Consider the following 72,089-nt stretch of genomic DNA (forward strand, 5'->3'; position numbering starts at 1 on the left):
GGCCTGCCTCGTGGAGCTGAGCTCAGGCTGAGCCGATGCTCCCTGTCAGCTCTCTCTCTTACTACTCCACTTCACTCCACCGCTACTTAAGATGGCTCCCACCTTTTATCTACTTCTCTCTGTCTGAGCTCAGGTGACCTTCACCCAATGAGCTCCTTCCTATGCTCCAGAAACCGTCCCCTTCTGCTCCCACATCACTGGGTTCTCTCCCCCCTCCCCACTCCAGCCAGGGACATGGTCAGTTGTGCCTGCAATAAAATGGGAGCACCGTCGAGCTGTCCCCCGGAAATGGGGAGTGTGCATGTGTGCATGCAGCTAACTGAGCCCTGGTCCAAACTCCATCCTTACCTGGGAGTGGAATATCACACCTCTGGTTGAGGTACAATACCCCTGTAGCAACCGAACCCTCGGGGCGCTACATTTCCAACACTAATCCTTAATGCAGGGTTTTTAAAGGACCTGTGGCAAGAGCAACTGAAAAACCCGGGTTGGAGGGAGAAGGCCGCCCCACTGCCTTCCTGTAGCCTCCTCCAAGAAATGAAGACCCTGCCGTGTTTTACTTAATCTGCCTTAGCCAGATAGCCTGACCAGGTCATTGCTCATGTTCATTCCTGCATTGCAGCCGCAGCTGTGTCTGTGACTGCAATGCACTCCAACGGGTTTAATACACATTCTGGGGGAGATATAATGTCCCTCGTATACGATCCCAGTCACTGCCTCACATATCTGTTCAAACCTGTTGTGTTGAACATTTGTCACCATACACGGTGCCCAGGACAGGGCATCCACATTTGCCTGTGACTTCCCAGCGCGATGTTCTACAGAGAAACTGAAATTTTGCAGTGACAGACACCACCTGGTGACTCGTGCATTCCTCTCCTTCGCGTTCCTCATCCAAACCAAGGGTGAGTGGCCAGTCACCAAGCGGAACTGATGCTCGAGCAAATAATAACGTAGTGATTCCAATGCCCACTTAATAGCCAAACACTCCTTCTCCACCACGCTATAGTTTTTCTCTGCGGGGTTAAGCTTTCTACTCAAGTAGGTGCCCGGGTGCTCTTCACCATTCACTTTTTGTGACAATACCGCCCCTAGGCCTACCTCCGAGGCATCTGTCTGTACAATTAAGGTTTCCTTGAAGTTGGGGCTGATGAGGACCGGCTGTCCACACAGGGCCAGTTTCATGGACTGAAACGCTTCTTCTGCCTGAGGGTCCCACCAAACCATTACCAATCTTTTCCCTTTCAACAGATCGGTCAGGGCCGCCGTTCTCCCAGCAAAATTAGGTATAAACCGGCGGTAATACCCAAGGATGCCAAGGAACGCCCTCATCTGTTTTGTACTTGACGGTTTACACTCCCTGACAGAAGTTATGTCGCTAATCCATGTTATGTAAATAAAACATTATAACCTGATGTTAAATTTATCCATTGGTTTTATAAATTACTCTTTTGAAAGCTGAAACCCTCCCAAATTTGGTTTCAGTTAAGAAAATAAATTGGCATCAATGCTGAAATATTGGTCATTTAATGAACACAGAATGGTCAGATTTTGGCAAGACAAAAGTTTTGTCGCCTGGGCATATAATGCACCCAATCCTAGTTTACATCCTCACCAGTGCTCAGTAAATGATTGGTTAATTAGTGGGTGTGTATAAAAAGAAACCCAGCACCCCAGACCCTCACTTGAACTGCAACTTGATCTCTGACAACGTGCCAAAAATCCACCCTGCGACCAAAGCCTTGATTATCAAGAGGCTAAAGGCCATATCCATTGCAGAGGTGGCTGGCATCTTTAATGTGTCTCAGCGTCAAGTACAAAGAATTAAAAAAAAGATTTGAAGAGACTGGAGATGTGTTTGACAAGCCCAGGTCCGGCAGACCACGCAAGACAACTGCTCAGGAGGAACGTTTGTTGGTTAGAAAATCCAAAGCAAGCCCCTCTTCCACTGCAGCAGAGCTCCAACAGGCCTGGTCACCTCAAGTCCCTGTGTCAACTAGAACAGTTTGTAGGATTCTGTCTCGAAATGGCCTCCATGGTCGAATCAGTGCCCAGAAGCCAGCACTAAACAAAAGGCAAATAAAAAACTGTGTGGTATTTGCAAAGTCCCACAGCCTGCTAAACAGATGGACGCTGAAAAAGTGGCAGAAGGTGGATTTCTCTGATGAATCTTCAGTATAATTACACCACAGCCGCCGCAAATACTGCAGGAGACCTACTGGAGCCCATATGGATCCAAAATACACCCAGAAAAGAGTTAAATTTGGTGGTGGAAAGATCATGGTCTGGGGCTACATTCAGTATGGGTTGTGCAAAACATTTGCAAGGTGGAAGGCAATATCAATAGCCTAAAATATCAAGAAGTATTAGCTACCTCTTACATTCCAAATCATAAAAAAGGTCAAATTCTGCAGCAAGATGATGCTCCATCTCATACATCCATCTCTACAACGAAGTTCCTCCAGGCAACAAAGATCAAGGTACTCAAGGACTGGCCAGCCCAGTCACCAGACATGAACATCATTGAGCATGTTTGGGGTAGGATGAAAGAGGAAGCTTGGAAGACAAAACCAAAGAATCTAGATGAACTCTGGGAGGCATGTAACACTGCATTATTTGCTATTCCTGATGACTTCATTAATAAATTGTATGAATCATTGTTGAACCGCATGGATGCAGTCCTTCAAGCTCATGGAAGTGACAAAAAATATTAAATATGACTCTAATAGCACCACAACTTCATTCACCAATGTTATGCAACTAATAGCACCACAACTTCATTCACCAATGTTATGCAACATATATTTGTATTTTAAGATAATTAATTGTTTGAATATCACATTACTTTCTGTGGGCGACAAAAATTTTGTCTTGCCATAATATGACCATTCTGTGTTCATTAAATGATCAATATTTCAGCATTGATACCAATTTATTTTCTTAACCGAAACCAAATTTGGGAGGGTTTCAGCTTTCAAAAGAGTAATTTATAAAACCAATGGATGAATTTAACATCAGGTTATAAGCTTTTATTTACATAACATGGATAAGCGACATAACTTCTGTCAGAGAGTGTAGGCCAGTTTTTAATGGCCTCAACTTTATTGATTTGGGGCTTGATAACTCCTCGGCCAATCACATACCCCAAATATCGGGCCTCCTCTAGCCCTATTGCACATTTTTTGGGATTTGCCTTTAACCCCGTGGCTCTGAGAGAATCCAGCACCGCTTGTACCTGGGATAGGTGCGTATGCCAGTCTGTGCTAAAGATGATGATATCATCTAGATACGTGGACGCGTACTCCTAATGGGGCTTGAGCACTATATCCATCAGCCTCTGAAATGTAGCCGGGGCCCCATGTAACCCAAAAGGTAAGACCACATAGTGATACAGACCCTCCGGAGTTATGAAGGTGGTCTTTTCCTTCACCGATTTCGTGAGAGGTACCTGCCAGTAACCCTTGGTGAGATCGAGCGTGGTAAAGTACTGGGCCTGCCCCAGTCTCTCAATCAGCTTATCCACCCTGGGCATTGGATAAAGGTCCAACTTCAACACTTCATTTAATTTCCGGAAATCGTTACAGAAGCGTAACGATCCGTCTGGTTTCGGGATCAGTACGATGGGGCTAGCCCTCTCACTCCGTGATTCCTCGATGACGCCTAACTGGAGCATTTGTTTTACCTCAGTCGTGATGGCTTGCCTCCGGGCTTCGGGTAACCGGTACGGTCTCATTCGTGACCTTAACCCAGGTTCGGTGACAATGTCATGTTGGAGAACTGTAGTCCTACCCGGTAACTCTGAGAACACGTCGGTATTCTGCTGCACCAGCGAGCGAGCCTCCCATTGCTGCTGTTTAGTGAGAGCATCACTTATCCTCACCTCTTCCCTGGACGCATCCCTGGCTGAAGATACAGAACTCTCTGGCGACATGCCCAGAGTGACGTCTGTAACTAAACACTCTCGATCTTTCCAAGGTTTTAGCAGGTTTACATGATAAAGCTGCTCAGATTTCCTCCCTCCGGGCTGATACACCTTGTAATTTACCTCCCCCACCTTTTCTAGAACTTCTTATGGCCCTTGCTACTTGGCCATGAGCTTACTCTCGGCTGAGGGTATCAGTACTAACACCCGATCGCCCTTGTTAAAAGACTCGACCGTGGCTCTTTTATCATATGTGCGCCTCTGTGTTGCCTGGGCATCTAATAGATGTTCTTTCACGATGGGCATGACCGCCGCAATCCAGTCCTGCATACTAGCGATGTGTTCAATTATACTCCTATGTGGAGTCGGCTCTTGTTCCCACGTCTCTTTGGCTACGTCCAACAGACCCCTAGGGTGTCTGCCGAACAATAACTCAAAGGGAGAGAACCCTGTGGAATCCTGGGGTACCTCACGGACGGCAAACATCAAATAGTGTAGCAACATGTCCCAATCCCTTCCGTCCTTAGAAACCACCTTTTTTAACATGGACTTGAGGGTCTTATTAAACCATTCTACTAGCCCGTCGGTTTGAGGGTGGTACACCGAGGTGCGCAATTGTTTTATTTTTAGCAGTTTGCACAGTTCCCTCGTCACCTTGGACATAAAAGGGGTCCCTTGATCTATCAGGATCTCCTTAGGTAGCCCAAGGCAACAAAACATGGCAAACAGCTCCCGGGCAATCAGTTTCGCCAAGGTGTGGCGTAGCGGTATAGCCTCCGGGTACCGGGTGGCATAGTCGACGACCACAAGTATATGTTGGTGGCCACGAGCGGATTTTACAATGGGCCCTACCAAATCCATTGCAATCCATTCAAAAGGTACCTCTATCACTGGCAGAGGTACCAATGGGCTTCGGAAACTTGCGGTGGGTGTGGTCAGCTGATATTCGGGACAAGATTCGCAATACTTTTGGACTTCCACGTAAATCCCAGGCCAAAACAACTGCTTTTTTAACCCCTAAGTGTCCACTCAGCAGGTGTATATGTGCCATCTCCAAAACCGCCCGACGGTACTACTGAGGTACCACTAACTGTTCCACGAACTCATCCCTGATTTTGTCTACCCTATAGAAATTTTCAAAACAGTCCTACATAGTCACTGTAGAAGGTACATACCTTATGGGAATAAAAGGGCGAGGAATAGGAGGAAGCCAATGTGGCTAAATAAGGAAGTCAAGAGGGCAATGAAAAACAAAAAAAAGGGCTTTCGGTAAACTTAAACAAGAAGGCAGCGAGGAAGCGCTAATATCTTATAGGGAAAAAAACAAAATCTGTAAGATACAAATAAGAATAGCAAAAGAGGAGACAGAGAGACTAATTGCCAAGGAAAGTAAAACGAATCCCAAACTGTTCTTTAACTATATAAACAGTAAAAGGATTAAAACTGATGGCGTTGGCCCATTGAAAAATAACCTGGGTAAAATCATAGAGGGCGATGAGGGTAAAGCAAACCTACTCAATAGCTTCTTCTCCACTGTTTTCACAAAAGAAAACAATTTATCGGAGGAAATGCAGAGTGATAAAGTAAACCCTCCGCTAAATATCACCCACCTAACCCAGGAGGAAGTTCAGAAATGCCTAAATAATATCAAAATAGACAAGTCACCAGGCCCAGATGACATACACCCCCGGGTACTAAAAGAATTAAGTAATGTGATAGACAGGCCACTGTATCTTATATTCAAGCACTCTTTATGGACAGGGACTGTCCCACTAGACTGGCGCCAAGCAAATGTGGTACCAATATTCAAAAAGGGGTCTAAAAGTGACCCTGGGAACTATAGACCAGTAAGCTTAACGTCTGTTGTGGGTAAATTGTTTGAAGGATTTCTTAGAGATGCTATTGTAGAATATCTTAATGATAATAACTGTCTAACTCCATATCAACATGGATTCATGAGGGATCGCTCCTGCCAAACAAACCTGATCGCCTTCTACGAGGAGGTGAGCTCACAGCTGGACCGGGGAGAGTCAGTGGATGTTGTATACCTTGACTTCTCCAAAGCGTTTGATACTGTGCCACACAAAAGGTTGGTATATAAAATGAGAATGCTTGGTCTGGGGGATAATGTGTGCAAGTGGGTAAATAGCTGGCTGAGTGATAGAAAGCAGAGGGTGGTTATCAATGGAGTAAGCTCAGGGTGTGTCAGGGTTACTAGCGGGGTGCCTCAAGGGTCTGTCTTGGGCCCTATATTATTTAATATATTTATTAATGATCTAGTGGAAGGGTTGCATAGTAAAATAGCAATATTTGCAGATGATACTAAACTTTGTAAAGTAGTTAATACAGATGAGGATAGGGCACAGCTACAGGAGGATTTAGATAAATTGGGGAGTTGGGCCAAAAAATGGCAAATGGGGTTCAATGCTGATAAATGTAAGGTCATGGACATGGGAAAGAAAAACAGCAGTCACCCATACATATTAAATGGGAAACCGTTGGGGAAATCTGACATGAAGAAGGACCTGGGCGTCTTGGTTAATAGCAAATAAAATTGGAGTGGCCAGTGTCAGGCAGCAGCTGCGAAGGCAAATAGAGTCATGGCATGCATCAGAAGAGGAATAGGGGCATATGATGAGAACATTGTTCTTCCTCTGTATAAAGCGCTGGTAAGGCCGCACTTAGAATATTGTGCACAGTTCTGGGCTCCGGTGCTCAGGAAAGACATATTGGAGCTAGAGAGGGTGCAAAGGAGGGCGACTAAGGTAATAAAGGGAATGGAGGGACTAGAATACCCAGAGAGGTTGTCAAAATTAGGCCTATTTACATTGGAAAAGAGAAGGCTTAGGGGAGACCTCATAAACATGTATAAATACATCAGGGGGCAGTACAGAGATCTCTCCCATGACCTGTTTATACCAAGGATGGTGACAAAGACGAGGGGGTACACTATGCGTCTGGAGGAAAGGAGGTTCCTGCACCAGCATAGAAGGGGATTCTTTACAGTCAGAGCCGTGAGACTCTGGAACTCTCTGGGAGAGGAAGTGGTGATGTCCAACTCACTTAATGAGTTCAAGAGAGGCCTGGATGCCTTTCTTGAGAACAATAAAATTACATCTTATGCTTAGTTAATTAATCCAGGGATTTAATCTGACTGCCAGATTGAAGTCGGGAAGTGAATTTTTCCTCAATGATGTAAATTGGCCTATACCGCATGGTATAGGAATAGCGGAATAGCTGCAGTGCACAAGAAATAGGCTGAACTGGATGGACGCTTGTCTTTTTTCGGCCTTATAAACTATGTAACTATGTAACTCACCGTTGACCACTATGCATGGAAACACAGTATCTGCACCGGGCTGTTGAGCTATGCTATTTACCTCTAACACCCTTTCCTGCGCCCGAGTCAGGGTGGGATCCTGTAGCTGAGCTGTCCCAAACGTACACCGGGACACTTCCAGCTCGGGGATCGATGGGTTCTCCTCGACCTCTCCTGCCAGCACCTCTAGGGGAAACCTATCGGGGTCACACTCTGTCCCTAGGTTGGACTCCCCTATGGCAGGGACCCCTTACTCGGGTTCTTCGGGTACAGCGCCTGTAATAAATTTTACTGGGGGAGAGTCGATTTTGTTTTTCCACGGAGTCCAGAACAGGGGCAAGTCTCTTCTCAACACAGTCCCACAGGGAGGAGTTTTTAGCACCCCCACAACATGTTTCATGTCGCCGCGGTTGGGTACTCTCGGAGGTCCCCATGGATACACACAACCCCAACTGACGTCTTCTGCCACCAGGGACCCATGTACCAAAGTCACTAGGCTCCCCGAGTCTAGGAGGGCCTCAGTGGGGTACCCATGAACCTGTACCTGGCACAGCTGGGGTTCACTGTCCGGGGGGTCGGCACTCGCAGTGCAGACGGTCTGGGCGTACATTGAGACCTGGCAGTTATACCCGCAGTCCATGGGCTCCATAGTCAGGGGGCAGTTAGCAACCACATGTCCCGGCCCCTGACACCGCTAACACCTAACGGTGGAGGTACTATTAGTTCTTATGACCATTTGGGAGGGAACCGGTCTCCTGCCACTCTCACTCTGGGGTACCCCTTCAGCACGGGTACGGTGCTGACTGTCCTCAGCAGAGGGACGCGACCCCTTTCCCAGATCCTGGGTTGACAGGGTCTGGCGTGACAGTCGCGAGGGGGCAGAGTCCCGTATAAAGTCCTGAGTGACCACGTACCGCTCGATCAGGCTGACCACCTGGTCGAGGGTGCTAGGGTCCCCTTGCCCCACCCAATGTTGGCAGAGTCCTCACCAGCCGGTCGACCACCACCCTCTCCACCATCTGGGCTGGAGTCAAAGTCTCAGGCTGGAGCCACCTCTTTACCAGCTGCAGAAGGTCATAAGCGTAAGACCAGGCAGATCGGGTCTCCACAAAGGCCCATGAAATTACGCACTGAGCCCTCATGTATGTATTGACCCCAGTCGGGCAAGGATGTCACCTTTGAGCCTCTGGTAGTCCTGGGCGTCCTCCCGACTGAGGTCGAAGTAGACTTTCTGGGTATCGCCGACCAAAAACTGAGCCACCACTTCCGCCCACTGTGCTGTGCGTTCATAGATTGTCAGGAAGGCTTCCACATCGTCCTCCAGTCCCATCTTCCTCAATGCTGAGCAAACCTTGTCCCGGGCCTCTCGACGTTCCGGGGCTGGTGCCATCGGCGTCTCTTGCAGAGCTGTGAGCTGCTGCACGATCAGCTCATTGGTGTGCTGCTGCTGCTTGAACTGCTCCTGCTGCTGCCGCTGTATGAGGACCAATTGACTTAACAGCTCCTCCATTTTGTTCACGGGGTTGGGCTGAAAGGTAGCAGGCTGGATTGTGGTCATGCAGCTCCCTGTGGGGTATGCCTAAGTCATAATGCCCACATTCTCCACCAAGCTGTAAGGCAGCGGTGTTCACATCGTGCAGTAACTGAGGCAGTGACCCAAGCAAGTCCAACATAAGTAGCTTTTATTAAGCACACACAGGTAAAATATAAAGTCCTCTGGCTCGCAGCCGGGTTAACACAAGTCCAATAACAACGGTTGCCAGGGGCAACGGCCGCGCCGGGCCGCTCAGAGCCTGACGGGTGCAGAGCCTTCCCAGGCATGGGTTCAGCTACTCACAGGCCCGCCGAGCTTCCCTGCTGTGCTCCTAGCAGGTCCCACACTGAACAACACTAATCCTTAATGCAGGGTTTTTAAAGGACCTGTGCAAGAGCCACTGGAAAACCCGGGTTGGAGGGAGGAGGCTGCCCCACTGCCTTCCTGTAGCCTCCTCCAAGAAATGAAGACCCTGCTGGGTTTTACTTAATCTGCCTTAGCCAGATAGCCTGACCCGGTCAATGCTCACCTTCATTCCTGCATTGCAGCCGCTGCTGTGTCTGTGACTGCAATGCACTCCAATGGGTTTAATAGGTCTCTGTACTCATTCTGGGGGATATATAACGTCCCTCGTATACGATCACAGTCACTGCCTCACACTGGGCAGTTAATTTACAGGGCTATAGTCTGTTCAGAAATGACCGTACAAACAAGCGAGAGGGGTGTGTGTGTTTATGACGCGCCCCCTGGGCCAGTGTTGTTTGGGGGATACCCGGAGCCGGATCAGATGGGGGTTGTAGTCTCCGAGTAGCGGTGACCCGGTCCGTGCCCAGGGTGTCAAGCTCAGTGTGTGGCAGTCCTACAGATGTTGCTGGATGTTCTTTAGTGTCGACTACGCCACCCGTTGATTTGCGGTCAATACGGCCGCCGCTGCAGCAGGGTCCGCTGAGGCTGGTGGTGTGTGTGCAGCTTCTGGTAGTATAACCCCCAACGGGAGGGGTATAGCCTCAGGGGGTCAGTTGTAGAGGGTGGTGGTTGTGGTGGTGCAGTGAGGATGGTAAAAAGACTCAGAGTCGGGCTGTGCAGTTCAGGGTTTTTACTTACTGCTGTTGTGCTGGTCACTCCGGCCTTGAGTGACCGCCCGAGCCGTGCTGCGTCCACCAGGTCCTGGACTCGGCCAACCCCCAGGTAATTCTGGAGCGTGATCCTGAGCTCCCTCTCTGACGTTCCTTTTCTCTGGCCTTCCCCACCAGGGATCCACTTATGTCCGGCTCCCTCGGGCCTCTTGTTGGTAAAACCCTTGTCTCTGGGTTCCCTGACCCTATACTTGGTGTGCCTTCGCAGTGGATTTAGTGGGGGGTCGTGGCAGATCCTGCCCACAACCTCCGGTCTCTGGCTGAGGATTAGTGCCCTCCACCAGCTTGGGATCCGGTACCCTTGTGCCAACCCTTCACCCTTCTGGTTGTATTTGGGCTCTTGGGGTTCCCTCTTCTTCCCCTCTGGGTCCTTCTCTTCTCCTCTCTCTCTTCTTTCAGGACTGCTTGACCCTCTACAAAGGACTGACTGGTAACTGTCTGCCTGTCTGACCCTGATCTAAGATGGTTCCCACCTTATATACTCCCTCTATGTGTGAGCTCAGGTGACCAGCACCCAATGAGCTCCTAGCATTACCCAGACTGCTCCCCCTATCTGCCCCTACACTACTGGGATGTTCCACCCCCCTCCCACTCCAGCCAGGGACAGACACTGTCGTACCTGCACATATACCTAATGGGAGTACCATTGATCTGTCCCCCGAAAATGGGATGTATGTAGTGCATGCAGCCTACTGAGCTCAGTTCCACACTCCATCCTTACCCGGGAGTGGAATACCACACCTCTGGCTTGAGGTGCAATACCCCTGTAGCAGCCGAATCCTCAGGGTGCTACATTCCCCCCTGGTAAATCACAGCACGTCCTCGGGCTGTAAGAGAATAAAAACATCAAACATACAAATTTTCATAACAACAATAACATATAAAACATTATATATATATTAACACTCTTGCTCCTCCGGCCACGGTGCGACTTGTGACCGGGTAAAGTGCGACAGTCTCTTGTAGAAAAACGGTTTCCTTATAAAACCAGTAGGGGGCGCCTTAGAAAGCGCAACTATATACAGGGGGAAAGTGGCCGCTCTCAGTCCTCGGCCAGGTATAAGGAAGGAATGACCGCTCTCAGTCCTCGGTCAGTGGGATTAAGGGACACACGGGTTAACAGTTCACACTTGTCCCAACGGGGACATATTTAAAGCAGCAACAGTTCACTGTACCCCGACGGGTAACTATTTACAGTCTCTTTACCGTACTTTAACGACGGCGTCCTCCTGCTCCTTCTTTGTCTTCAGACCCGTCCGGGTCCTCTTGACCTTCCTCACACCGCAACTCCTCTTCCGTCAGGCGATGCACATGGAGGGCGTAGGGTCCTTTGGCACACTTGTGCCGGGTGAACGTGACCTCGTCCCCTACGTACAGGTCACGACCTCTGTGTCCCTCCGGCAGATGGCTTTCTACGTCTCTGCGGGTTACAAAGACGTCGCCGGGGGTATGATGGTCTCTTATGAAGCCCCACCCATGCTGCAGGTTGAATTTAATCACAGTCCCGGTGGTACGGGGACCATGAGCTGCACGGGGGTTCCTGCTGGTCCGGCTCTTCTGCCCTGCGCTCCGTTCCTGCAGCCGCTGCTCACGGATCCACCTCTCTTTCCGCTCTTGCTCGAAGGCTGCCAACTGCTGGCGGCAGCACTCCACTCGCTCTGCTGCGGCTGCCCGCGTTTCTTGAGTGAACCCCATGAGGTCTCCTCCGGTGGGGTCCCACTCGAATTGTGCTTCTTCTAGCGGGAGGGGGGTTCTCCTGACGGGCTTCGGAGCCGGAATCAGGGGCTCGCACAGGGGCCTTGCTCTTTGGAGTTCCAGTTGGTAGTACTCCTGGGGCCATACAAAGGGCTGCCCATCCGGGCACGTGTGCTGGGCAAATAGATCTTCGCCCAGGTGCGGCACTCGAGATGTTGAGGGCGCGTTGATGGTAGCGGCGCCCGGGTTGACCAGGCCTTGCGACCAGGCTTGGGGCACCCTAAAGGTAAAGGGCACCGTAAGGACGGCGGCGCCCGGGGGTACTCGGCCCTGCGACCAGGCCGGTGGCTCCGCGGAGGTAGGGGTCGCTGTTGGAATTGCGGCGCCCGGAGGTACTAGACCTTGCGACCAGGCCGATGGTATTTCCTGTTTGGTCGCGCTCAGGGTCGAAGCGTGTGACGTCACAGGGGTCGCGGCCGCGGCTTCTACTTGAGGCCTAGTCCGGCACGGTGACGATGCAGCGACGGGCACGGCAGGGGGAATTTCGGGCTCTGCGACGGGGAGCTGGGGCAGGCTCACGGTTTCTCGGCTCGGGGTAGTGACGTCCCCTTTACCTGCCTCCAGTTGTCCAGCTCCCTTTTCGGCGCCGTCTCCGGCCTTCACTCCTCCTGCACCATCCTCAGAGGCGGTCTGTCTCCTCGTCTCGGGTGGCGTGCTCCGCTGACGGGTTCCGGTCTGCTGGGCCATCTCACGGCTCCACTCCGTCAGCGTGTCTTGCTGCACCTGGGCCATCCTCCGTGCGAGGCCCTCCAGCGCGGTCTGTGCACACTCCCGGTCTCGGGGGAGCTGTGCTAGGATCTCCACTAAGCCTAGTGGGGTTGTTGCTTGCAGCAGGCTCCTGACCACTGGGTCGGTGCTGCCTGTCTCTCCCTCCATCTCCGGGTACGCTTTCTCTGGACTCCTCTCCAGACTTCTTGTCTCCGGGTGCGCTCTCTCCAGACTCCTCCAGGCTGCACCCATCTTCGCTCTTTTTTTTGTTCCGTCTCCGCCCACATTGAGGGTGGTCCCGGGGCAACTTTGTGATTGTCAGTTCCAGGGGCAGTTCTCTCACGCTGATGGACACTTCCAGCATCACAGTCTCTGTTGGTGGGCGCCGTTTCCGCTTTTGGCGCCATTCTTCGACCTGGCCCACGATGGGAGGTGGCCTTTTGCCACCCTCTGGCACGCCCATAATGGCGTCCGCTCTTCCAAGGCGGGAAATCTTTGGAAATGGCGGGAAAAAGCTGCAAATGGCGGACAACCGGCGGGAAACGACCTGTGATGGGGTCCGTTGGCGGGGACCCTCCGGAACCGGCGGGAGACTTCTTTTTGAGGTAACGGTGAACTTTTCTTCAGGCACGCAGTACCCGGTTGTTGCGGGCACGTTATCCTGCCGACTACGCCAAAGTTGACGCGCCCCCTGGGCCAGTGTTGTTTGGGGGATAACCCGGAGCCGGATCAGATGGGGGTTGTAGTCTCCGAGTGGCGGTGACCCGGTCCGTGCCCAGGGTGTCAAGCTCAGTGTGTGGCAGTCCTACAGATGTTGCTGGATGTTCTTTAGTGTCGACTACACCACCCATTGATTTGCGGTCAATACGGCCGCCGCTGCAGCAGGGTCCGCTGAGGCTGGTGGTGTGTGTGCAGCTTCTGGTAGTATAACCCCCAACGGGAGGGGTATAGCCTCAGGGGGTCAGTTGTAGAGGGTGGTGGTTGTGGTGGTGCAGTGAGGATGGTAATAAGACTCAGAGTCGGGCTGTGCAGTTCAGGGTTTTTACTTACTGCTGTTGTGCTGGTCACTCCGGCCTTGAGTGACCGCCCGAGCCGTGCTGCGTCCACCAGGTCCTGGACTCGGCCAACCCCCAGGTAATTCTGGAGCGTGATCCTGAGCTCCCTCTCTGACGTTCCTTTTCTCTGGCCTTCCCCACCAGGGATCCACTTATGTCCGGCTCCCTCGGGCCTCTTGTTGGTAAAACCCTTGTCTCTGGGTTCCCTGACCCTATACTTGGTGTGCCTTCGCAGTGGATTTAGTGGGGGGTCGTGGCAGATCCTGCCCACAACCTCCGGTCTCTGGCTGAGGATTAGTGCCCTCCACCAGCTTGGGATCCGGTACCCTTGTGCCAACCCTTCACCCTTCTGGTTGTATTTGGGCTCTTGGGGTTCCCTCTTCTTCCCCTCTGGGTCCTTCTCTTCTCCTCTCTCTCTTCTTTCAGGACTGCTTGACCCTCTACAAAAGACTGACTGGTAACTGTCTGCCTGTCTGACCCTGATCTAAGATGGTTCCCACCTTATATACTCCCTCTATGTGTGAGCTCAGGTGACCAGCACCCAATGAGCTCCTAGCATTACCCAGACTGCTCCCCCTATCTGCCCCTACACTACTGGGATGTTCCACCCCCCTCCCACTCCAGCCAGGGACAAACACTGTCGTACCTGCACATATACCTAGTGGGAGTACCATTGATCTGTCCCCCGGAAATGGGATGTATGTAGTGCATGCAGCCTACTGAGCTCAGTTCCACACTCCATCCTTACCCGGGAGTGGAATACCACACCTCTGGCTTGAGGTGCAATACCCCTGTAGCAGCCGAATCCTCAGGGTGCTACATTTATATGTAAAATCATCCTTAAAACCCATCTTGCATGAGAATGTATGAGAATCAAGTGAAAATGTAGAGTTCCTGTGGGTGGAGATAAGAGGAGGGGGAAAAATAATAAATTACTGATAGGGGTTTGTTATAAGTCTCCAAAAATAATGGAAGCAAATAGATAAAGCAGCGACTCAAGGAGAAGTCATTATTATGGGGGACTTTAACTACCCTGAAATACATTGGGGAACAGAAACCTGTAGTTTCAACAAAGGTAATAGGTTTTTGACAACTATGAGAGACAATTACCTTTCACAACTGGTTCAGGACACAACAACAAGGGGGGCACTGCTAGACCAAATATTAACCAACAGGTCAGACCACATATCAAATATACGAGTTGGGGGTCACTTGTGTAATAGTGATCACAAAATAATAAGTTTTCATGTATCCTTTAATAAGATGTGTAGTAGAGGGGTTACAAGGCCACTAAACTTCAGGAAGGCAAATTTCCAACGGTTGAGAGATGATCTTAGTGCAATAAACTGGGACGATATCCTGAGACATAAAACTACACAAAGCAAATGGGAGACATTTAATCGCATCCTGAATAGGACCTGTGTACAATATATACCCTATGGGAATAAACATGCTAGAAATAGGAGGAAACCACTATGGCTAGATAGAGCTGTAAGGGGCGCAATAAGTGACAAAAAGAAAGCATTTAGAGAGCTAAAGCAAGTAGGTAGTGATGAGGCATTAAATAAATATAGAAAATTAAATAAATTCTGTAAAAACCAAATCAAGGTAACAAAGATTGAGACAGAGAGATGCATTGTCAGAGAACGTAAAAATAATCCCAAAATATTCTTTAACTACGTAAATAATAAGAAACTAAAAAATGATAGTGTTGGCCCCCTTAAAAATAGTCTGGGTGAAATGGTGGATGAGAATGAGGAAAAAGCCAATATGCTAAATGATTTTTTTTCAACAGTATTTATACAAGAAAATCGCATGACAGAAAACATGATCAGTGATTACTAGTGTTGATCGAGCACTAAAATGCTCGGGTGCTCGAAGCTCGGGCCGAGCTCGCCGTGATACTCGGGTGCTCGACCCGAGCAACGAGCAGAATGTTAGTCTATGGGAGACACGAGCATTTTTGCGGTGGCCCCCCCGGCAGTCTTTTAAAAGCCTAACAAGTGCCCAAAACGATAGTGACAGTGCTCAAATGACATGGGGACAGCATGGGGATCGCCCCAGGAAGCATTTCTGACCCCCAGGTCACTGCTGTCAACAATGTGGTCAGAGGTATTAAGCCACTTTTACGGGCTCACAATAAAACGTTCAAAAACTAAACTGAAACTTTTTTCCTGTGAAATATGTTAAGGAATTTCTTTTCCAGGGTAAAGACTTGTGTATAAGGTAAAATAAATAACCAAAAGCAAAAATACTCCTCCACACCTTGGGCTATGTTCACAAGTAGCATTTTTTATGCGTTTTTGCACTTTTGTATTGCTTTCAACTGTGACAAATGCATTCACCGGGAAATGTCATTTTAACATTTTACAACCTTATCTGGCCATGTGCTGTGTGACACATGCATTAAGTGGTGAAAAGACATGGGAACAGCATGGGGAAGACCCCTGGAAGCATCTCTGACACCCAGGTCACTGTCTAAAAGTGTGCCCATCATAAGTGATCCTTGCCGCATCAGAAGATGCAGACTTGCAACTATCCCCATGCAAGTTCTAGTCCCAGGGCAGTGTTCAATTGTACCTCCCCCATTCCTTGCAATACAAGTGCAAGTATGCAGCCTGCCACCCACCCACCCCCAGGCTGCAATACTATACTGCTTGCTTGCTTGCACTTGAAATTGGGCCTTTTAGGCATGTGGAGGCAGAATCTGGCCACGACGTCATGGCTGCGTTGGCGGCCTGGAATCCATACTCAGTCCCCAGCCGCCTGGCGGCCGGGTGTGCATGCTCGGTCCCCAGCCGCCCCGCGGCCGGGTGTCCACACACGGTTCCCAGCCGCCTGGGGGCAGCCGGGTGTCCCTAAACGGTCCCCAGCCGCCCCTATTTCTCCTTGGAACATCCCCCCTCACACTTTTCTTAGCCCCGCCTGCTTTAGGGCAGCATTGGACGAGCCCACCAGAGAACCAGACTCCTCCGGTGGGCCCTGGCTTCTCCATCAGGGGAGATGAGAGTGCCAAGGTGAGGAGCATGATGATGATGACAGAAGTTAGAATCTGCTTTGTTTTCTTTTAATGCAAGTGTAAGTGTGCAGCCTGCCACCCACCCACCCCCAGACTGCAATGCCATACTGCTAGCTTGCACTTGAAATGGGGCCTTTTAGTTTGGAGGAGGCCGAAGCTGACCACTACCTCATGGCTGCTTCGGCAGCGAGGTATCCATACTCAGTCCCCAGCCGCCCCTATTTGTCCTGGTGTGCCTTATACATAAGATTAAGCACGTATACCAAAACATTACCTGTGCCCTCCCCAGTGCATTTAGTGTGAAGGAGAGCCTATTCCGCTGGAGTGTGTGCATGCCAAACCCCTGTTCATGGTACATGCGAAGATGCCTCCCACCCTGCACCTGTCGTTGCAGACTTGCAGCTATCCCCGTTCAAGTCCTTGTCCCAGGGCAGTGTTCAATTGTACCTCTCCCATTCCTTGCAATGCAAGCGCAAGTATGCAGCCTGCCACCCACCCACCCCCAGGCTGCAATACCATACTGCTTGCTTGCTTGCACTTTAAATTGGGCCTTTTAGGCATGTGGAGGCGGAATCTGGCCACTATGTCATGGCTGCGTCGGCGGCCTGGTATCCCTGCTCAGTCCCCAGCCGCCCGGTGGCCGGATGTTCCCGCTTGCTCCCCAGCCTCCAGGGGGCGGTCACCAGCCACCCCTATTTGTCCGGGTAACCTTTCCCACACTTTTCTTAGCCTGGCCTGCTTTAGGGCAGCATTGGCCGAGCCCACCAGACAACCAGACTCCTCCGGTGGGCCCTGGCTTCTCCATCAGGGGAGTTGAGAGTGCCAAGGTGAGGAGCATGATGACGATGATAGAAGTTAGCATCTGCTTTGTTTTGTTGGAATGCAAGCGCATGTATGTAGTAGCGGCTAGGCCTGAGGTGGTCAGCGTTTTGGCGCATATCCTACCTCCTCCGAGGATTGCTGGATGTTTTCCTGCTACTATCCAAGTTCTATGACTCCCGTTAAAACAAAGCTTCAGGTGACAAATGATGGATGAGGTAGTGGCAAAGGAGAAAGAGCAGGAGGAACAGGGACCATTCACATCAATATCAGGCCAGTCAACCAGATATGTCTTGTAGGAAATGTTTCTGTAACAAAAGGAGCGGTTCGGCTACACAGTTATAGGGCATACAGTGAGTGCAATGCCTACCAAAAATTTCGAGGCACTCCAATGCCCCTTGGAAATGACATGGAGGTCAGAGGGCCTTAACTAAACCTTTTTTTCCATTTATAGCAACTGGGTCTCCTGTGCACTGTTGGCCTAAGCAGTGAATGGAAGGCTTTCCAAAAATTATGAGGAACTGCAATGCCCCTTTCAAGAGCCATGCAGTACAGCATATTACAAACATAAGTCCCATTATTGGGGAGTGGGTCTCCCATAGGATTTGCTTATGCCTTCCAAGCAAAATCTTCCAAAAATTAGGACGGAGCAACTTGCAATGCCCCTTACAAGAGCCCAGCAGTACAGCATATTACAAACATAAGTCCCATTCTTGGGGAGTGAGTCTCCCATAGTATTTGCTTATGCCTTCCAAGCAAAAGCTTCCAAAAATTAGGATGGAGCAACTTGCAATGCCCCTTACAAGAGCCATGCAGTACAGCATATTACAAACATAAGTCCCTTTATTGGGGAGTGGTTCTCCCATAGGATTTGCTTATGCCTTCCAAGCAAAAGCTTCCAAAAATTAGGACGGAGCAACTTGCAATGCCCCTTACAAGAACCATGCAGTACAGCATATTACAAACATAAGTCCCATTATTGGGGAGTGGGTCTCCCACAATCTTTGCTTATGCCTTCTAAGCAAAAGCTGACAAAAATAAGGACGGAGGAACTTGAAATGCTGGCACCCTGGTGGTATAGTGGTGGTGGAGGCTGAGGATAAGGAGAAGAACATAAAACAGCCGAAATGAGGAAGCATATACCCATGTGTGGGTGTGAAGCGGTGCATGTGAATACACCTCCCGAAATAACACAGTGGATTTGACTTTATGTTACTCTGCTGTCATTTGGTGGTGATGAGAAGTCTGGCCCAATCCAGCCCTTGTTCATTTTGATAAGGGTCAGCTTGTCAGCATTGTCAGTTGACAGGCGAGTGCGCTTATCAGTTATAATTCCCCCAGCGGCACTAAAAACACGCTCCGATAACACGCTAGCGGCAGGGCAGGCCAGGACCTCCAAGGCGTACAGAGCGAGTTCTTTCCAAGTGTCCAGCTTGGATACCCAATAATTAAAAGACACAGAGGAATCACGGAGGACGCTGGTACGGTCGGCAAGGTACTCCCTCACCATCTTTTGAAACTTTCCACTCCTTGTGAGAGTACCCCGCGCCTCAGGGCCTGTAAGCTGGGCGGGTGTCAGAAATCTGTCCCAGAACGTTGACAGTGTTCCCCTGCCTCTGCTGGATTGTAGTTGCATCTCTCTCGCCTGTAAGCCTTGGTTGGGCAACGAACTGTGACCTCTGCCGCTAGCGTGTTCAGATGGAAATTTTTTTAAGAGTTCTGCAGCAAGGGCCTTCTGGTACTGCCCCATTTTTGTAGACCTCTCCACCTCAGGAATAAGAGAGTGAAAGTTCTCCTTGTAGCGGGGATCTAAAAATGTCACCAACCAGTAATGACTGTCACCCAACATTTTGACAACGCGAGGGTCACGGTTAAGGCAGCGTAACATAAAGTCAGCCATGCGTGCCAGACTGGTAACGGGCAAGATTTCCGTGTCCTCACCAAGATGACGACTGACCATGCTCTCCTACTCCGCCTCCTCCTCCCCCCTGTCCTCAGGCAACCCACGCTGAACCGATGGTATGACGCTTGTAGAGGTACTACCATCTACAGTTCATGATAGCAGCTCCTGTTCTTCCTCCTCCTCCTCCCCCTCCTCCTCCTCTCCCTCATTGTCCCCCAATGCATGTTGGGATGAGATGAGGCTGGGCTGTGTGTAATCGTCCGCTACGGCTTCTTGATCCATCTCATCATACTCTGGCTGCAATGCCTCCTCTTTAATTCTCTGCAGAGAGCGTTGCAAAAGACAGACAAGTGGGATGCTGACACTAATGATGGCGTCATCGCCACTCACCATCTTGGTGGCCTCCTCAAAGTTTGTCAGGATGGTACATATGTCAGACATCCAGGTCCACTCCTGAGGTCTTATGTGTGGAGTCTGACCTGAATATCGACGGCCTTGCTGCAGCTGGTACTCCACAACTGCTTTCTTCTGCTCACAAATCCTTTGCAACATGTGGAGGGTAGAGTTCCAACGTGTGGGGACATCACACACCAGTTGGTGTGTCGGAAGCTGCAAATGCTGCTGCAACACAGCAAGGGCGGCGGAAGCTGTAGCCGACTTGCGAAAATGAGCTGACAGGCGGCATACTTTCACGAGCAGATCTGGCAACTAGGGGTACGATTTAAGAAACCGCTGAACCACGAGGTTAAGCACATGAGCCAGGCATGGTACGTGTGTGATCTCACCTCGCCTCAGAGCCGCCACCAGGTTACGGCCATTGTCACACACGACCATGCCGGGATGTAGGTTCAGCGGTCTCAGCCACAGATCTGCCTGCTCTTTCACAGCTGTCCACAACTCACAAGCAGTGTGAGGTTTATCACCTAAGCTTATGAGTTTCAGCACAGCCTGTTGCCGCTTGGCGGAGGCAGTACTGCAGTGCTTCCAGCTTGTAACTGATGTGGTGATGTCTGAGATGGAGGCTGAACATGAGGAGGAGGAGGAGGAGGATGATGCACAGGAGCTATACACTGTGGGGGCAACTATGACTGACATAGGGTCCGCAATCCTCGTGTGGGGAGGACGTGTTCCGTCCCAAGGTCCGACTGGGTCCCGGCTTTCACTATGTTTACCCAGTGTGCCGTCAGAGTGATGTACCGTCCCTGGCCACAAGCACTTGTCCACGTGTCCGTTGTCAGGTGGACTCTCCCAGTAACTGCGTTGTTGAGGGCACGGCAGATGCTTTGGGACACGTGCTTGTGTAGTGCGGGGATGGCACACCGGGCAAAATAGTGCCGGCTGGGGACCGAGTACCGAGGGACGACCACCACCATAAGATTGCGGAAGGATTCCGTCTCCACCAGCCTAAAAGGCAGCATTTCCAATCCAAGCAGTCGTGAAATGTGCGAATTTAGGACTGTGGCCTGTGGGGCGTTAGCTGCGAATTTCCGCTTTCGTTCAAAGGTCTGGGATATGGACAATTGAACGCTGCGGTGGGACGTGGACGTGGACGTTGATGCTGTTTCTTGAGAAACTGCCATAACAAGTGAAGATTGAGAGGAGGGGGCATCTTTACATGCAGTATGGACATGGGATTGCCTTGCACACACAACAGGGGGTTCTATTGCACGCACAACAGTGGAAGAAGCCGTGGTGACACCCGCTGACACTGGTCGTGGACCCTGGGTTTCGCCCCACAAAGTCGGGTGCTTTGCTGCCATGTGCCTGATCATGCTGGTGGTGGTCAGGCTGGTAGTTTTGTCACCCCTGCTGATGCTGGCATGGCAGGTGGAACATATGGCCTTTTTGGGGTTATCAGCAGAGTCTTTAAATAAATTCCAGACTCTGGAAGACTTACCGCTTGTACTGGCAACGTCCCTTGTGTTGGTGTTACGGGGAACGGTTGCCCGCCTTCTGTCTGCGGCCACCACACTGCTTCTTCTTGCCTGTTGCGGTACTCTGCCTCCCTCCCCCTGTGTGCTTCTGGCCTCACTCTGCATGTCCTCCTGCCACGTTGGGTCAGTTACTAGATCATCCACCACCTCCTCCTCTTCCACTTGCGCACCACGATGCTCCTTCTCACTTCCTGGCAATTGTGTCTCGTCATCGTCCACCTCTTGTGACAAATTGCCAGTGTCGACTTCCTGTGGCCGTGGCTGTTCAAATATTTGGGCATCGCAACATGGGATCTCCTCTTCCACCACTTCAAGCGTATCAGGCGAGGGGCACAAATATGGAAATGGACCAGTGAACAGCTCTTCAGCATGTCCAAGTGTGGGATCAATTGCTGTCTGACGACACTCGGCATGGTGGGAGGAAGGAGCATCAGGGTGAGGAGGAGTATGCGCTTGAGACTCACGGCTACTAAGAGTTGACCGTGTGGAAGACAGACCGGAGGTGGTGGTGCCCAGGTAACTGGAAGTATTATCTGCTATCCAATTAATAACCTGCTCAAACTGATCAGTTCTCATTACTGGTGTTGTTCTATGCTTCCCTTGTAATTCGGTCAAGAAGTGGGATCGAGAAGATGTGGCTGTTGGTTGTGGCACATTTTCACCTTGGCCATGGCCCCGTCCTCTGCACGAACCATCACCAGAACGTCCACTTCCACGTCCCTTGCCACGCGCCTTGCCCATTGTAAAGGAAGTAAAATAGCTTACACTTGCACTATCAATGGAAAAAGGGTAATAAAAAGTAGATTAGAACCGTGGAAGAGGAAAACCATAGTTCTATTTCTCTGGCCTACACCAGACTCTTTTAAACAATCTGAACAATCAGGGAGAAACTATTACTGTTTTTCTTTACGTAAAAAATAACAAAACCAGAATAATAGAGATTTTTTACCGTGGGATGGCAAAACCACAGTTATTGTTTACTGGGGTATACCAAACTTTTTTAAATATATAGATTTGCGGCTGAACAGTGAGCGACACACTCAAACTGTTTTTTTTTTAGATACCAAAGGTCCAAAACTGGATAGCACAGAGATTTGACCCGTGGAACTGCAAAACCACACTGGGATTTGTCGAGCCTACCCCAGACTATTTTCAACAGATATATTTTTGTGTCACAACAGTCAGGAGACACTACTGTTTTTCTTTACGGAAAATATACCAAAACCTGAATAATAGAGAATTTTTACCGTGGGATGGCAAAACCACAGTTATTGTTTACTGGGGTATACCAAACTTTTTTAAATATATAGATTTGCGGCTGAACAGTGAGCGACACACTCAAACTGGGTTTTTTTTAGATTCCAAAGGCCCAATACTGGATAGTACAGAGATTTGACCCGTGGAACTGCAAAACCACACTGGGATTTGTCGAGCCTAAACCAGACTATTTTCAACAGATATATTTTTGTGTCACAACAGTCAGGAGACATTACTGTTTTTCTTTACGGAAAATATACCAAAACCTGAATAATAGAGGTTTTTTACCGTGGGATGGCAAAACCACAGTTATTGTTTACTGGGGTATACCAGACTTTTTTAAATATATAGATTTGCGACTGAACAGTGAGCGACACACTCAAACTGTGTTTTTTTAGATACCAAAGGCCCAAAACTGGATAGTGCAGAGATTTGACCCGTGGAACTGCAAAACCACATGGGGATTTGTCGGGCCTACACCAGACTATTTTCAACAGATATATTTTTGTGTCACAACAGTCAGGAGACACTACTGTTTTTCTTTACGGAAAATATACCAAAACCTGAATAATAGACATTTTTTACCGTGGGATGGCAAAACCACAGTTATCGTTTACTGGGGTATACCAGACTTTTTTAAATAGATATATTTGCGGCTGAACAGTGAGCGACACACTCAAACTGTTTTTTTTTTAGATACAAATGGCCCAAAAGTGGATAATACAGAGGTTTGAACCGTGGAAGTGCAAAACAACACTTTTGTTTCTCTAGCCTACACCTGACTATTTTCAACAGATATATTTGTGTCTGAAAAATCAGAGACACGCTTCTTTTTTGGGGGGGGGGACACCAAAAGGTTAATAAGACGGGTATTTGTACAGTGTGAAGGAGGAAAAAAAAAAGAGGATTTAGATGAAAAAAAAAAGGATTTTTCCTGTCCCTTGAGACCTGGAGCTAAGTCCAGCAATTTCAGCAACAGGAGCAGCACACAGGACTGTAATGCAGCGTTTGCTGGTATAACCACTGCGTCTGCTATACAGCCTGCCTGCCTGATATCTGGGATGGATATTAGTCCTGAGAAGGACTGTTTGTTTGATCTGGCAGCCTTTACAGACCCTACACTAACTACTTCGCAGTTTATATCTCTCCCTAAATCAGAAGCGCTGTCCCTACACTGTCTGATCCGGAGCGACTGTGTCCAAGATGGCGGCGCCCGGTTTTAAATACTCGAGGTGACGCTGTGCGGCCAGTCAATCATTGTAATGCCCACAACCAACATGGCTGCGGCATTACGGTGACTGGCTGGCAATCCCTGCATGTTCATTGGCTCTGTAAAGAGCGCCAGACATGCAGGGCGGAGACCCGAGCTCCCGCCCGAGTAACCCGGAAATGCTCGGTGCTCGCCGAACATCCCGAGTAGCGTGATGCTTGGGCGAGTACCGAGCAGTGTCGAGCTTGTTCGCTCAACACTAGTGATTACCAAATTTCTCCATTAAATGTCACTTGCTTAAGCCAGCAGGTAGTACGGCGGCATCTAAATCCCCGGGCCCGGATGGGATACACCCGCGAGTACTGCAGGAATTAAGTAACGTCATAGATAGAACATTATTTTTAATCTTTAAAGATTCCCTAATAACAGGATCTGTACCACAGGACTAGCGTATAGCAAATGTGGTGCTAATATTCAAAAAGGAGACTGAATTTGGAAATTATAGGCCAGTAAGCTTAACCTCTACTGTGGGTAAATCTTGGAGGGTTTCCTAAGAGATGCTATACTAGAGTATCTGAAGTAGAATAACCTCATGACCCAATATCAACATGGGTTTACGAGGGACCGTTCCTGTCAAACTAATCTGATCAGCTTTTATGAAGAGGTAAGTTCCGGACTGGACCAAGGAAACGAAGTGGATGTTGTGTATATGGACTTTGGAAAACCTTTTGATACGGTTCCACACAAAAGGTTGATACATAAAATGAGAACAATGGGGATAGGGGAAAATATATGTAAGTGGGTTAAGAACTGGCTCAGTGATAGGAAACAAAGGGTGGTTATTAATGGAACACACTCAGACTGGGTCACAGTTAACAGTGGGGTACCACAGGGGTCAGTATTGGGCCCGCCTCTTTTTAACATATTTATTAATGACCTTGTAGGGGGCATACAGAGTAGTATTTCAATATTTGCAGATGACACTAAACTCTGCAGGGTAATCAATACAGAGGAGGAAAATTTTATATTACAGGAGGATGTATGTAAACTGGAAGCTTGGGCTGATAAATGGCAAATGAGCTTTAATGGGGATAAATGTAAGTTAAAGCACTTGGGCAGAGGAAATAAAATGTATAATTATATGCTTAATGGTAAAACACTGGGCAAAACTGTAACTGAAAAAGACCTGGGTGTATTGGTGGACGACAAGCTCACATTTGTTGGCCAGTGTCAGGCAGCTGCTGCAAAGGCAAATAATAATGCGATGCATTAAAAGAGGCATAGATGCTCATGAGGAGAAGATAATTTTACCTCTATACAAGTCACTAGTGCGACCACACTTAGAATACTGTGTACAGTTCTAGTCTCCGGTGTATAAGAATTGCATAACTGAACTAGAGCAGGTGCAGAGAAGAGCGGCCAAGGTTTTTAGAGGACTAGGGGGTCTGCAATACCAAGGCAGGTTATTACACTTGGGGTTATTTAGTTTGGAAAAACGAAGGCTTAGGGGTAATCTTATTATTATGTACAAATATATGAGGGGACAAGATGACGCGCCCCCAGGGCCGTGGGGTGCTCGGCAGCCGAGCATCTGGTTGCCGGGGGATATCACGGTGGCTGGTCCGGTCCGTGGCCCAGGGCGGTCACTCAAAAGGGGGGATATTATGTATATGGGGATTTGGGAAAGTTCATGATGCCACCTATGGTACCTGGTGATGATCACCAGCGCTGCTACAGTCCTCTGAGGCAGATGTTAGGGCAGCTTGTGATGGGACGGCTCCCCACAGGTGGAGCGGACCTCAGGGCAGCGTGGGGGATGTACTGGATGGTGGTGCAGGGGAGAGACGGCAGGACGGTCCCGGAGGAAGGATGGACACTCACATAGGGGTAAGCTTCAGTACCTTTACTGGTGATGCTGCAGGCACTGTCCAGGGTACTCCAGGTGAAGGGCGTACTTCTGGACTTTCCCCAGTGAGTGGGTATAGGGCCTCCTGATCCCTTGCTTTATTCTCTAAGCTTCTGGCCTGCCTGGAGCTGGGCCTAGCTTGGTTACTGTCTCTCTCTGCACCTGCTGACCTGGTGGTAGGGCCTTCTCTTTGGAGATCACTCTCCCTGGATGCTGGGATCTCCGTGACTCCTAGTCCTGGTACTTTAGTCAGTGTTTGGTGAACCTGGGACCTGTAGTCCTCCAGGGGTTCAGGTGGTTCCTACTGGGTGTCAAGAGTCCCTGTAGGCGTGGACCCGGTGTCTGGTATATATATTGGGGTGAGCCTGGTATGCTCCTCTGCCCCCTTGCTACCTCTTCCTTTTCCTCTTGCCTACGGCCCACTCAAGGCCCTCACTAGGCTCCCACACGTGCTGTAGGCCTTGGCTCGCCTAAGCACAGCAGCCAGCTCGCTGCTTTCTTCACTGCTCTCTGAGCGTCAGCACACTCTCAGCTCACTCTGAGGTCGGTCCCTCTCTGTGTCTCAGCAGGAACTAATCTCTTTTCTAAACTGAGCTGCCTAGCTCCACCCTCCCTATATACAGTACAGACCAAAAGTTTGGACACACCTTCTCATTTAAAGATTTTTCTGTATTTTCATGACTATGAAAATTGTACATTCACACTGAAGGCATCAAAACTATGAATTAACACATGTGGAATTATATACTTAACAAAAAAGTGTGAAACAACTGAAAATATGTCTTATATTCTAGGTTCTTCAAAGTAGCCACCTTTTGCTTTGATGACTGCTTTGCACACTCTTGGCATTCTCTTGATGAGCTTCAAGAGGTAGTCACCGGAAATGGTCTTCCAACAATCTTGAAGGAGTCCCCAGAGATGCTTAGCACTTGTTGGCCCTTTTGCCTTCACTCTGCGGTCCAGCTCACCCAAAACCATCTCGATTGGGTTCAGGTCTGGTGACTGTGAAGGCCAGGTCATCTGGCGTAGCACCCCATCACTCTCCTTCTTGGTCAAATAGCCCTTACACAGCCTGGAGGTGTGTTTGGGGTCATTGTCCTGTTGAAAAATAAATGATGGTCCAACTAAACGCAAACCGGATGGAATAGCATGCCGCTGCAAGATGCTGTTGTAGCCATGCTGGTTCAGTATGCCTTCAATTTTGAATAAATCCCCAACAGTGTCACCAGAAAAGCACCCTCACGCCATCACACCTCCTCCTCCATGCTTCACGGTGGGAACCAGGCATGTAGAGTCCATCCGTTCACCTTTTCTGCGTCGCACAAAGACACAGTGGTTGGAACCAAATATCTCAAATTTGGACTCATCAGACCAAAGCATAGATTTCCACTGGTCTAATGTCCATTGCCTGTGTTCTTTAGCCCAAACAAGTCTCTTCTGCTTGTTGCCTGTCCTTAACAGTGGTTTCCTAGCAGCTATTTTACCATGAAGGCCTGCTGCACAAAGTCTCCTCTTAACAGTTGTTGAAGAGATGTGTCTGCTGCTAGAACTCTGTGTGGCATTGACCTGGTCTCTAATCTGAGCTGCTGTTAACCTGCGATTTCTGAGGCTGGTGACTCGGATAAACTTATCCTCAGAAGCAGAGGTGACTCTTGGTCTTCCTTTCCTGGGGCGGTCCTCATGTGAGCCAGTTTCTTTGTAGCGTTTGATGGTTTTTGCAACTGCACTTGGGGACACATTCAAAGTTTGCCCAATTTTTCGGACTGACTGACCTTCATTTCTTAATGTAATGATGGCCACTCGCTTTTCTTTACTTAGCTGCTTTTTTCTTGCCATAATACAAATTCTAACAGTCTATTCAGTAGGACTATCAGCTGTGTATCCACCTGACTTCTGCACAACACAACTGATGGTCCCAACCCCATTTATAAGGCAAAAAATCCCACTTATTAAACCTGACAGGGCACACCTGTGAAGTGAAAACCATTTCCTGTGACTACCTCTTGAAGCTCATCAAGAGAATGCCAAGAGTGTGCAAAGCAGTCATCAAAGCTAAAGGTGGCTACTTTGAAGAACCTAGAATATAAGACATATTTTCAGTTGTTTCACACTTTTTTGTTAAGTATATAATTCCACATGTGTTAATTCATAGTTTTGATGCCTTCAGTGGGAATGTACAATTTTCATAGTCATGAAAATACAGAAAAATCTTTAAATGAGAAGGTGTGTCCAAACTTTTGGTCTGTACTGTATGTCCCTAACGGGCTCCCTCTGCTAGTCTGAGGTGGTAGGGTGGAGGTGTGTGAATGTTTGAGGACCTCTTGTGGAGAAGCCCATCCATTCACCCTTCTGGGTTCTGTGGCACCAATGCGCAGCAGGGCGCCACATTCCCCCCTAGTAAAACTCAGTACTCCTGGACTGAAGCATTTTTCTCAAAACAGGTTAACAATAACATTAACATTTCTTCCCTTTATGTGAGGCACTTTCTTGAACGTTGCAGGTAACATTATTAACACAATAAATATTTATAAAACAAGTTCAGAGTTTTTCAAGTAAATTGTGTCCATTTCACTGATGAAGGAACATGAGGGACCCGGCTAAAAACCCTCAACGTAGGCCCTGGGCGTGGCTACAGGGCATAGGTGATCCAGGTGCTGGACCACGTCTTCCGCCACGCCAAACGGGTTTTTGTTCAGTGGTCACTTAAAAGGGCACTCCAGGGAGTGCAACTATGTACAAGACAGTTTTTGGGCTGCTCACAGTCCTCAGCCTACAAGTCTCATTTTACCCTTACGGGTAACTAAATGCACATATATTTAATTTCAGTTTATGCAATAAACATTATGCAATACACTACTGTGTAACTATTTACACTGCAGGTATTTTTAACTTACTCCTTATACCTGACAGGGACCTGGCCTTTTGTACTGCGTGTTGACCTACGTAGTACTGGGGTGTTGTTGATGTCTGTGTTTGCACTGTCCGCTACCCTATCAGATCGACGTGTGGGTAAATTGTAGAACTGCCTTAACCTTTCTATGGGACTGGCAAGTGTACCATTGGCTGGGCCTTCTTGCTCTGCTCCAACCAGGGATCCTTCTTCCGGGGATTCTTCCTGAGCAGGCTCTTCTGGGGCACCTATAGGTCCTACTTGCTGTGGAGGGTCTTCTGGCTGTTGGTAGAAGTGGATCACAGGTATTATCACTGCTCCTCCTAGTTGGGGCCAATCTGCCAGGAAATCTCCTAATTCAGTATGTATTACTGCTTCTTTAGCCTCCTCCGGTACGATGAGAGGGACTTCTTCCTGGGGCTTTAGCAGACCTGGACACAACTTCAGATGGTCTCTAGATACCGTTGCAGTCGTTCTTCCTTCGTCCTTGGTAATTAGACAGGTCTTCCTGTTATCAAATCTTGAATTTAACACAGTGTAGGGTTCCGTCTCCCACTGGTCATCAAGTTTGTGGTTTCTTCTTTTTCTCTTTAGCACAATTTCTCCAGGTGCTAAGGGTTCTGCTGGCGCACTCTTGTTGTACTGTGCTTCCTGCTTATCTCTTACCCTATTCAGACTGTCTTCGTCACAGGCTTGTACTCTCCTGTACTGTTCCTGTCGCGTCGTGTCCCAGTCCTCAGTGGACATATCTGCTTCGGGTTCTACTACACCAAGCTCCAGGTCCATGGGCAACTTTCCGGGTCTTGCTCGCATGAGATATGCTGGAGTACAATTGGTGGAACTCACAGGTATGTGGTTGTACAGATCTACCAGGTCAGGTAGCTTGTCTGGCCACTGGTTTCTTTCTTCTAGCGGTAAGGTCTTCAATAGATCGATGACGATGTTATTCATCTTTTCACATAACCCATTGGTTTGGGGGTGGTACGGTGTAGTCCGGATCTTCTTACACCCGTACAGATGGCAGAACTCCTTGAACAATTCGGCTTCAAAGGCAAGGCCTTGATCTGTCAGCACCTGCTCCAGATATCCATGGGGCCGGCAGAAGTATGCCTGAAACGTCTTCGCCGCAGTTTCTGCCGTCAGATCCTTGACGGGGGCGACAACCAGGAACCGGGAGTAGTGATCCACCATGGTCAGGGCATAGGAATATCCTGACCTGCTGGATGACAGCTTGACATGATCCAAGGCCACGATCTCCAAGGGTCGAGTTGTCTTGATGGGTTGCAGGGGTGCCTTCTGGCTGCTGTAGTCTTTTCTTCTGAGGCTACAGGGTCCACAATCCCGGCACCATCTTTCTATGGAACTGCGCATTCCAAACCAATAAAACCGACCTTTCAGCGGGGTTTCTAGCTTCTTCCAGCCAAAGTGCCCCACTTGATCGTGGTAGGCCTCCAACTCCATCTGGATGTCCGTCCTAGGCACTACGATCTGCCATACCATCTCATGGGTCCTTGGGTTGACGTGCCTTCGGCACAGCTTCTCTCTGTAGATAAACACCCGACTTCTCTCATTCCACAGTTGCTTGGCTTGTGGAGACGCGTCCTTCTCCAGGGAGGAATCTTCCTGTGTTATCAGTTCTTTGATATGGCTGACAACCGGGTCGCTGTCCTGGGTCTCCTTCCAGCTGTGGTGGGGCAAAGGGTTTAATGTCTTACCGCGATGCCTCCTGGAGGCTCGTTGCTCGTGGACCATTCCATTACGGTGGAAGGCAGGTAGCTCAATCTCCTCCAGGTCATCCACTTCGTTTTCAGTGTCCGACTGGTGAGGCATCCTGGACAGGGCATCGGCGTTGGCATTCTTGCGGCCTGCCCGGTACTTAATGGTGAACTGGTAGTTTGACTGCCGAGCCATCCATCGTTGTTCCATGGCTCCTAACTTGGCTGTTTCCAGATGAGTCAAGAGGTTATTATCAGTGTAGGCAGTGAACTTACTGGAGGCTAGGTAGTGCTTGAACCACTTGGTGATGGCCCAGACCAGGGCCAGGAACTCCAACTTGAAGCTGCTATAGTTCTCTGGGTTCCTCTCGGTCGGGCGGAGCTTCCTGCTTGCATAGGCGATCACCTTCTCTCGGCCATTCTGCTTCTGACTTAACACAGCTCCTAATCCCTCGTTGCTGACATCAGTGTACAGCAGGAATGATTGGCTGTAGTCAGCGTAGGCTAGGATCTCTTCGCCGGTCAGGATCTCCTTCATCACCTCAAAGAATTCAGCTTGCTCCTTACCCCACTGGAACGGGGGGTTTCTGCCTCTCCCGGACTGTCCTACCAGGAGATCTTGCAAGGGCGCCGCTTTCTTGGTATAGTCCTTCACAAACCTCCGGTAATACCCGACTAGTCCCAGGAACTGACTTACCTCCTTAAGGCTCTTCGGCTCCGGCCATTTCTGGAGGGCAGTCACCTTCTCCGGGTCCGGTGCTACTCCTTCTGGACTGACGATGTGCCCCAAGTACTGTACCTTTCGCTTGAGCAGGTGGCACTTGGAGGGCTTCAGCTTCATTCCATACCGGGACAGCGACTCAAATACCTCTGCCAGGTGCTTCAAATGGTCCTCGTACGTTTTGGAGTACACTATCACATCATCCAGGTATAGCAGTACAGTCTCGAAGTTGCGGTGTCCCAAGCAGCACTCCATCAATCTCTGGAACGTTCCGGGGGCGTTGCAGAGTCCGAACGGCATACTGTTGAACTCGCAGAGTCCCATCGTGGTAGTAAAGGCCGTCTTCTCCTGATCCTCCTCAGCAACAGCTACTTGCCAGTACCCACTAGTGAGGTCAAGGGTGGAGAAGTAATTTCAGGCTTTAATGTAGCCAGGGATTCCTCTATACGTGGCAAAGGGTATGCATCTTTGTGTGTTATGCGATTTACCTGTCTGTAATGTACACACATTCTCATGCTTCCATACTTTTTCCTGACTAGGACCAGGGGAGCTGCCCAGGGACTACAGCTATCCCTTACTACCCCTGCCTTCTTCATGTCGTGCAACATCTCCTTCGCCTTCTGGTAGTGTGCTGGTGGTATGGGCCTGTAACGTTCTTTGATTGGTGGATGGTTACCTGTGGGTATATGGTGTTGTACCCCTTTAATCCTCCCAAAATCAAGTGGGTGTTTACTGAATACCTGCTCGTATTCCTGGACCACCCGGTGTACGCCCTATTTCTGATGGGCAGGAGTGGTGTCTGTCCCAACATGGAGCTGTTGACACCAATCCTCAACCTGGGTTCCCGGGTCATTATCCTCCACTTCGTCTGGTGAGGTTAAGGACTCCGCCGTGTGTATGGATTTGTTATCTACTGTGTACAGTTTGGCAACAGTGGCGTAGCGTGGTAATCTAACCTCGTCCTCCCCATAGTTTAGGAGGCGTATGGGCACCCTCCCATTGCATACACCCACTACCCCTCTGGCAGCCAAGAGTGTAGGTCTATGCTCCGAGCTAAGGGGCTCTACTACTGCCTGGTAGCTCCGTCCTTTGAGACCTATTGCTGCTCTACACCAAATCAGCATCTCACTCATCGGGGGAATCACAATGGGTATCGGGTCTGTCACCCGTACATTACCAATTTCACCACCTGATAGCTTTACCTGTTGCTGGTACATAAGGGCTCGGATCTCTTTCTGGACCACCCTCCTCTGCCCTGGTTTGGCAGTGTTGGCCATCTGTTGGAGCTAAAACAACACTTCTCCAATACAGTTACTGACAATATTTGTGCCAAGTACCATATACAAGTCTGTATCATCAGGATTAGTCTCTACTACAATTAGTCCCTGGTCCTTCAGTTCCACTCTTCCCACCTTTACTGCCACATCCTTAACACCGACTAGGTTAAGGGGAAGGCCATTGGAGGCATACACGGAAAGGTTTGGAGCTGGCGGGCGGAGTTCGTCTATGGACCAGAACCTTTTGTAGAGGACATCTGGCATGATGGTTACTTGAGATCCAGTGTCCAGCAGGGCAGGTGTCGCGATGCCATCCAGCACAATGGACAGGAAAGGTCTTCCTCCCACGAAATGATGGGCCTGCTTGATTTACTCCTGGGTGTCAGCCCTCGGCCCCATGGTTTGTTCGTTTAAAGGACAGTTCCGCACTGTGTGGCCTGCCTTCTGGCAGCGGTAGCAGATGAATTCTCCTGGAGGGTGACGTTGGTCGTTGGTCCTCCCAGGGGATGGCGTTGTCCTCCTCTTGGGCGGCATTGTCCTCCTATGGGGTGGCGTTGTCCTCCTTCTTCTCATCCAGGGGACATCCTCAGGGCTGTTGGCGAGTAGTATTCTTCCATCTGGCTCGGGCTCCTTGTGTAGCTGCAGGGTGCTCAGGACAGTGGCCAGGGTTTTACTTAACTGGCGCACTTCAGAGCGTAGGCTGTCCAGCTCACTACACTGTGTGCAGAATTATTAGGCAAGTTGTATTTTTGAGGATTATTTTTATTATCAACAACTATGTTCTCAATCAACCCAAAAGACTCATAAATATCCAAGCGTAATATTTTTGGAAGTTGGAGTGGGGTTTTTTTAGATTTGGCTATCTTAGGAGGATATCTGTTTGTGCAGGTAACTATTACTGTGCAGAATTATTAGGCAACTTAATAAAAACCAAATATAATCCCATCTCACTTGTTTATTTTCACCAGGTAAACCAATATCAGTGCACAAAATTTAGAAATAAACATTTCTGACATGCAAAAACAAAAAACAAAAATTAGTGATCAATATAGCCACCTTTCTTTATGATGACACTCAACAGCCTTCCATCCATAGATTGTCAGTTTCTTGATCTGTTTTCGATCAACATTGCGCGCAGCAGCCACCACAGCCTCCCAGACACTGTTCCGAGAGGTGTAATGTTTTCCCTCCCTGTAGATCTCGCATTTTATGATGGCCCACAGGTTCTCTATGGGGTTCAGATCAGGTGAACAAGGGGGCCATGTCATTATTTTTTCTTCTTTTAGACCTTTACTGGCCAGCCACCCTGTGGAGTAGTTGGATGCATGTGATGGAGCATTGTCCTGCATGAAAATCATGTTTTTCTTGAACGATACCGACTTCTTCCTGTACCACTGCTTGAAAAAGTTGTCTTCCAGAAACTGGCAGTAGGTCTGGGAGTTGAGCTTCACTCCATCCTCAACCTGAAAAGGTCCCACAAGTTCATCTTTGATGATACAAGCCCATACCAGTACCCCACCTCCACCTTGCTGGCGTCTGAGTCGGAGTGGAGCTCTCTGCGCTTTACTGATCCAGCCTCTGGCCCATCCATCTGGCCCATCAAGAGTCACTCTCATTTTATCAGTCCATAAAACCTTTGAAAAAACATTCTTGACATTTTATCTTATGTTTCTTGTTCAAAGGTGGTCGTTTTTCAGCCTTCCTTACCTTGGCCATGTCCCTGAGTATCGCACACCTTGTGCTTTTTGATACTCCAGTAATGTTGCAGCTCTGAAATAAGGCTAAACTGGTGGCGAATGGCATCTTGGCAGCTTCACGCTTGTTTTTCCTCAATTCATGGGTAGTGTTGAGCCACCCCCGTAGTGTTCGAGTTCGGTTTGGTTCGTCGAACACCCGTGTGTTCGCCGAACTGTTCGTCGAACTGTTCGTCGAACACCTTCGAACACCGTTAAAACCAATGGCAGGCAAACAAAAACACATAGAAACACATAGAAAACACCTTCAAAGGTGTCCAAAAGCTGACAAACTGCTCAGAAGACACAACTAACACATGGAAAAGTGACAAGTACATATAGTCATGCGAAAAGAAAAGAGGTGGAGGAGTAAAAGGAGGGGGAGACACAGATATAGCCATGTCATGCCCTTCTAAAATCCAAAAAGTGAGAAGCCGACACGTTCAGTCCGCTCCTGCCCGTGCCACCTCCGTGTCGCCGGGTTTGTGCCAGAGCCGCGGTGAACCCTGACGGCCAGCCCCCCTCTCCCAATACTGGTGCCTGTCCGCTGGTGGGTCGAGCGAGCCCCCCTGTGGTGGAGGCAGCTCTAAGCTTTTTAATTTAAATTGTCTCTCTAATTTGAATGAATACACTTTAAATCCATTTACAAGGATCTATTGGAGGGCAAGTCTCATGCCAGCAGCCGCGTAATTCCAGCTCCAGTAGCGTCCACTAAAGCTGCTGCAGTTAAAAAGCTTTTATAAGGATCGAGCTCGGCTGTCCACCGCAAGGCATCCTACTGCCAGTCCCAGCCCCTATGCCTTGGGGTGCCTCCTGATGCTCTTCACTGAGTATCCCGTGGTCCCGAAGCATTTCCTTTGAAAAAATTAAGTGTCCAAACTACAGGTGGTGTAGCTTGCTTAACAGCCGGGATAATCCGCTGACTAGCAGACACTGCTACTAGGCACAAAGTATTTCCTGGGCTAGATGCAGTTAAAAATTTGTAATTAGATACTCTCGTTGGATGCTGAGAAAGCATTCCATAGAGTCTCCTGGCACGCCATATATGATTCTCTTAAAAAGCTTGGGGTAGGGGTCTAGGGGACCCTTTTATAGCCAAAATCACGGCCCTGTATCACAATACGTCACCTAGGCTGAAGATAAATGGAACTGTAGCACCCTGAGGGCTCGGTTGCTACAGAGGTATTGCACCTCACCCAGAGGTGTGATATCTCACTCTCAGGTAAGGATGGAGTGTGGATCAGGACCCGACACCTGCATGCATTACACCACATTGCCGTGGGGCAGGGCGACCAATATGCCACTGAGATGGGCACGACAGTCCCTGTCCCTGGCTGGAGTGGGGGGAGGGAACACTGAGGAAGGGGAACCCTGTAGTGCAGGAGCAGGGAGGAAGCAGTTCCTGGGTGCATTGAGAAGGGAGAATAAAAGGTGGGCACCATCTTAGTTCAGTGCAGAGAAGTCTGAGCAGAAGTGGCAGGGAGCAGGGGCTCTGCATGAGCTCTGCTCCGGAGGCGGGCCTAGTAACAGAGGCCCAGGCCTGGAAGAGGGAGAAGGAAGGAAGAGGAGCGGAGAAGGCTCCAGGAACGAGGAATGAAGGGATCCCAGGGGTGTGGACGGGCGAGTCGCCACCGCACGCCCGAATCCACCTGCGTGGAGGGGTCAGGCCAAAGGGGGAGACCGGTCCCCAAAACTAGTGGAGGCAGGAAACGACCCTCAGCTAGAAACCGCAGGCTGTGACATTTTATGTGGCGCAGCCCCTAGCTACACCCGCTAGGAAGGCACCACATAGGGTCAGGGAAACTGGCGCCAAGTTTACCAAGAGGAGGCCCGAGGCAGCCGGACAGAAGGGTTGGTAAGAAAGGCCAGACAAAGGACACACAAAGGGGGTCCTGTGAAGCGCTCCAAAGTTATCTGGGAGTTGTCTGAGCCCCTCACCTGGTGAGCACAGTACGACGTGGGCAGCCGTTACCTGCAGACGTGGTCTGGATAATAAGAACTGTGAGTAAAGGCCCTGGACTGCATCACTGACTCCGTGTCGTTACTGCTGCTGCCCTGCACCATCACCCCCATCCTCCGCATACACTGCCCTGAGGCTATACTCCTCCCGTGGGGAGTTATGCTACGCTCTGCTGCACCCACAACACCAGCCCCAGCGGTCTGCCCTGCAGCGGCGGTTCAATCTGACCGCAATCCACGGGTGGCGTAGTCGGACATTTAAACATCAAAACCACATAAATAGTTCCGCCACTGGTTTGACCACCCTGAGCCACGGAACTGGGTCGCCGCCACGAAGACTACAACCACCAGCATCCACCAAAAAGGGTCCGGCTCCGGGTGTCCCAAGGCCCAGGGGATGCATCAGAACATTTTCATCACCTTTCACAATCACCAATGGGACAAGGCAGGGATGTCCTCTGTCCCCTCTCTTATACATCCTAGTGACGGAGCACCTGCTCTCATCAATTCGCCATAACCCCAATATTAGGTGGATTGAGGTGGGAGGCACCGAGTACAAGTGCTCTCTATTTGCTGATGATGTCCTAGTATATATCACTCAATCACATATATCCATCCATGCTGTTATGGCTGAAATAGATCACTTTGTTACATGGTCAAATTTTAAAATCAATGCAGCGAAGTCTGAGGCCCTCGATGTCTCCCTCCCCAAATCCATATAGGATTCCATCCAGTCCAACTTTCCCTTTGCCTGGCCCTCACAGGGTATCAAATACTTAGGAATTCCTATTCATAGAGACCTCTCCCATCTATGTTATCTTAATTTTGGGCCCTTTATTGAACAACTCCATACAGACCACGGTTGGCAAGTTAGAACTGTAAGATTCACTACGTAAACCACTGGTGTTTTGTGGAAAAGCACATGTACACTGTGTTCCAAATTATTATGCAAAAAGTGTTTAGGAGTGATAAGGGAAGAATTTGTTTGTTTGCCAGTTAAACTCATTGATGGTGATGTGTGTCAGGGCTCTTTATATCACTGTAAGCAATTGCAGACACCTGTGCTAATTAGTTTGGCAGGTGTGTCCAATGAAAGGCAAGACTACTTAAGAAGGCTGTCTCACATTATTAAGCAGCCTACATTTTCTGCCAAAATGGGAAAGAAAAAGGATGTGTCGGCTGCTGAGAAGCAACAAATAGTGGAGTGTTTAGGTCAAGGCATGACTACAATCAACATTGTGCGATGATCAGGATGAAGTGTCTTGGCAATCACAGTACACACGTGTGCGTGCTGATAAGGGCAAATTGAGGACTCTTTCGTACAGGCAATTACGTCAGGTTAAAAGAGCAGCGGCAAAAAAGCCTTGTCATAGCAGCAGACAAGTTTTTGAAGCTGCTGGTGCCTCCAACGTCCCCCGAACAACAAGATGCAGGGTCCTTCAGAGGTTTGCAGCTGTGCATACGCCATCCTGTCGACCTCCTCTATCCACTTCACACAAGCAGAAACGGCTCCAGTGGGCCAAACATTACATGAAGACTGATTTCAAAACTGTTTTGTTCACGGATGAGTGCCGTGCAGCGCTCGATGGTCCAGATGGATGGAGTGGAGGATGGCTGGTTGATGGACACCCCACGCAAACACGGCTACAGCGCCAACAAGGAGGAGGTGGAGTAATGTTTTGGGCTGGAATCATGGGGAGAGAGATTGTCGGCCCCTTTAGGATCCCTGAAGGCGCTAAAGATGAACTCCATAATGTATGTGGATTTTCTCAAACAGCACTTCCTGCCATGGTTCAAGAAGAAGAACCGTGTATTTCACAGCAAGATCATTTTTTTGCATGATAATGCACCATCTCATGCTGCACATAAAACATCTGCATCTCTGGCTGATATGGGCATAAAAGGGGACAAACTTATGGTGTGACCCCCATGCTCCCCTGACCTCTACCCCATTCAGAACCTCTGGAGCATCATCAAAAGGAGTGTCTATGATGGCGGGAGGCAGTTCACATCTAAGCAACAGCTCTGGGAGGGTATTCTGTCCTCATGCAAAACAATTGAAGCAGAAACCATCCAAAACCTGACAAATTCAATGGACGAGAGAGTTCAGAAGCTCCTTTCGAACAAGGGGTCCTATGTGAAAATGTAACATCACCTAGAATAAAGTTTTGAGTTGAAAACTGTTTGATTTCAGTTTCTAATAACCTGCTAATGCTTATAATTTCAAAAATGACCATTTTTTTGGTCTTTATTAAAATGAAAAGGTTGATCGAAAAGTTTGGGGGATCTAAGAGTGTGGCAACCCAGTAGTCATGATTACTTCGAATTCTGACAATATGAGGGTCATGTTGCAGGTAGTGCAGCAAGAAGGCACTTATGTGTCTTGCGCATCTCGGAGCCCCAAAATTATTTTCCGGGCTAGATGCAGCTAAAAATTATTATTAATTTTAAATCTGGTGGAGCTTAGTATAGATGGCCTAATAGGATCAGTGCTGCACACTGCTACAAAGCCCAAATTATTTTCCAGTCAAGATACAGATAAACATGATTAGTAATTTTAAATCTGGTGGAGCTTATTATAGATGGCCTAATAGAATCAGTGCTGCACACTGCTACAAAGCCCAAATTATTTTCCAGCCAAGATACAGATAAACATGATTAGCAATTTGAAAGCTTAAAACTGTTGGTAGGGTGATTTTAACCAATCATCAAGCTTTTACTCTCCCCAGGATGACACAGGGGTAGAAAAGTCGTTTCGGATCCATGATTTGTTCATCTTTATGAATGTGAGTCTGTCTTCATTATCAGTGGAGAGCCGCGTGCGCTTATCTGTCAGCACACCAACAGCAGCGCTGAACACACGTTCAGACAGAACGCTGGCTGCGGGGCATGACAAGATCTCCAAGGCGTAAGTGGCTAGCTCCGGCCATTTATCCAGATTGGAAGCCCAAAAAGAGCAAGGGTCCAGTGACACAGTCATGGCTTCAATGTTTACTTGGAGATACTCCTGTACCATCGTCTCTAGGCGTTGACTATGTGTCAGACTTCTTGTCTCCTGTGGCCTTGCAAAGGATGGGCTAAAAAAGTGGTGAAATGATTCCGCAAAATTGATGTTACCAGCAGATACTGTGGTTCTGTTACGGTTTGAGTGCTGAACACTTGACGGTCCCACGGTTGGCAAGTTGGAACTGTGAGATTCACTACGTGCACCACTGGTGTTTTGTGGAAAAGCACATGTAAGATTCTGCAACAGTCTCTGCTGATACTCCTGCATGCGTGCATCCCTTTCTATGGCAGGAATAATTTCTGCAAATTTACTTTTGTACCGGGGATCTAACAGTGTGGCAACCCAGTAGTCAGGATTATTTCTAATTCTCACAATTCGAGGGTCATGTTGTAGGTAGTGCAGCAAGAAGGCACTCATGTGTGTTGCGCATCCAGGAGCACCAAGTTCCTGTTGTGTTGGTGGCGAGGTAACAATCATGCTTCCTTCCTCTGTCCTCTCCCCCCAACCTCGCACAACAGAAATGTGATCAAGGTCTCCCTCATCTGATGAGTCTTCCATCAGTTCGTCCTCCACTTCTTTCTGGGCTCCTGCACCTTCCTCACTAGTTTGGCTGCTACCATGCGTCCTGGTAAAACCATCTCCCCCACCCTCACATGCCTGCCGCCTTGGTGCTGCCGACCGTCTGGACCTTGCAGATGTTAGCCCTTCCGCATACAACTCCTCCTCCTCTACTTCCTCCACCTCCTCTTGTGCCACCACCTGACTCCGAATTCTGTTTAACATGTGCTCCAGCATGTAAATCACCGGAATAGTCATGCTGATAATGGCATCGTCAGCACTAAACATCTTCGTCGCCATTTCAAAACTGTGCAGAAGGGTGCATAGGTCCCTGATCTGAGACCACTCCTCCAGCGTGATTTGCCCCACCTCTGGATCTCGTTGGCCCAGGCTATACGTCAGAACGTATTGCACCAGGGCTTGTCGGTGCTGCCACAGTCGCTGCAACATGTGCAGAGTTGAATTCCACCGGGTAGGCACATCGCATTTTAGCCGGTGAAGTGGCAGGCCCAACGACTTCTGTAGAGATGTAAGTCGCTGAGCTGCGGGATGCGAACGGCGGAAGTGAGCACACAGCGACCGTGCCCTCTGCAGAAGGCCATCTAGTCTGGGATAGTGGGCTAAAAATTGCTGGACAATCAGGTTCAACACGTGAGCCATACAACGCACGTGTGTGACATTGCCCTGGCGAAGGGCCGCACCCAGGTTTGCAGCATTGTTGCACACGGCCTTCCCTGGTTTCAGGTCCAGTGGAGACAACCATTCATGAAATTGGTTCTCCAGAGCTGACCACAACTCCTCAGCTGTGTGACTCACATTTCCCAGACATTTCAAAGTAAAAACCGCCTGATGACGTTGAGCCCTACTGCCAGCATAGTAAGGAGGTGTGCAGGATCCCTTCTGCGCAGTTAGAAAGCTTGTGGCATGACCAGACAGGCTTTGGGTGCAGGTGGAAGACCGAGAGGAGGTTGAGGAGGCAGAAGCAGTGGAGGAACTTTGACATAAAGAGGATTGACGCACAACTCGTGGGGACGGCAAGACTTGGACAGCAGCCCCTTGTCCTGCTGTCACCATAGTTACCCAGTGCCCAGTCAGCGACATGTAACGCCCCTGTCCATGCCTACTCGTCCAAGTGTCTGTGGTGAAATGCACCCTGTCACACACAGAGTTTCTCAAAGAAGCTGTGATGTTGTGTGCGACATGCTGGTGGAGCGCAGGCACACCTTTCTTTGAGAAGTAGTGCCAACTGGGCATCTGGTACTGGGGCACTGCGACGGACATAAGGTCTCGAAAATCCTCTGTGTCCACCAGGCGGAAAGGCAGCATTTCTGTAGCCAAGAGCTTGCAGATGGTGAAATTCAACCTCTTAGCTTTCTCATGGCTAGGAGGAAATGGTCTTTTACTTGTCCACATCTGAGGGACCGAGGGCTGGCTGTTGTGCTTAGACGGGGTTGATAAGGGTGTCCCCGGCAAACTGCCGGTCTGTGAGGAAGATACAGGCGGACATGTTAGGTTGCCTTGATCCAAAGGTGGTGCTATCGATGTCGGACAGCGCTCAACACCAGCTGGTGTTACCACCTCCAAAGAAAATGATGACCTGTCAATCACGCTGGCTGTTGCGGGTAAAGAGGTGGCAGGTCTGCGCCCCAAAACAGGTGTGACTGCTGTCCCCCCAGTCACAGAGGATGAAGAGGCCGCGGATGCACAAGATATGGCAGATGGTGGTTGGCCCGGCCGGCTAGGCCGCATTGTAGCACACTGAGCTTCCCACTGCAACTTATGCTTCATGTCCATGTGCCGGTTCATGCATGAAGTACTCAAACTATGTATTTTTTGGCCTCTACTTAGCTTTTGCTGACAAATGTTACAGATAACACGAGTTGGGTCATCTTTATCGATCTGAAAAAATGCCCAGGCTATGCAAGGCTTAGCACCCATGCGACCTGAAGAGCCACCACGACTTGTGGTGAGAGGCAGAGTTGTGTTTGAGGATGCAGTTGTTGACGTGCTTCCAGTACTACGTCTCTGTCCAGGAAGGTGCAACCTGACCTCGTCGTCACTAGCATCTTCCTCCACCTCCTCTGCTGACCTCATCTCTTGGCTGACTGTGGGTTGACAGTAAGTGGGATCTCCAACCTCATCATCATCACCCTGTGCGTTATCACACCCGTCGTCCTCAGAGCCAACCTGTTCCTGCCCTGACAAAAAACTAAAGTTGTCGCTCCAATCAGGTATTTGAGTCTCATCATCGTCTTCCTAATTGTCTCCACCAACAGGAGTTACAGTTTGGGAATGAGGGTCTACATTATGGTCAGAACCTTCTGAGTCTGGTCCTGGATCCGACTCATAAAGATTCTGGGCATCAGTGCAGATCATTTCCTCGTCTGGATTCACAGAAGCGCTGGAGTCGACCTCTGATTCCCAGGCTATAGTATGAGTAAACAGCTCTGCAGACTCAACCATCTGTTCTACCTCATACTCAGACGGGCAGCTGGAGATTTGGGAGCTGTGAGGAAGCAAGTGCGATTGGGGTGACACCTTTGAGGACTGGAGTATTTGTGATGTTGAAGTTGATGTGGAGGAGAGCCCACTTAAAGGAGCACTTGATATCCATTGAAGCACCTGCTGTTTTTGTGCCTCATCTGGAATTTGTAGCGATTGGCGTGGCCGTAAGAAAGGGATCTTATCACATTGTCCGCTAAAAGAAGTAGACATTTTAGTTTGGCTGGAAGATGGTCTTTCTTCTGCAGATGTTACTGTTGCTTTAACACCTAGCCCACGGACACAACCTTTTTTCCCCTTCCCAACACGCCTATTCCCCTTTCCACCAGCAGCAGGCCTTTTTCCACTCATTTTGGTGGTTAACTAATTCACAACTCTGGAGTTGTTTGCACAAAAAAACAATGGATGGGAACCGAGCAGAGCTGAGTGGCCAAACTGTGGTATTAGGCCAAAACTATTGGCTGGGTTAGATGCAGAAAAAAATTATATTCAATTTGCAACCTGATGGAGGTCAGTATAGATGGACTAATAGAACAAGTCCCACACACAGCTAGAAGCCCAAATATTTTTTCAGAGGTAGATGCAGAAAAAAATTGTATTCAGTTTGCAACCTGATGGAGGTCAGTATAGATGGACTAATAGAACAAGTCCTACACACAGCTAGAAGCCCAAATATTTTTTCAGAGGTAGATGCAGAAAAAAAATATATTCAGTTTGCAACCTGATGGAGGTCAGTATAGATGGACTAATAGAGAAAGTCCCACACACTGCTAGAAGGCCAAATATTTTTTCAGAGCTAGATGCAGACAAAAAATTATTTTTAATTTGCAACCTGATGGAGGTCAGTATAGATGGACTAATAGAGAAAGTGCCACACACTGCTAGAAGGCCAAATATTTTTTCAGAGCTAGATGCAGAAAAAAATTATATTCAGTTTGCAACCTGATGGAGGTCAGTATAGATGGACTAATAGAACAAGTCCCACACACAGCTAGAAGCCCAAATATTTTTTCAGAGGTAGATGCAGATAAAAATTATTTTTAATTTGCAACCTGATGGAGGTCAGTATAGATGGACTAATAGAGAAAGTCCCACACACTGCTAGAAGGCCAAATATTTTTTCAGAGCTAGATGCAGACAAAAAATTATTTTGAATTTGCAGCGTGATGGAGGTCAGTATAGATGGACTAATAGAACAAGTCCTACACACAGCTAGAAGCCCAAATATTTTTTCAGAGGTAGATGCAGAAAAAAAATATATTCAGTTTGCAGCCTGATGGAGGTCAGTATAGATGGACTAATAGAGAAAGTCCCACACACTGCTAGAAGGCCAAATATTTTTTCAGAGCTAGATGCAGACAAAAAATTATTTTTAATTTGCAACCTGATGGAGGTCAGTATAGATGGACTAATAGAGAAAGTCCCACACACTGCTAGAAGGCCAAATATTTTTTCAGAGCTAGATGCAGATAAAAATTATTTTTAATTTGCAACCTGATGGAGGTCAGTATAGATGGACTAATAGAGAAAGTCCCACACACTGCTAGAAGGCCAAATATTTTTTCAGAGCTAGATACAGACAAAAAATTATTTTGAATTTGCAGCGTCATGGAGGTCAGTATAGATGGACTAATAGAACAAGTCCCACACACTGCTAGAAGGCCAAACATTTTTTCAGAGCTAGATGCAGAAAAAAATTATATTCAGTTTGCAACCTGATGGAGGTCAATATAGATGGACTAATAGAACAAGTCCCACACACTGCTAGAAGCCCAAATATTTTTTCAGAGCTAGATGCAGAAAAAAATTATATTCAATTTGCAACCTGATGGAGGTCAGTATAGATGGACTAATAGAATGATGCTATGCCCAAAATATTTTACTTCACTAGGTGCAGTAAAAAAATTGGTATTCTATACACAGGTGGTATATCTTGCAACACAGATAGGCTACTCCACTGACTAACACACTCTGCAATAGGCCAAAAAGGATTAGCTTTGCTAGATTCAGCCAAATGCTGTGAAAAACAACTTGCACAGCACTGGCACTGACCTGCCTGGCAAAAACTGATAGGAACTGATGTAACCTAGTCCTGAAAAGGACTGCAATTACAATTAGTCTTTACTCCCACAATCTATCTATTTAAGAGCACATACCTGCCTGATAAAAGTCGTAGGAAATGCTGTAACCTAGTCCTTAAAAGGACTGCAATCACAACTATTCCCTACTCCCAAGCTATCTGTAGATTTGTGAGAAAATTGGCTTGAAATTAACAAGGTATAGCGCACACAGCAACAGCGGTGCCGTCTAACACGCAGCTGCAGCAGTGAGAAAATGGTGGCGACGGGGAACATGGCTTGGTCTTATAGGGCAAGGACATGTGACATACACTGCCAATGACACATGCCCTTGCTTGTGTGAAAAAAAGCACTTCGCTCCGTGTGTGCGCTGCTGATAGGCTGACAGATTGCACCTCTCCACTGTAAATGCGGGAAAGAGAAAAAAAATGGAGATCTTCATTATTCCTGCAGAGATCCATCCCCTGCCCCTCCCCCCACCCTGCTGTACACTCAAACTGCGTATTAACATTAATTTTCATCATTACTGAGAAAAAATCCAGTTATGATTTTGGTGCACGAACAGTTATCGAACATAACCTCGAACAGCCGAATTTTTCTCAAATCGTTCGTGTTCGCCGAACGGCTCGAACACCGCCCAAAACAGCTCGAATTTGAGATTGGCGAACAGTTCGAGTCGAACAACGCTCATCTCTATTCATGGGCAGTTATTTTGCGCCTTTTTTGGCCAGCACGCTTCTTGCGACCCTGTTGGCTATCAGTGATTACTAGTGCTGAGCGAGCACTAAAATGCTCAGGTGCTCGAAGCTCGGGCCGAGCTCACCGTGATACTCGGGTGCTCGACCCGAGCAACGAGCCCAATGTTAGTCTATGGGAGACTCGAGCATTTTTGCGGTGGCACCCCCGGCAGTCTTTTAAAAGCCTAACAAGTGCCCAAAACGATAGTGACAGTGCTCAAATGACATGGGGACAGCATGGGGATTGCCCCAGGAAGCATTTCTGACCCCCAGGTCACTGCTGTCAACAACGTGGTCAGAGGTATTAAGCCACTTTTACAGGCTCACAATAAAACGTTCAAAAACGAAAGTGAAACTTTTTTCCTGTGAAATATGTTAAGGAACATCCTTTCCAGGGTAAAGACTTGTGTATAAGTTAAAATAAATGACCAAAAACAAAAATACTCCTCCACACCTTCGGCTATTTTCACAAGTAGCATTTTTTATGCGTTTTTGCACTTTTGTATTGCTTTCAACTATGACAAATGCATTCACCGTGAAATGTCATTTTAACATTTTACAACCTTATCTGGCCATGTGCTGTGTGACACATGCATAAAGTGCTGAAAAGACAAGGGAACAGCATGAGGAAGACCCCTGGAAGCATCTCTGACTCCGAGGTCACTGTCTAAAAGTGTGCCCATCATAAGTGATCCTTACCGCATCAGAAGATGCAGACTTGCAACTATCCCCATGCAAGTTCTAGTCCCAGGGCAGTGTTCAATTGTACCTCCCCCATTCCTTGCAATACAAGCTCAAGTATGCAGCCTGCCACCCACCCACCCCCAGGCTGCAATACCATACTGCTTGCTTGCTTGAACTTGAAATTGGGCCTTTTAGGCATGTGGAGGCGGAATCTGGCCACCACGTCATGGCTGTGTTGGCGGCCTGGAATCCATACTCAGTCCCCAGCCGCCTGGCGGCCGGGTGTCCATACTCGGTCCCCAGCCGCCCCGCGGCCGGGTGTCCACACACGGTCCCCAGCCGCCTGGGGGCAGCCGGGTGTCCATAAACGGTCCCCAGCCGCCCCTATTTCTCCTTGGAACATCCCCCCACACACTTTTCTTAGCCCGGCCAGCTTTAGGCAGCATTGGACGAGCCCACCAGAGAACCAGACTCCTCCGATGGGCCCTGAATTCTCCATCGGTGGAGTTGAGAGTGCCAAGGTGAGGAGCATGATGATGATGACAGAAGTTAGCATCTGCTATGTTTTCTTTTAATGCAAGTGTAAGTGTGCAGCCTGCCACCCACCCACTCCCAGACTGCAATTCCATACTGCTAGCTTGCACTTGAAATGGGGCCTTTTAGTTTGGAGGAGGCCGAAGCCGGCCACTACCTCATGGCTGCTTCGGCAGTGAGGTATCCATACTCAGTCCCCAGCCGCCCATATTTGTCCTGGTGTGCCTTATACATAAGATTAAGCGCGTATACCAAAACATTACCTGTGCCCTCCCCAGTGCATTTAGTGGGAAGGAGAGCCTATTCCGCTGTAGTGTGTGCATGCCAAACCCCTGTTCACGGTACATGCGAAGATGCCTCCCACCTTGCACCTGTCGTTGCAGACTTGCAGCTATCCCCATTCAAGTCCTTGTCCCAGGGCAGTGTTCAATTGTACCTCTCCCATTCCTTGCAATGCAAGCGCAAGTATGCAGCCTGCCACCCACCCACCCCCAGGCTGCAATACCATACTGCTTGCTTTCACTTTAAATTGGGCCTTTTAGGCATGTGGAGGCGGAATCTGGCCACCACGCCATGGCTGTGTCGGCGGCCTGGTATCCGTACTCAGTCCCCAGTCGCCTGATGGCCGGGTGTCCCCGCTTGCTCCCCAGCCTCCAGGGGGTGTCTGGGTGTCCATACTCAGTCCCCAGTCACCCCTATTTGTCCCAGTAACCTTTCCCACACTTTTCTTAGCCTGGCCTGCTTTAGGGCAGCATTGGCCGAGCCCACCGGACTATCAGACTCCTCCGGTGGGCCCTGGCTTCTCCATCAGGGGAGTTGAGAGTGCCAAGGTGAGGAGCATGATGAGGATGATAGAAGTTAGCATCTGTTTTGTTTTGTTGCAATGCAAGCGCATGTATGTAGCAGCGGCTAGGCCTGAGGTGGTCAGCGTTTTGGCGCATATCCTACCTCCTCTGAGGATTGCTGGATGCTTTCCTGCTACTATCCAAGTTCTATGACTCCCGTTAAAACAAAGCTTCAGGTGATAAATGATGGATGAGGTAGTGGCAAAGGAGAAAGACCAGGAGGAACAGGGACCATTCACATCAATATCAGGCCAGTCAACCAGATATGTCTTGTAGGATATGTTTCTGTAACAAAAGGAGCGGTTCGGCTACATAGTTATAGGGCATACAGTGAGTGCAATGCCTACCAAAAATTTCGAGCCACTCCAATGCCCCTTGGAAATGACATGGAGGTCAGAGGGCGTTAACTAAACCTTTTTTTCCATTTATAGCAACTGGGTCTCCCATGCACTGTTGGCCTAAGCAGTGAATGGAAGGCTTTCCAAAAATTATGAGGAACTGCAATGCCCCTTACAAGAGCCATGTGTGGCACCCCAGGGGTCTGGTCACCACAGTAATAAAGATATTACGTCGGAGAGCAAGTGGGAAGTTTCCTGGTCAGGATCCCTTAAACATGCAACATCCTCCTGCCCCAATCCTGGGAGGGGAGAATTCTGCCCTTATAAACTGGATCTGAGGCGGGGTTGAGTGAGTCAGAGAACAGTCAGAGTCAGAGTGAGAGCAAGGGAAAGTAACAGCAAGAAGCTCTGTAGGAGCTAGGAGCTAAAGACCAGGGGCTGGAAGCTGAGCAGAGCTCGCCCTGGCAGAAGACAATAGGAACCGGACACAGAAGTCCGAAGCTGTGAGGACTTATATATCCAGCAGCAGAAACCAGCTGGCAGGGGATTTCAGGTCCTCTGGCCATAGAAGCCCGGAGGCTCAGTCACAAGCAAGGGACCAGCACCGTCGTCGTGGAGCGGAGGCTAACAGAAGGCCCCAAGTCACCAGCCATACAGGTGAGCACTACACGGTACACTCAGGGACGTGGGCTACTTCTACCCGCTTACAGCAAGGTAGCCAGGAAGAGTGCAGACAGACAGGGAGGCCTACAACTCCACCTGGCAAGGGGAACTCCTGCTTGCTCACAGACTGACCAGGCCTCTTATGCTAGCCAGTACTCCCGGGAGGGTCTACCTTATAATCATCAGTAAAGACCCTGAACTGCACTGCAAAGACTCTGAGTCATTCCTGCAGCGCTCGTGCACCATCACCCCCATCATCCACACTCACTGCCCTGAGGCTATACTCCTCCCGAGGGGAGTTATCCCATTCTATCCTGCGCACACACCAGCCTCAGCGGTCTGCCTCGCAGCGGTGGTACTCCCTGACCGCAATCCACGGGTGGCGCAGTCGGACAATTAACCTCAAAACCTAAGAAAGACTGCCACTGGTTTGACCCGCCTGAGCCACGGGACCGGGTCACCTCCACGGAGACTACAGACCCCAGAGACCCGGCACCAGGTATCCCACACACGTGTACACACGGCCCAGGGGGCGCGTCACATGCAGTACAGCATATTACAAACATAAGTCCCATTATTGGGGAGTGGGAGTCCCATGGTATTTGCTTATGCTTTCCAAGCGAAAGCTGCCAAAAATTAGGACGGAGCAACTTGCAATGCCCCTTACAAGAGCCATGCAGTACAGCATATTACAAACATAAGTCCCATTATTGGGGAGTGGGTGTCCCATAGTATTTGCTTATGCTTTCCCAGCAAAAGCTGCCAAAAATTAGGACGGAGCTACTTGCAATGCCCCTTACAAGAGCCATGCAGTACAGCATATTACAAACATAAGTCCCATTATTGGGGAGTGGGTGTCCCATAGTATTTGCTTATGCTTTCCAAGCAAAAGCTGCCAAAAATTAGGACGGAGAAACTTGCAATGCCCCTTACAAGAGCCATGCAGTACAGCATATTACAAACATAAGTCCCATTATTGGGGAGTGGGTGTCCCATAGTATTTGCCTATGCTTTCCCAGCAAAAGCTGCCAAAAATTAGGACGGAGCAACTTGCAATGCCCCTTACAAGAGCCATGTAGTACAGAATATTACAAAGATAAGTCCCATTATTGGGGAGTGGGTGTCCCATAGTATTTGCTTATGCTTTCCAAGCAAAAGCTGCCAAAAATTAGGACGGAGCAACTTGCAATGCCCCTTACAAGAGCCATGCAGTACAGCATATTACAAACATAAGTCCCATTATTGTGGAGTGGGTGTCCCATAGTATTTGCTTATGCTTTCCCAGCAAAAGCTGCCAAAAATTAGGACGGAGCAACTTGCAATGCCCCTTACAAGAGCCATGCAGTACAGCATATTACAAACATAAGTCCCATTATTGGGGAGTGGGTGTCCCATAGTATTTGCTTATGCTTTCCCAGCAAAAGCTGCCAAAAATTAGGACGGAGCAACTTGCAATGCCCCTTACAAGAGCCATGCAGTACAGCATATTACAAACATAAGTCCCATTATTGGGGAGTGGGTGTCCCATAGTATTTGCTTATGCTTTCCAAGCAAAAGCTGCCAAAAATAAGGACGGAGGAACTTGCAATGCTGGCACCGGTGGTATAGTGGTGGTGGAGGCTGAAGATAAGGAGAAGAAGATTAAACAGCCGAAACGAGGAAGCGTATACCCATGTGTGGGTGTGAAGCGGTGCATGTGAATACACCTCCAGAAATAACACAGTGGATTTGACTTTATGTTACTCTGCTGTCATTTGGTGGTGATGAGAAGTCTGGCCCAATCCAGCCCTTGTTCATTTTGATAAGGGTCAGCTTGTCAGCATTGTCAGTTGACAGGCGAGTGCGCTTTTCAGTTATAATTCCCCCAGCGGCACTAAAAACACGCTCCGATAACACGCTAGCGGCAAGGCAGGCCAGGACCTTCAAGGTGTACAGAGCGAGTTCATTCCAAGTGTCCAGCTTGGATACCCAATAATTAAAAGGCACAGAGGAATCACGGAGAATGCTGGTACGATCGGCAAGGTACTCCATCACCATCTTTTGAAACTTTCCACTCCTTGTGAGAGTACCCCGCGCCTCAGGGCCTGTAAGCTGGGCGGGTGTCAGAAAACTGTCCCAGAGCGTTGACAGTGTTCCCCTGCCTCTGCTGGATTGGAGTTGCATCTCTCTCGCCTGTACGCCTTGGTTGGGCAACGAACTGTGACCTCTGCCGCTAGCGTGTTCAGATGGGAATTTTTTTAAGAGTTCTGCAGCAAGGGCCTTCTGGTACTGCCCCATTTTTGTAGACCTCTCCACCTCAGGAATAAGAGAGTGAAAGTTCTCCTTGCAGCGGGGGTCTACAAGTGTCACCAACCAGTAATGACTGTCACCCAACATTTTGACAACGCGAGGGTCACGGTTAAGGCAGCGTAACATAAAGTCAGCCATGCGTGCCAGACTGGTAACGGGCAAGATTTCCGTGTCCTCACCAAGATGACGACTGACCATGCTCTCCTCCTTCTCCTCCTCCTCCTCTTCCTCCTCCCCCCTGTCCTCAGGCCACCCACGCTGAACTGACGGTATGACACTTGTAGAGGTACTACCGTCTACAACGCATGATAGCAGCTCCTGTTCTTCCTCCTCCTCCTCCTCCTCCTCCTCTCCCTCATTGTCCCCCAATGCACGTTGGGATGAGATGAGGCTGGGCTGTGTGTAATCGTCCGCTACGGCTTCTTGATCCATCTCATCATACTCTGGCTGCAATGCCTCCTCTTTAATTCTCTGTAGAGAGCGTTGCAAAAGACAGACAAGTGGGATGCTGACACTAATGATGGCGTCATCGCCACTCACCATCTTGGTGGCCTCCTCAAAGTTTGTCAGGATGGTACATATGTCAGACATCCAGGTCCACTCCTGAGGTCTTATGTGTGGAGTCTGACCTGAATATCGACGGCCTTGTTGCAGCTGGTACTCCACAACTGCTCTCTTCTGCTCACAAATCCTTTGCAACATGTGGAGGGTAGAGTTCCAACGTGTGGGGACATCACACACCAGTCGGTGTGCCGGAAGCTGCAAACGCTGCTGCAACACAGCAAGGGCAGCGGAAGCTGTAGCCGACTTGCGAAAATGAGCTGACAGGCGGCGTACTTTCACGAGCAGATCTGGCAACTCGGGGTACGATTTAAGAAACCGCTGAACCACGAGGTTAAGCACATGAGCCAGGCATGGTACGTGTGTGATCTCACTTCGCCTCAGAGCCGCCACCAGGTTACGGCCATTGTCACACACGACCATGCCGGGATGTAGGTTCAGCGGTCTCAGCCACAGATCTGCTTGCTCTTTCACAGCTGTCCACAACTCACAAGCAGTGTGAGGTTTATCACCTAAGCTTATGAGTTTCTGCACAGCCTGTTGCCGCTTGGCGGAGGCAGTACTGCAATGCTTCCAGCTTGTAACTGATGTGGTGATATCTGAGATGGAGGCTGAACATGAGGAGGAGGAGGAGGAGGAGGATGCGCAGGAGCTGTACACTGTGGGGGCAACTCTGACTGACATAGGGCCCGCAATCCTCGGTGTGGGGAGGATGTGTTCCGTCCCAAGGTCCGACTGGGTCCCGGCTTCCACTATGTTTACCCAGTGTGCCATCAGAGAGATGTACCGTTCCTGGCCACAAGCACTTGTCCACGTGTCCGTTGTCAGGTGGACTCTCCCAGTAACTGCGTTGTTGAGGGCACGGCAGATGCTTTGGGACACGTGCTTGTGTAGTGCGGGGATGGCACACCGGGCAAAATAGTGTCGGCTGGGGACCGAGCACCGAGGGACGGCCACCACCATAAGATTGCGGAAAGATTCCGTCTCCACCAGCCTAAAAGGCAGCATTTCCAATCCAAGCAGTCGTGAAATGTGAGAATTTAGGACTGTGGCCTGTGGGGCGTTAGCTGCGAATTTCCTCTTTCGTTCAAAGGTCTGGGATATGGACAATTGAACGCTGCGGTGGGACGTGGACATGGACGTTGATGCTGTTTCTTGAGAAATTGCCATAACAAGTGAAGACTGAGAGGAGGGGGCATCTTTACATGCAGTATGGACAGGGGATTGCCTTGCACACACAACAGGGGGTTCTATTGCACGCACAACAGTGGAAGAAGCAGTTGTGACACCTGCTGACACTGGTCGTGGACCCTGGGTTTCGCCCCACAAAGTCGGGTGCTTTACTGCCATGTGCCTGATCATGCTGGTGGTGGTCAGGCTGGTAGTTTTGTCACCCCTGCTGATGCTGGCATGGCAGGTTGAACATATGGCCTTTTTGGGGTTATCAGCAGAGTCTTTAAAAAAATTCCAGACTCTGGAAGACCTACCGCTTGTACTGGCAACGTCCCTCGTGTTGGTGTTACGGGGAACGGTTGCCTGCCTTCTGTCTGCGGCCACCACACTGCTTCTTCCAGCCTGTTGGGGTACTCTGCCTCCCTCCCCCTGTGTGCTGCTGGCCTCACTCTGCATGTCCTCCTGCCACGTTGGGTCAGTTACTAGATCATCCACCACCTCCTCCTCTTCCACTTGCGCACCACGATCCTCCTCCTCACTTCCTGGCAATTGTGTCTCGTCATCGTCCACCTCTTGTGACAGATTGCCAACGTCGACTTCCTGTGGCCGTGGCTGTTCAAATATTTGGGCATCGCAACATGGGATCTCCTCTTCCACCACTTCAAGCGTATCAGGCGAGGGGCCCAAATATGGAAATGGACCAGTGAACAGCTCTTCAGAGTGTCCAAGTGTGGGATCACTTGCTGTCTGACGACACTCGGCATGGTGGGAGGAAGGAGCATCAGGGTGAGGAGGAGTATGCGGTCGAGACTCAAGGCTACTAAGAGTTGACCGTGTGGAAGACAGACCAGAGGTGGTGGTGCCCAGGTAACTGGAATTATTATCTGCTATCCAATTAATAACCTGTTCACACTGATCAGTTCTCAATACTGGTGTTGTTCTGTGCTTCCCTAGTAATTCGGTCAAGAAGTGGGAGCGAGAAGATGTGGCTGTTGGTTGTGGCACATTTTCACCTTGGCCACGGCCCAGTCCTCTGCACGAACCATCATCAGAACGTCCACTTTCCCGTCCCTTGCCACGCGCCTTGCCCATTGTAAATGAAGTAAAATAGCTTACACTTGCACTATCAATGGAAAAAGGGTAATATAGAGTAGATTAGAACCGTGGAAGAGGAAAACCACAGTTATTGTTTACTGGGGTATACCACACTTTTTTAAATAGAGATATTTGCGGCTGAACAGTGAGCGACACACTCAAACTGCTTTTTTTTAGATACCAAAGGCCCAAAACTGGATAGTACAGCGATTTGACCCGTGGAACTGCGAAACCACACTGGGATGTCGGGCCTTCACAAGACTATTTTCAACAGATATATTTTTGTGTCACAACAGTCAGGAGACACTACTGTTTTTCTTTACGGAAAAAACTATCAAAACCTGAATAATAGAGATTTTTTACCGTGGGATGGCAAAACCACAGTTATTGTTTACTGGGGTATACCACACTTTTTTAAATAGAGATATTTGTGGCTGAACAGTGAGCGACACACTCAAACTGCTTTTTTTTTAGATACCAAAGGCCCAAAACTGGATAGTACAGCGATTTGACCCGTGGAACTGCGAAACTACACTGGGATGTCGGGCCTACACAAGACTATTTTCAACAGATATATTTTTGTGTCACAACAGTCAGGAGACACTACTGTTTTTCTTTACGGAAAAAACTACCAAAACCTGAATAAGGCTATGTGCCCACGATGCAGAAATGAAGCAGAAAATTTCTGCAGCATTTCTGCATCTCCATGGCAGAAAAAACGCATGCAGATTGTGCATGCGTTTTTCCTGCAGAATACATGCGGATCCACATGCGGATTCACATGCGTTTCCGCATGCTGATTGACAAGCGCTTTCCAGGCGATAGCATCACTTGGAAAGTGCTTGACAACTAGGTCACACTATATAAATCCATGCAAACAGCATGGATTTATATAGTGTGAACCGTAAAAATGAAAACAAATAAAGCTATACTCACCCCCGAGGCCCCGGCGTGGCTGCAGCGCTCGTTCCTGTCTGGTTCCTGGCTGCCGGCATATCGCGAGACAGAGCGGTGAAGGGCCTGCGGTCACATGACTGTGACGTCACCGCAAGTCCTCAAGCGATGCCGGCATTCAGAGAGAAACCGCCGGACAGGTGAATATAAACTTTATTTGTTATTTTATTCTTTTTTTACAACTACAATGGTACCCAGGTCGGGAGGAGAGTCTCCTCTCCTCCAGAACTGGGTACCATCCGCACATAGAGACGCATAGAAGCCGCTTTGTACAAATGTACAGTCGCGGTTTCTATGCGTCTCAATGCAAGTCAATGGCGGGAGTTCCGCTGCGCTTCCGCAAAATTAAATGACATGCTGCGGATTTTTGTACGCAGCATAAACGCTGCGGAAAAATCCGCAGCATGTGCATAGAACATGCGGAATCCCCTTGGGGACCATGGGGTGCGGATTACCTAGCGTTTCACAAGCGTTTATGCTGCGGAAATTCCGCAGCATAAACGCTTGAAAAACGCTACGTCGGCACTCAGCCTAATAGAGATTTTTTACCGTGGGATGGCAAAACCACAGTTATTGTTTACTGGGGTATACCACACTTTTTTAAATAGAGATGTTTGCGGCTGAACAGTAAGCAACACACTCAAAAAGTTTTTTTTTTTAGATACAAATGGCCCAAAATGGATAATACAGAGGTTTGAACTGTGGAAGTGCAAAACAACACTTCTGTTTCTCTAGCCTACACCAGACTATTTTCAACAGTTATATTTGTGTCTGAAAAATCAGAGACACGCTTTTTTTTTGAGGGGGGGGGTACACCAAAAGGTTAATAAGACGGGTATTTGTACAGTGTGAAGGAGGAAAAAAAAAGGAGGATTTAGATGAAAAAAAAAGGATTTTTCCTGGCCCCCGACACCTGGTGCTAAGTCCAGCAATTTCAGCAACAGGAGCACACAGGACTGTATTGCAGCGTTTGCTGGTATAACCACTGTGTCTCCTATACAGCCTGCCTGCCTGGTATCTGAGATGGATATTAGTCCTGAAAAGGACTGTTTGTTTGTTCTGGCAGCCTTTACAGACCCTACACTAACTATTTCGCAGTTTATATCTCTCCCTAAATCAGCAGCGCTGTCCCTACACTGTCTAATCCGGAGCGACTGTGTCCAAGATGGCGGTGCCCCGTTTTAAATACTCGAGGTGACGCTGTGCGGCCAGCCAATCACTGTAATGCCCACAACCAACATGGCTGCAGCATTACAGTGACTGGCTGGCAATCCCTGCATGTTCATTGGCTCTGTAAAGAGCGCCAAACATGCAGGGCGGAGACCCGAGCTCCCGCCCGAGTAACCCGGAAATGCTCAGTGCTCGCCGAACATCCCGAGTAGCGTGAAGCTCGGGCGAGTACCGAGCAGTGTCGAGCATGTTCGCTCAACACTAGTGATTACGCTTCAAAAGTTTGGAAATTTCAAGACTGCTGCATCCCTCTGCAAGACATTTCACAATTTTGGACTTTTCAGAGCCCGTCAAATCTCTCTTCTGACCCATTTTGCCAAAGGAAAGGAAGTTGCCTAATAATTAAGCACACCTTATATAGGGTGTTGATGTCATTAGTCAACACCCCTCCTCATTACAGAGATGCACATCACCAGATTTACTTAATTGGTAGTTGGCTCTCAAGCCTATGCAGATTGGAGTAGGACAACATGTATAAAAAGTATCATGTGATCAAAATACTCATTTGCCTAATAATTCTGCACACAGTGTTGGAGGCACTGTTTGCATCTTTGTTTCAACCATTAGTGGAGGAGCAGTGGGTGCTTCCGGCACTGGGGTGGCCCCACCCTGGTAATATTGGACATCAGTATCTGCTGTTTCCAGGGGCTGAAGACCCTTTATAGCCATGTCCTTAAGGGTGTCGAAGGTGGCATCTGGATGATCTAAGGCCCACCACCGTGCAGTTCTGCTCTCCTCCTGGGACCTTAACCCCCGGATGAACTGTTCCGTCAGGATTTTATTTTCATCTTGTATGCTGGCTGGACTAACCTGTTTCAGAGCCCGCAGGGCTTCCTGTAAGCGCCAAGCATAGTCCCGGATACTGTCCTCAGTTTTCTGGACACAGTGGTAGAACCTCACCCGGAGATCCGTCTCGGTGCGGTTTTCAAACACAGTCTGCAGTCTCTTAAAGATGATGGATACTGATTCCTGGTCTGCGGCTGGCCAGGTTTCAACTTCCCGCTCGGCGGCACCAGTCAATTGTCCCAACACGACAGCAGCTCTCTGTTTGTCAGTCAAAGAATACATATCTAGCACACCACATATTCTTCTCTTGAATCCGGACAGGGTGTACGGTTTGCCGTTATACTGGGGGAGCCACTTCGCTCCAGGGATATACGGCAGGGCCATAGGTAATAACGGGGTCACGACCCCTGCTGGTGGAGCCGCTGCTCCGGCCTGTGCAGCGCCAGATGCAAGTTGGGCATCAGGAGCGTTAACCGATGCTCCAGCGGCTTGCTGGTCGTCGGCCATTGTTGCGCCCCCCTAATGAACCGGAGCCTACCTTCTTCACTTTCTTTACCAGGTAGGCCGCAGCTCCACGGACGACGGTCTTCTTCCAGGACCTTGCTTCGCTCGTGTCTGACATGAGAGTGTCCTCTGGCTCCTTCCAGGACCTGACACTTCCTGGTTCGACGTCAGGGGCGGGTCGTGTCCTGGGCTTCGCGCGCTTTAGCAATTACACCTCCCAGGTTCCCGCGGTTACGCCCCACTTCTTCCCGCGCTGCAGCGTGATAATGGCGGCGGTCCTCACCGCAGTTTAACACACAGTTCAGTTCAATAAAGGTGCACAGTACCCGGTGACAATGGGCACGCAATCCTGTTCGTGATGCCAGAAGATGACGCGTCCCCAGGGCCGTAGGGTACTCGGCAGCGGGGCCTCTGGTTGCCGGGGGATATCACGGTGGCTGGCCCGGTCCGTGGCCCAGGGCGGTCACTGAAAAGGGGGGATATTATGTATATGGGGATTTGGGAAAGTTTGTGACGCCACCTGTGGTACCTGGTGATGATCACCAGCGCTGCTACAGTCCTCTGAGGCAGATGTTAGGGCAGCTTGTGATGGGACGGCTCCACACAGGCAGCGTGGGGGATGTACTGGATGGTGGTGCAGGGGAGAGACGGCAGGACGGTCCCGGAGGAAGGATGGATACTCACACAGGGGTAAGCTTCAGTACCTTTACTGGTGATGCTGCAGGCACTGTCCAGGGTACTCCAGGTGAAGGGCGTACTTCTGGACTTTCCCCAGTGAGTGGGTATAGGGCCTCCTGATCCCTTGCTTTATTCTCTAAGCTTCTGGCCTGCCTGGAGCTGGGCCTAGCTTGGTTACTGTCTCTCTCTGCACCTGCTGACCTGGTGGTAGGGCCTTCTCTTTGGAGATCACTCTCCCTGGATGCTGGGACCTCCATGACTCCTAGCCCTGGTACTTTAGTCAGTGTTTGGTGAACCTGGGACCTGTAGTCCTCCAGGGATTCAGGTGGTTCCTACTGGGTGTAAAGAGTCTCTGTAGGCGCGGACCCAGTGTCCGGTGTATATATATTGGGGTGAGCCTGGTATGCTCCTCTGCCCCCTTGCTACTTCTTCCTTTTCCTCTTGCCTACGGCCCACTCATGGCCCTCACTAGGCTTCCACACGTGCTGTAGGCCTTGGCTCGCCTAAGCACAGCAGCCAGCTCGCTGCTTTCTTCACTGCTCTCTGAGCATCAGCACACTCTCAGCTCACTCTGAGCTCTGTCCCTCTCTGTGTCTCAGCAGGAACTAATCTCTTTTCTAAACTGAGCTGCCTAGCTCCACCCTCCCTATATATGTCCCTAACGGGCTCCCTCTGCCGGTCTGAGGTGGTAGGGTGGAGGTGTGTGAATGTGTGAGGGCCTCTTGTGGAGAAGTCCATCCATGCACCCTTCTGGGTTCTGTGGCACCAATGCGCAGCAGGGCACCACAAGTACAAAGACCTTTCTACTGATCTTTTTACTCTGAGGCCTGAGACGTGGACAAGGGGGCATCTTCTATGTCTGGAGGAAAGAAGGTTTAATCATAATCACAGATGCAGATTCTTTACTGTAAAAGCAGTAAGACTATGGAACTCTCTGCCACATGATGTTGTAATGAGTGATTCACTACTAAAATTTAAGAAGGGCCTGGATGTGTGGCACCCCAGGGGTCCGGTTGCCACAATGGCATTGCCTCCCTCACAAGAGGTGATGCCATGCCTGGAAGCAAGCAGGGGTCCCCTAATCAGGTTTTACTAAGCATGCAACACTTTCCTGGCTCCAGACCAGCAAGGGGAGTTCCTCCCATTGGCAACTGGGATCTGGAGGCGGGGTTAGTTAGTCTTAGTGTGAGGAGTTGAAGTCAGGACGTCAAGGAGAGAGGAGCTGGGGAGTGGAGCTGCGCGGCAGTTCACCCCAGAAGGAACCAACACAGAAGAACCGGACACCGGAGTCCGAGGCTGTGGGGCACTGAAGGCCCAGCCGCAGAAACCAGAGGGTAGGAGACTGCAGGTCTCCTGGCCCCATCAGACGCCCGGAGGCTCAGCAGCACCGCAGGGCCCAGCACCGCCATGTGGGAGCGACGCACCAGCAAGGCCCGAGCTGCCTGCCATACGGGTGAGCACAGAAACGTTGCACTCAGGGACGAGGGCCACCGCACAGTTCCTAGCAACAGGGTCAAAGAGTTTAGTGGAATGGGAAGGCCTACAACTCCACCTGGCTAGGAGGATTCTTTACTTGCTTCCAGCCTGCCCGGACTTCCACCTCTGGCCAGTACCCTAGTTCCGGTTTGCCTAATCACCGCCAGTAAAGATAAGAGGAAACCGCCATTAAGTTCTGGACTGATTATTGCTGCGCCATCAAACCCTGCACTACAACGCCCAGCATAACCCATAACATCTACAGTGCCCTGGAGCTAAGCTCTACCTGTGGAGAGCCACACCATCCCTGCTGCAGTAACATCAGCTCCAGAGGACTTGCTCCGCAGCGGTGGCTCCCTTAGCCGCATATCATAGGTGGCGTCACGAACTTTATACAATCACTATAAATCCCCTATCAATAACCCCTTTTTATTGACCGCCCTGGGTCACGGACCGGGTCACCGCCACTGTGACATCCCCCGGCATCTACCGGCCCGGCACCGGGTACCCCATGGCCCAGGGGGCAAATCATCTTGGCGTCACAAACAGGATTCACGAAGCCCGGTATAACCGGGTCCTGTGTGCCATAGACTTTATTGAACTGTGTCATCACGTGGTTTCCCGCCCGCCGAGGGGGAAACAAGAAGACCCGATCCGGAACCGCCGGGTAAGAGATCCTTCCACCTGCAGAGCAGCATACTGGTACGTCAGGAGACGCCCAGGACCTGGCTGAGGTTCACTAGGGGGGAGGAAGATGCCCAACATGGAGGAGGGTTCAGCAGCAGGTGCAGCCGCTGCCACTGTGATTCTGTTATCAATGCCATATATACTTGGGGCGGCGTGGTTGCCCCAGTACTCAGGAGAGTCGCACACCCTGAATGACTTTGAGGAGAGACTGCACAGTTTGTTTAAAGTGTACCCCCTGTCTGAAGAGCAAAAAGTCAGCATCCTCATAGGCCAGCTAATCGGTGCAGCCCAGAGAGAGGTGAAGTCCTGGCCGGGCAGAGACAAAGGCACTGTAAAAGAAATACTGGCCCGGTTGAAGGATACCTTTGACACCCGCACTGCAGCAGAAATTAAAATGAAGTTTTACGGGTGCAAGCAAAGAATGAAGGACAGTGTACGGGACTATGCTCTAAACCTGCAGGAGGCGCGGCGGGCCATCAAACAGGTAGACCCTGACAGTGTGCATGATGAGGACAGATTGCTAACTGAGCAGTTTATTGAGGGGCTCCTGTCCAGCTCTCACAGGACACAGCTGCGCATTATGGCTCTGCAAAACCATGATCTGGACTTTGCACAATTTAAAGACAGAGCCATCCGGGTGCTGCGAGAATCAACACCAGGCGGCGCTGCATCCCACCGGCGCCCAGCTATCACATACCACCAGGAGGTGGCGTCCTTTTCCCCAGAACCTGTGGAAGCTGACGTGCAGACCCTAGATAATGATGCATCTGCAGAACTGCGCCTTCAGGTCCAGGAGTTGACCAAAAGTGTGGCTACACTAACTAAAACCGTACAGGCCATGCAAGTGTCTCCCAAGGAAAAGATCTAGCTGGTTTCCAGTCCAGATGATGTCCCGTGCAGGGTCGTATTTGGAGTTTCTGCTGCCCTAGGCACTGTCAGTGGTGGCCCCCCCCCGGTCACGCCCACCCTCACCCCCCGTCACGCCCCCCCCCTCGCATCCAATATCTTTCCCCCCCGTCGCGGCCGTTTCCCCAAGTTTCATGTAGCTTTTCCCCTCCCATTCCATGTAGCACATATAAAAGGTTGGGGTGGGGGGGGGTGGGAGCGGCCCACACAGACCACAGGGCTGCAGCATTGCATATGGGGGTGGGGGGGATGGGAGCGGCCCACACAGACCACAGGGCTGCAGCATTGCATATGGGGGTGGGGGGATGGGAGCGGCCGACACAGACCACAGGGCTGCAGCATTGCATATGGGGGTGGGGGGGATGGGAGCGGCCCACACAGACCACAGGGCTGCAGCATTGTATATGGGGGTGGGGGGGGTGGGAGCGGCCCACACAGACCACAGGGCTGCAGCATTGTATATGGGGGTGGGGGGGTGGGAGCAGAACGCACAGAACTGGGCTGCAGCAAGCACTGCAGCATTGCATATGGCCCATATGCAATGCTGCAGTGCCTGATGCAGCCCATCTCTGGGATTCACACCCCACTGTGTCCCTCCCTGCTGCTGCCTGCCATCATGTCTGAGCAGTGACAACAGTCACAGACTAGTCAGACTCCTCAGAGTCTGAGACTAGTCAGAGACTCAGGCAGTCTGGGCTCTGTCAGGCTGGCACTGCTGCCAGCTGGCTGTACTGTCTGTGCACAGCACAGAACACAGTACCGGCGGCAGCTGCTGACTGCGCGTCTGCGCCTAAATTATGATCCCGCCACCCGCCTCGCCGCCTGCCACCCGCCAACATCAATTATACTGCAGAGCAGACTGTCTGCAGAAGCGGCAGCTCCTCAGCCAGCATCATGCACCGGCACCACGGCCCGGGTGGCAGTGTCGGCGCAATGGCACATCACAACAGGACACAATTACCGGCGCTGCCTGCTGAGATGAGCCGCCGCCAGCGATGTAATGCCCGGGCCTCCGCGGGAACTTCAAGTGCCCGGGCTCCTCCTCTTCTTTCCAGATTGCAGCAGCAGAGCAGACTAGAGAGGTGAGGTGGGTGGGCGTGACCGGAGGGCGAGAGGGCGCAATCAGGGGTGGATTAAGAGTAGCAAGGGTCCCGGGCAGTTTAGAAGGCGCGGGCCCCCCACACACACACACATCAACACCTGATGTATCACATGTCACCTGATCCCCTGTGATAGATCATGTAATAGTTCACATGAAATTAATTTGGCACAATATTAATTATAATAATTTTTTTTAGGCTGTGTGCCCACTATGCATTTTTTAAGCAATTCCGCTGCAGAAACGCTTAAAAAACGCTTGTTAGAAGGTCTGCCATGTTCCCCAATGATAATCCGCATGTGCTGTGCACATGCTGCGGAAATTTCCGCTGCGGATTATAATTGTGGAAAAATCCACAGCACTACCAATTATTTTGTGGAAGCTCGGCGTTTTCGCCGCCATTGACTTGCATTGGAATGCATTTAATCCGCATCACTGCATCTGTACATGCAGAATCCATGCGTTTCAATGTGCGGATGGTACCCGGGTTTGGAGAAGAGGAGACTCTCCTCCAGACCCGGGTACCATAGTACCTGTAAATAAAAGGAATAAAATAAAAAATATATATATATATATATCATACTTACCTTCTGATGACCCCCGGTGTCTTTATCCGATGCGTCCTGGCTGGCCGGCAGCTCACGATGGTCTGAAAAGGATCTGCCGTGACGTCATTTAGTCATGTGACGGGTCACGCGACCGCTGACGTTGGCAGGCCATCAGAAGGTAATTATATATTTATTTTTTATTTTTTACCATTCTTTTACGGTCACACTATATAAATCCATGCCCGTTGCATGGATTTATATAGTGTGACCAAGTTGTCAAGCACTTTCCAAGTGATGCTAAAATCGCTTGTCAACCCACATGCGGAATTGCAAGTGAAGAACGCTTCACATCCGCATGTCCCTGGCAGGAAAAACGCATGTACAATCCGCATGCGTTTTTTCTGCCAGGGAGATGCAGAAACGCTCAAAAAATATCCAAAGCATTTCTGCATCGTGGGCACATAGCCTTACATTAATTGTATGACTCAATATTTAGCACACGTAGCCATCTATACATGAAGGGAGGCAGCACGTAGCCATCTATACACAGCAGGAGGCCGCACGTAGCCATCTATACACAGCGGGAGGCCGCACGTAGCCATTTATACACAGCGGGAGGCCGCACGTAGCCATCTATATACATCGGGAGGCCGCATGTAGCCATCTATACACAGCGGGAGGCTGCACGTAGCCATCTATACACAGCGGGAGGCCGCACGGCGCCATCTATACACAGCGGGAGGCCGCACGTAGCCATCTATACACAGCAGGAGGCTGCACAGCGCCATCTATACACAGCAGGAGGTCGCACAGCGCCATCTATACACAGCGGGAGGCCGCACGGCGCCCCCCCCCAGAGACAGTGGGAGGCCGCACGCAGTCACGCACACACAAACATATACAGACATATACATACACGCATAAACACATTTGAAACACAAAAATACATATAAACAGACATCACACAATGATATCTGCCTGCACACACACACACACTCAATCACACATACACACAGTTACTCTCACACATACACACTCTCTCACACACACACTCTCTCATACACACACTCTCTCATGCACACACACTCAAACACAGACTCACCATCCCCCGGCTCAGCTCCAGTCCTCTCTGGTGCAGCACTGCAGGTCGGGCGCGCACTGCGTGACGTCACAGCTAGGAGACATGGCCTAGCAGTGACGCGGCCGGGCCAGCACACAGGGAAGTTAACTGCTGCAGTGCTGGCCCGGACGGAGAAGAAGCAGCGGCCGTGCGCCGCTGGGGGGGGAGCGGTCCGGGGGCCCCCCCGCCACTGTCTGCCAGTATGTGCCGCAGCGCCGCACATATAATGAGGGCAATCCGGCCACAGACACCCCGGATTGCCCTCATTATATGATGACCGGGGTGGGTGGAGCCACCCGGCCGGCTCGGGGCACGAACCCAAAAAAAAAACACACAAAAAAAAAAAAACACGCTCAGGCGCCGCCCTCCCCAAATTCCGGTGCCTTAGGCACGTGCCTACAAGTGCCTAAGGGCAAATACGGCCCTGGTCCCGTGGCAACGACAGAGAAGAATTCCACCGACCAGAGGGAGGAACAGCGATCGCTACGACCAGGATGGACAACCCATCTGCAGCCGCTGTCAAAAGGCGGGACACTACTCAAGATTCTGCAATTTAAAATGAGCAACACCTGGGGCAGAGGGCCAACCCCCAGGAGTAAGACGACCAGGCCCACAAAGCTGGCAAGACAAGTTCGTGGGAGGACGCCCGGTCCTACCTGTCGTGCTTGATGGCATCCCAATGAACGCGTTGCTGGACACTGGGTCCCAGGTGACCACGATGCCATATATCCTTTATAAATAATACTGGACTGATTCAGACATTACCCACAGTCCAGATGAACATCTTAACATCTATGCCAGCAATGGTCAGCCCTTGCCTCAGGTGGGGTATAAAGAGGTGACCATAAAAGTTGGCAAAGTAGAATTGCCATCACAAGGAATGATTATTGTTGATATTGATCGCCGAGAAAGTCATCCCATCATAACCTTAGGCACTAATGTGATAGAAAATTATCTTGGAGAAATTATTGTTTTGTTGCAACAGGTCGCAGAGACTGCCAGTTCCAGTCAGCAGCGAGTCCTGCAGAAGGAGATCAGAGCCCTGATGAAAAGACAACAGGTAGAGCTGTCTGGAGGGGAAATTGACAGTGTCAGGATGAGTGATCCGTTCCCCATTGCAATGCCCCCTAGGAGTGAAATGTTGATATGGTGTCGAGTAGCAATTGGTCTCAGGGGTCAAGATTATCAGGCCCTGGTAGAACCCGTGTACTCTGACAGTAGGCCCACCATCTTGACAGCCAGGGGTGTGGTCGATGTCCGCAAGGGGAGAGTACCGATTCGCATCCTGAATTGTGGGGAGAAAGAGGTCCATTTACCCCGGTATGCTACCCTTGCTAAGCTATTCACTGTCAGTAACAACTCAATAAAGACAGTGGAATCCTTGCTTCCATCCAAACCGGCGGAGGATAACGGCTCCAAGGGGCAGATGGAGGATTGCTGTCAGAAGCTACAAGTAGGCACTGACTCCACCCCTTTGCACCAAAAGCATGGAGTATACCGGGTGGTCCAAGAATATGAGCGAGTCTTCAGCAAACACCCACTAGACTTTGGGCAGGTAAAAGGGGTCCAACATCATATCCCCACAGGAGATCATCCGCCCATTAAAGAGAGGTATCGGCCTGTACCCCCAGCACACTATCAATGTGCAAAAGGAATGTTATGGGAGATGAAGGAGGCTGGGGTGATCAGAGATAGTTGTAGCCCCTGGGTGGCTCCATTAGTTCTCGTTAGAAAGAAGGATGGTACAATGAGGATGTGTGTTGATTACAGGCAGATTAACTGCATTACACATAAAGACGCCTACCCATTACCCAGGATTGAGGATTCATTAGCTGCACTAAGATCTGCTAATTATTTCTCCACTTGGGATCTCACCAGTGGGTACTGGCAGGTTCCTGTGGCAGAGGCGGACAAAGAAAAGACCGCGTTTACAACACCAATTGGCCTCAGCGAGTTCAACTGCATGCCATTCGGGCTCTGCAACGCCCCAGGAACCTTCCAGCGGTTAATGGAGTGCTGCCTAGGACACAAGAACTTCGAAACTGTCCTGCTGTACCTGGACGACGTAATTGTCTACTCTAAGACATATGAAGACCACCTGGAGCACCTGGACGAGGTGTTCGAAGCCCTATCTGGTTTTGGCCTGAAGGTAAAGCCGTCCAAGTGCCACCTGCTGAAGCCCAAGGTGCAGTACCTAGGTCATGTGGTAAGCGCCGAAGGTGTAGCACCAGACCCAGAAAAAGTCACCGTAATCAAGGACTGGCCAAGACCCTCCACTATCAAGGAAGTGCGGCAGTTCCTCGGGCTGGTAGGCTACTACAGGAGATTTATCAAGGGTTTCACCAAGATAGCAGCACCCATGCAGGACCTCCTGGTAAGCCAGTCCAAGAAGGCCAAGAATCCGAAACCTCCGTTCAAATGGGGTAAACCAGAAGGCGAATCTTTTACCCGACTGAAGATGGCTCTGACCGGAGAAGAAGTCCTGGCCTACCCCAACTATGGCCAACCCTTTATACTTCATACAGATGCCAGCAACGTGGGATTGGGAGTGGTGCTGTCCCAGGTACAGCAAGGCAGAGAGAGAGTGATTGCCTACGCCAGCAAGAAGCTCCGGCCTACGGAAAGGAACCCCGACAACTACAGTTCCTTCAAGTTGGAGTTTCTCGCCATAGTCTGGGCTGTAACAGAGCGCTTAAAACACTATCTCTCCTCCTCTAGATTTACAGTCTTCACAGATAACAACCCACTGATGCACCTGGAGACTGCGAAGCTTGGTGCCCTAGAACAACGATGGATGGCCCGACTGTCTAACTATGAGTTTACCATCAAGTATCGGGCGGGCATAAAAATGCATTTGCTGATGCGCTGTCCAGGATGCCCAACTTGCCAGATGGGGAGAAGACCCGGAAGAGCTGGAGGAGATAGAGCTACCCGCTTTCCATCATCACGGGGTGACCCAGTGCTCCCACTGTGTAAGGGACAGGCGCTCTGCCAACAGAGAGGCCACATTCAACCCATTGCCCCACCATGGATGGGCAGAAACGCAAGATAGCGACCCAGCCGTCCTCCTGGTAAAGGAGTTGCTGACAAAAGCTGACTCACACCCTGATCCAGATGCTCCACAGGAGACCCAACAGTTGTGGAAGGAGAAGGGCAAACTGATCATCTATGAGGGAAAGCTGTGTCGAAGAAGTATCAACCCCCGGACGCACGAACTGGTCTGGCAGGTGGTGATCCCAAGGCGGGATGCGCCAATGGTCTTAGAAGCGTACTATGATGGAGGAGGACACTTCGGGTGGAATAAGTTGGAAGTCCTGCTACGTGAGAGATTCCACTGGGTTGGCATGAGGAAAGCAATCGAGAGATGGTGTCGAGAATGTGGTCCATGCAACCTGAGAAGGAAAGACCGTGATAGCCAGACGGCTCCCCTGCAGCCCATAATCACCAAGCAACCACTTGAATTGGTAGCCTTTGACCACGTGAAGCTAGCCCCAAGCCGGTCAGGCTATGTCTATGCTCTCACCATAGTAGACCACTACTCCAGGTTCTTGGTAGTAGTGCCAGTGAAAGACCAGATGGCTCAGACGGCAGCCAAAGTGTTCCAACAGCATTTTTGTTGCCCACACGGTTACCCTGAATGGGTGCTTACTCATCAAGGTCCAGCCTTTGAAGCAGAGGTGTTCCAAGAATTCTGTAACTTGTATGGCTGCAAGAAAATAAGGACGACACCGTATCATCCCCAGACCAACGGGTTGTGTGAGAAGATGAACCAGGTGGTAATAGACCTGTTGAAGACGTTGCCCCTTGAAGAACATAGCCTGTGGCCAGAGAAGTTACCAGATTTGGTGGACCTATATAACCACATCCCGGTGAATTCCACCAACTGTACACCCGCTTACCTGATGAGAGCAAGACCTGGTAAGCTACCCATCGACTTAGACATGGAAGTCTTAACACCAGAGACAACATCACCAGATGCGGATTGGGATACCGAGCGGCAGCAACAATACCGCAAGGTGCAAGAGTGTGTTGAGAGAAGCTTGTCCCAGGCGAGACAGAAGCAAGAGAAGACTTACAATCAGCACGCACCTGCCATTCCCTTATCACCTGGAGAACAGGTACTTAAGAGGAAGAGATGAGTCAATAAATTAGATGACCAGTGGGAGGTTGAGCCATACACCGTCCTACCCTCGAATAACGACAACACCAAGGTGTGCCTCATTAGCAAAGATGGAGGGGAAACTTCAGTGGCAGTCTCAAGAGATCACTTGAAGATATGTCCTGAACAGTTGAAACACACAGAAGAAGATCCAGGGAGCCCTCGGCCCACAGAAAAAGTGGAAGAAACGGTTCAGACAGTCCTCGGAGAATTTCCCCAGTCTTGGACGCAGGTGAACAAATGGATTGTGGTACCGGACCTGACCTTCCTCCAAGCGGCCTCACCGGAAGCTGCAGAAGTCCCAGAACAGCTTGAAGACCAGTCGGCCCCAGAGACAGAGGTTTCATCATCAGCAGACCAGGAGAATCAACCCTCTGCTAGCAGTGAACCTGTCGTACCCATGGTGAGCTAAAGAATTCGTAGGAGATTACCCAGCCTACTGATGTTACCTCAGACTACCTGTAGTGTAGTTCACACTGAACCCACCGCACCAGGAGTAGACACTAGGGACCAGGGTAGGACAGTGACAACTAACGTACTAGATCGACCAGGAGTACAAAAGGTCAGCTCCCTGCTCGCTGGAGAAACTAAAGTATAAAGTATAAGAGAAATAAAGTGTATGTTGTTTATAGTTGTACCCGTTAAATAGTCTTGGATATGTATATTTGTTGAATTTATGGACAATTGGACCACAGGACTAGGTGTGGTCAGGACAATATTGAATATAGTTACTAATAGGCCTAGAAAATAAAGACCAGGCCCAACAAAAGAGTTCCCTGAAGCCACGCCCAGGGACGATTCACAAAGTGGGTTGATGCGGTTCCCACCAGCCAAATTACAGTTACCAGGATTGTGGCGTAAGGACTAAGCGCCGCAGTGAATGCTTTCAATTTTTGTTGTTTTTTTTTTGTAACTTTTGACTTTTGTAACCTGTTTGTAATGTGAATTGTTATTGTTATTGTTAATTGTTAATTTTAAAAGGTATCCTCATTCCGGAAGTACTGAAGTTAACTAGGGGGGAATGTGGCACCCCAGGGGTCCGGATGCCTCATTTGCATTGCCTCCCTCACAAGAGGTGATGCCATGCCTGGAAGCAAGCAGGGGTCCCCTAATCAGGTTTTACTAAGAATGCAACACTTTCCTGGCTCCAGACCAGCAAGGGGGGTCCCTCCTCTTGCCAACTGGGATCTGGAGGCGGGGTTAGTTAGTCTTAGTGTGAGGAGTTGAAGTCAGAACGTCGAGGAGAGAGGAGCTGGGGAGTGGAGCTGCGCGGCAGTTCACCCCAGAAGGAACCAACACAGAAGAACCGGAGTCCGAGGCTGTGGAGCACTGAAGGCCCAGCTGCAGAAACAGGAGGGTAGGAGACTGCAGGTCTCCTGGCCCCATCAGACGCCCGGAGGCTCAGCAGCACCGCAGGGCCCAGCACCGCCATGTGGGAGCAACGCACCAGCAAGGCCCGAGCTGCCTGCCATACGGGTGAGTACAGAAACGTTGCACTCAGGGACGAGGGCCACCGCACAGTTACAAGCAGCAGGGCCAAAGAGTTTAGTGGAAAGGGAAGGCCTACAACTCCACCTGGCTAGGAGGATTCTTTACTTGCATCCAGCCTGCCCAGACTTCCACCTCTGGCCAGTACCCTAGTCCCAGTTTGCCTAATCATCGCCTGTAAAGATAAGAGGAAACCGCCATTAAGTTGTGGACTGATTATTGCTGCGCCATCAAACCCTGCACTACAACACCCAGCATAACCCATAACATCTACACTGCCCTGGAGCTAAGCTCTACCTGTGGAGAGCCACACCATCCCTGCTGCAGTAATATCAGCTCCAGAGGACCTGCTCTGCAGCGGTGGCTCCCCTAGCCGCATACCACAGGTGGCGTCACAAACTTTATACAATCACTATAAATCTCCTATTAATAACCCCTTTGTATTGACCGCCCTGGGTCACGGACCGGGTCACCGCCACTGTGACATCCCCCGGCATCTACCGGCCTGGCACCGGGTACCCCACAGCCCAGGGGTGCGTCAGATGCCTTTCTTGAAAAGTATAATATTAGGCTATGTGCCCACGATGCAGAAATGCTCCGGATTTTTCCTGAGCGTTTCTGCATCTCCCTGGCAGAAAAAAACGCCTGCGGATTGTACATGCTGATTGTACATGCATTTTTCCTGCCAGGGACATGCGGATGTGAAGCGTTCTTCACATGCATTTCCGCATGTGGGTTGACAAGCGCTTTCCAAGCGATTTTAGCATCACTTAGAAAGTGCTTGTCAACAAGGTCACACTATATAAATCCATGAAACCGGCATGGATTTATATAGTGTGACCGAAAGAACGGTAAAAAATAAAAAAATAAATCTATACTTACCTTCCGATGGCCCCCACAGTCTTGCTTCGCTCCGTCCTGGCTGCCGGCAGATCGTGGTACACTGAAGGACCTGCCGTCACATGACTATGATGTCAGCGCAGGTCCTTCAGTCCACCGCGATCTTCCGGCAAGGGAGGACGAGCACAGCGGGGGCCATCAGAAGGTAAGTATAACATTTATTTTTTATTTTATTCTTTTTTTCACAAGTTCTATGGTACCCGGGTCTGGAAGAGAGTCTCCTCTCCTCTAGACCCGGGTACCATCCGCACATTGAAACGCATGGAATGCGCATCTACAATATGCAGTGATGCGTAATCCATGCATTTCAATGCAAGTCAATGGCGGCAAAAACGCAGCACTTCCGCAAAATAATTGGTAGTGCTGCATTTTTTTCCGCAATGATAATCCGCAGCGGAAATTTCCGCAGCATGTGCACAGCACATGCGGATTATCATTGGGGAACATGGCAGGCCTTCTACCATGCGTTTTTTAAGCGTTTCTGCAGCGTTTTTGCCGCTGCGGAAATGCTTAAAAAATGCATCGTGGGCACACAGCCTTACAGGTGATATATACTAGATTCCTTAATAGGGCGTTGAACTAGCCTGATTGCCGTATGTGGAGTCAGGAAGGAATTTTTTTCCCAAATGTGGAGCTTAGTGTTTGCCACATGTTTTTTTTTTTTGCCTTCCTCTGGATCAACATGTTAGGCTATGGGTTGAACTAAATGGACTTAGTCTTCCTTCAACCTTAAAAACTATGTTACTATGTTACCATGTTACATACTGGACATTGGCAATCCATTGCTTCTATGTTAAAAGGCACATTGATAGGCAGGAAACTCAAGAGATGGCTGTTTGGGAAATCTAAAGGATCAATTAGATTCTACATGGATGTTGTTGGTTGTCCTGTAGGAAATAGACTTCACTTTGCAGAACTTGTCTCAGACTCTGGTCTTGTCAATGGTTTATTTTCATAAACTGAAGCTGACATCACATCACTTAGAAAAGATCCTCCGCCATCGTTTATCATAAATGAGATTCATTCATTCCTGATCAGGAGGTTTACTGCTGATTTACACATTAATTATTGTTTCCATTACTCTGACTCAATCCACTGCTGCGGGAGGTATACACCTGCCATAAACAATGAAAGATAGTTAGCCTGGGAGCTCTGGGCTTAAATCGCCTGTCTAGTTTTGACACGCGAGCAGCAGGGAGCACTTACTTCAATATAGCGGAACATGCTTCACTCCTCTCGGCTCCACATCTGCTAGTGTTTTGACCTTGAATTCTACACAGAACATGATCCAGTGTAATCTGTTTAATAAGATTGATATCCGAAGGGATACAGGTCCCTGTCTGGATTGCCCTACATATAGGTTATACATCCTGTGCGTATAATAGATGATTCAATGGATTAGACAAAGTTGCCATTCTGAGGCTTAAAGACGACCTGTCACTTGGCATAAATATATTTTTTCCGTACCTGGTGTAAATGCCACTGTTCTGAATCCATTGTTTTGTATTTGTTCCTACACATCTCTATTCCTGAGATAAGGTCCTCTCTTCCTTGTAAGTAAAACTACTTTTATTAGCCAAGAAGGCATGGTTCTCAACTCTTCTCTATGGGTGTCTTCTTGAGGACTGTAACGGATGAAGCGCCTGTGGCTGAGGGTAGCATCCTTGCCCCGCCACACTACAGGTAAATGGGGATCCTGGCTAGGCATGTGTGATTTTACCTTAGCGATACACCATTGTAGACCACATGCTGCTGTCGCTCGACATGGCAGGCCAAGACCCAATGAAGTAGAGATGAACAAGAGAGACCAGAATCCAAAAATAAACTTTTCTTTACTGAAAAAACTGATGAGAAGCATATACATCATATAGTAGGCATAAAACTTACAGAATATATCTTCTGCACAATCCAAAGACCGAAACGTCATGGTTACCCATAGCGTACATCACTTCTGTTACATGTTTCACTAGACCAGCAAACCATTATGGGAACCTCCATCTTCCCGTTGTGTAGTGACCTCACGGGTTGAGGTGCGTCACCACGATTCCTCACAAGTATTTTGAAGATCCATTTGTTGTGAGCCACACGCCCCTTAGTGTGTCACTGCATCTTCAATTCCCATAGGAGAAGAGTGTCCCAGCCAGGCCATCTTCTCTTCTATGACCCTCAGGTCTGGCTATACTTCATTTCTTATCTAGTATAGATAACATTTGCTGTAGGCCCCACTTGCCTGAGATAAGGTATTCTTCTGCCACTTAATCCTTGTTTACTTCAGAACGTGTTATGTCCCACGACTTGGGAATCATACAGTATTGTATTGTTATATTATTGTGCTGCTGTTTGGTTGCTATGCAACAAGGTTTGCCCCTTTTAGAAGTCTGTCCTTCCTCTCTCCCTTTAGCTCTGATGTAGCTCTGAAGTCAGTAACCCCTCATTTCTTCTTCCTCATTCTGTATGTCAGCCATGTTAAGGAGCAAACATGTCTGCATCTCTGGTTCAGAATAAGTTCTTTTTACCTACTGTATGTGTGCATTACTACAAGAATTCAGCTGGAAAATAAACCTTCTTCTGGAATCGTCACACGTGCCTCCGCAGTCGAGGCAAACTACTTGATGAAATCAGTTTGTGAGTAACTGTTCAAAGAGAGCCACGGAAACGATCTCTCAAGCAACCCACACTCTCAGCCTAGTTATGGAGTCAGAATAGAATATGCTATCC

Source organism: Phyllobates terribilis, unplaced genomic scaffold, assembly GCF_046119375.1.
Source record: "Phyllobates terribilis strain yellow unplaced genomic scaffold, ASM4611937v1 Scaffold_8__6_contigs__length_399053987, whole genome shotgun sequence".
Lineage (NCBI taxonomy): Eukaryota > Metazoa > Chordata > Amphibia > Anura > Dendrobatidae > Phyllobates > Phyllobates terribilis.